General features: G+C 38.8%; 2 protein-coding genes across 3 annotated transcripts in view; one reads left to right on the top strand and one right to left on the bottom strand.

The window, feature by feature from the left end:
- Positions 1 to 7762, top strand: part of LOC139726537 (serine/threonine-protein kinase 33-like) — a 38268-nt gene extending 30506 nt beyond the window's left edge. For both annotated transcript variants that reach the window (XM_071637520.1, XM_071637519.1), the window contains exons 11-12: positions 646 to 705; positions 6701 to 7762. In XM_071637520.1, coding sequence (XP_071493621.1) covers positions 646 to 705; positions 6701 to 6937 — 297 coding nt within the window. In that variant the 3' untranslated portion in view covers positions 6938 to 7762. The remainder of the gene's footprint in view (positions 1 to 645; positions 706 to 6700) is intronic.
- A 14268-nt stretch (positions 7763 to 22030) lies between these two features.
- Positions 22031 to 60626, bottom strand: LOC139726538 (ras-related and estrogen-regulated growth inhibitor-like). The gene is made up of 4 exons (XM_071637522.1): positions 60377 to 60626; positions 24321 to 24377; positions 22918 to 22997; positions 22031 to 22540 (listed from the first exon to the last, which is right to left on the bottom strand). Exons 1-4 carry the CDS (start codon positions 60558 to 60560, stop codon positions 22031 to 22033), a joined length of 831 nt encoding a protein of 276 aa, XP_071493623.1. The 5' UTR covers positions 60561 to 60626.
- Positions 60627 to 60948: the final 322 nt, after the last annotated feature.

Genomic DNA, 60948 nt, shown 5'->3' on the forward strand with positions numbered 1-60948 from the left:
GAAAGGGAGAATTATTTATACTTATGTCCATGTACTTTTCAGGTTGATGTGAATGATGGTATTGATATATCATTGTGTCACCGCTTTAAAAAAAAGGAAAACAACAATGCCAATCAAATCACTGTTTGATGATGATGGGGAGCTTAAAGTGGAGTGTAAGAGAGAACCTATGAAAGAAAACAGTAAAGAAACCACAGAATTATAATCTTAATTCCTGATATTCAAATTAGACTGCAATATAAGTTGTTCTTGTAACTTTGCTTAACTGCAACATCAACCATATCCATCATGTTCCATCATGCACACCCTTATCACCTTGAAAAAGAGATATAAAAGTGCAGTCAACTTCGCACAAGTTGAAAAATTTGCCAAGTTAGAGAAAAATTCTACTCCAGATTGATATGAATATGTGTTAATTGTGTAAGTCGAAGTTAAGGTACCTGTAGTGTTTATGAGTGCCTATAGTGTTTATGTATCTCAATCCTTTTTACCATAACATGCATCCAGAAGTTCATTTAGTACATTTTTCTCTGACAGTAATAGCGTGTCAAGTTTAGTTCAAACTTATGCTGCATTTTCCGTCAATGACTGTATCTAACTGTCCATCATCATACTGCATTATATCCTCCTTTTCATTACTATTAGACCTTGAAACCTGCAGCACAAACGGCCAAGAAGTCGACAGTGTCAAGATCAAAACTTAGTGTGAGTAGCAGAAGTGTTGTATTTCTCTAACAAGATTGTAAATGTTTTTGTATGTATGGAATCTCTGGCAAGTTCAGGCTAACTTACTTACAGTGATAGAAGAGAGATATGAACAGAGGAGTTCAAACAATAGCAATGTCCATAGGTGACGGGTGATGTGTCCAAAGACAGTGTCACTTCACTTCCCTTCCGATGCTTAAAGTGTAGGCTATTTGGCAAACATCTTCCACTACTTTCAAGCATTCTTGCCATTTAAAGTCATCTGTTCACATTGGTTTCATCATGATACGGTCTAATTGAAGTCAACTGTTCATTTTTTCCCCATTTTTTGATATTTTTAATTTTTTAGTTATTGCAACCATTTGCTTTTTCTGGAATCAGATTCCTGAACATGAAAGCCCCTACATCATGGCAGGAGAGCTGTTCACACTGGTAGTTCTACAAGTAATGTGTGTTGTGTGATCTGTGCAAATTACCCTTTTAACACGGGCTAATCAAAAGGGATAAGTGTTGTGAGAGGGAGAATATGGGTGAGAATTTTGAACGATGTACAATTGCCAATTTTCGTACCTTATGACATTCTTTCCCTTAGAACACGCCAGGATGATCTAAGAAACCAGATTTTTTCATGTCATCTCAAAGATTGGTAAATTTCCTTTCAGGAAATATATGGTTTGGTTGACTTTTGCCTGATATTTTTCATTTCACGAGGACTTAACCCTAAAAAGACTGGGCTATTTTGGTAGCTCGAAAGACGGGGGGGGCCTAAAGGGCCCCCCCTTAAGATCTCGGCCGTGGATCGCGCGATCGCCGCGGAAATTTGCACAATGGTAGTGTGCGATGTAATCTACAAGTTCGTATATTTAAATTTTCCAAAATAGTCTTCTTTTATTTCATTTTGATTAATTATGCTAATTTATGCGAGAAATCAGACTCTTTGATCTAAATAAGTAAATAAAGCTCCAAAGGTGCTCATTTTTGGTCTAATTATTCTTTGTGGCATTCTTAGCAAATGTACTTGAAAAAAAATTCGGTATCAAAATCAATTTCTTATTTATTTCATTGTTTTATCAATTTCTTATGTATTTCTTTGTTTTTTCGACCTTTTGTTTTTGTTGTTTTTTTAAACAAAATTTGTGGCAGACACTTTTTGAAGCATAATACTCCTAAAACAAATTAATATTAGCCATTGAGAGCAAAAATAAGCATATTTATATGAACCATGTGAAAAAACTCAATTTGCATTGACTTTGTACACAAAATCACATTTTTGAGTCATTTTCGGCCTCGCGTGCATGTACAAAAAGTTATGTAACTTCAGAACCATACCCCCGGGCGTCACAAATTTGGCGTCAAAATGTGCGGGAAACTCGAAAGAAAAAAGTCATAGAGCATCGCGGCGAGAGCATTGCGTGTTGCAGAGTAATCGCGCGAAATGTCGAGGGGGGGCCTTTTAGGCCCTCCCCCCCCCCAGTCTTTTTAGGGTTAAAGCGTAAAAATACGGTAAAAACGCTATTTTCACAATAATTTTTGTTTTTCAAACTAATGATGTGCATTTTTAATGGTACGTAGCACCTGATATCTGACCATGTTCTGGATCTGACATATCATGAGTATGTACCACAAAATTATAAGAACTTTATGAGCACGTATAAAATTATAGAGAACAATTAGAATATCAAAGTCCTAAACAGACGAACGTCCGTGATGCTTTTATTTCTATCGCTGCTGCAAATTCTACTTTGTTGTCCCAACTGTAACGTATACGAAAATTTGGTGTTCCACCTAATGAACATATCCTGCAAAAATTGTACGTCTGCTGGCTGTACATGGGACGTAATATTCTTTTATGCAAAATTATACTCAGTTTTCGTCACGGACATGCCTCCGCTATTTTCTAATAAAGATCGTAGCCCATGAAACGTTATTGGCGATATTGTTCTGAGTCGTAATCAACTAAGATCTAGCAACACGATAATATGTTTGCTTTGAGTTTCTGTCCATTCTTTGTCAAATAGGAACTGAAATTATATTTTGAGACGAACCTCCAAGAAAAAAAGAACGTCCGTGATGATTAAAACGTTTTCGAGTGGGACACCATCTTGCTTTGATGGCGAAGGTGCATTTTACCTTTGGCTCTCTAGCCGAGGAGCTGCATGCCATTTTTGGAGCGGACTGAGGTTCTTCCGCAGTTTTTGGACCATGCAATTCACCAAAAACCAAGCAAATAATTAATATTTTCTCTGAAAATTCACCTCCTGATCCCCTTCTGAGCAATACATATGTTGTAAGGATGTCAAATTTCTTATAATTTGCATTGACAATACATTTTCAAATTTTTGAAAGAGTTAGGAAGGATAGGTACTCTCTGCCGATTAGTTATCCGTCCTGGAACATGACCCTAGTAGTAGAACGAACGTCCGTGATAATTCCAGAGAACGTCCGTGACGTATGCAATCCCTCCGATAGGGATAACTTGTCCCGAAAGTGTCCTGTATTCTTTAAAACTTTTGGCTCGAATAGCGACAAATAAAGTTTTACAAAGTAGAAAATGAGTTTAGAGCAGTAGTTTCAGAATTTTTAAGGCGTTATGTGATCATGATGAACAAACAATTGAAAATTTACTCACAATTTTACGCTTGTTTTCCCTCTAATTATACAAAAAAACAGCTAAACGCTTAAAACAAAGTTATAGGAAAATGGAATTTTGCGTAATCTCTAATTTCTGTGCGTTTAAATTTCTTTCTAATGAGGTTCAGGAGACAATTTGTACTGCTACAGGTTCTGAAAGTTTCGCTCACGGACGTTCTGTCCGAGAAAGGAAAGTTCTGACAATTACAAATATATCACTGCACATAAGATTAATGTTAGTTGAAAATATTACCAAATCACCGAGCCGCTCATACCCGAAAGTGAATAGCGTTCAGCACTCAATTTACCTGTAATAACAAACGGAAAACGTTTTTTTCACGGATGTTCGTTGGTTGAATAAGTCAGTGGATTACATAGTAGGAGAAAGAGGATCAGTGCCACTTTTTAGTGACAGGTGCTCTAAGTGTTTATCTTTTGAGTATGGTAGCTGCCGTCTCAAACAGAACACATCCAGTTTTGGTCTCCATAACGGACGTTCGCTGTAATTGTCATGATATTAAATGCCTTAATTCATGCTTATTTTCCTCTTCATGACGATTTTCTCTCATTCCCTCAGTAGCCTGAACATGCTGCGACCAAACAGAAAACAAACAGAAAACAAAACAAACCAAAACAAATCCGCAAAGTGCTATGCAATCACATTCAGGATAATGACGGAAGAAGTCTGTAATGAGCATGTGTTGAATAAGAAACGGAAAAGTTTCAAAAGGACGTGGAAGCAGTTGAATGAAAATGACTGAGAAACAGAGAAGGGATCGAGCTCCAACACACAGAGAAAAGAATTGCCAGTGCACTCCCGTTATACCAAATTCCTCTGGAGAAGTTTTTGTTTGTTTGTGTATGTTTTTTATTCATCGAAATGCCGTCACAAGCGAACAAAAATCATGCAGTATACAATTATTGTCTGATGAAAACACACAAATCCCCCGCTTATTGCCTGTTGACAGGATATTTTTTATCTCCTTTTTCTTTTCGTTTTTGTAAAAGCAATTTCAGAATTGATTGGGCTGGTACCCTCATAGATTGATCACTTCTTGTGATTTGCCACATGTGACCACTGCAATATTCGTTCTTTTCTATGTCATGTCGTTATATCATTGTTTGTACAGAGCACCAAAATAATCTGTCTGTTTTTATAACTATGATTGTAAAACATGTGCAATTCAGCCTTTGGCTGCCAGACATGATTTTTAATAAAACCTGTTCAATTCAATTCAATTCAATTATCATCACATGGTGTTGTTTTATACTCATCAATGAAAAGCAATATTCATTTGTAATTTTTTCCAAGATTTTTTTTTTCATTGTACATTTAAGAGACAGAGAGATCGTCAATTTTTTTGTGCTTTTGTGCTTACTTTGAAAACACATGTTAAAAAAGTAATGATTAAGAATAGGTTTAAGGTTGCACTTTGATACGTTCGCTCTTCCAAAGATTCGTTACTCCGATGTCCAAAGGTTTGTTATTTCAAAATGGTTTGTTTCCAAAATGGAAAAAAAAATTGTAGTTAATTTAGGAGGTTTGTTATTAGAAATGTTCTTCGAAAAATAGATATTAAGGATCATTATTTTTAGGTCCGTTCTTCTAAACGTGGAATGGGCCTGAAATTCGTTTAGGTGAAAACAGTTATTATGAGGTTTTGAAATTGGAGGATTTTAGTTGTTAACTTGTTTCTCCACATTTGGATAAGCGAACATAATTTTTCATGTTCCAATTAATAAGCCTTTCGGTTAACCTTCGGAGATTCCTATCATTTACCGAATGAAAAAAGCTTCATAATTATACGAACTCTATCAATTTTCGTATTGACAAACTGTATGAATAACGAGCCTCCGAAATGACGCACTACAAAAGGTTTGTTATAACAAACCGTATTGTATAATATCGAAGTCACAAACATCCATCCAAGTTATATGGACTTATTGTGTCTTGTTATGACGAAACTTCGCAGTATCGAACCTATTATCATTTCTGACTAATATAATAACACAAATTCTCCTCGGTAACAGTGTGTAACACAAGGAGCAAACACAGAGGGATTTCTTCCTAACGCATTCGTTTGCCCTCCCCAGCTAAACTTCGTATTTCTATAACGGAGCACATTTCTGTTGTTTTTCTATATTAATTCTTTGTCATGATTTTAGCTGTGATCATGTTCGTTATATAAAAAGCAAATTTTGCATTGTAGACTTTATATAAAAAGTTTAGGACCTGAATATTTACTTCATGATAACGAAATTTTGATAAATATATTCGTTCTCAAGGATGGACTACGTCACTGAGATTACACGTATGTTTGTACGTTCATTTACGAGAGATGGAAAAATTGTTTTCTTTGATTCCTCAGTATGAGAAGATAAACAAGCTTATATAATTGAGAATTGGTAATATCTATTCAGGATTTTACAGAGGAGTTTGTTCTCGACATGAAATTGCTGTTTGTTGTGAGTAGAATGCTTTTCCAACTCAAGAGAGCTGCATTGTTCAATATCTTGTTTGTTCCGAACGTCCGTGAGCTACATGCGAACCTCCGTGATGAAAACTATGCTATGTTTGTTGGGTTATAGAGACTGCCCAGATGAGATACATCTTAAAAAGGTATATTATTATTTGGGAGTGAGGATTAAAGTATGGGATAGTGAAATAAGAGGTGAAAATATTGAGTTTCTGTAAAATGCGCATAAAGTTAAGAAAGTGTGTAGCGGAAGAGCAATATTTCCACAGAAATGACGAATTTAGTTAAATCATCAGTTGTCTACCATTACGTACAGGTTAAGAGTACAAGCTTAATATTCTGCAATCACGTACACATGTCCCTTAAGATATTTCGTTAGGATTTTGAACGGCATCAGATCTTTGGAAACTATGTTAAATGGTATTCAAATGTATGTGCAGTACTATTCCTCACGGACGTTCGCTGCTCTGGACATGGTAAACTTCAGCGGTGAATAAAAACTTGTTCCTCTGGGAAAATCCCAGTATAATTGGGTTCATATTAAAGCTTGAGTTATACTCTTTCAGGTGAGATGAATGATTTGGAGAATTTCCTACTTTTTAAATTTTGCCTTGTTTTGACTCATTTGTACATCGTTCAAAATTCTGACCCATATAGATGATAGTGTGTGTATAGAATGTGATTAGGCTAGTAAAACACTGAGTGTTTTGGTGAATATTTCAGCACAGATATTCATATCTATCTGTATTATCATGTTTTTTTTATTATGGCACATCAATCAGCCAATTAAGACAGATATTCCAAGTATAGCAATATTTGTATTTCAAATGCCTGTTAGAATCCTACGATTAAAAGATAGTTGTCTCTCCTCCTTCTTGTCGATATAGCCAACAGACGGGGGACCCTCTCGCTCCTCACGAAGCAGTTCTTCTACGGCTGCCACAAATTCCAAACCATTTGTAGCTGGGCGAGGCCGGTCTAATGTAACGAGCAAGACATCCCCTCATAGGACAGGACCATCTACATCAAGAGCCACCCAGGATCGCCCCAAACCAACTTCCCCTAAAGGAGGCGGGGGAACTTCAAGCCGTGCCATCAAAAAGAAGCCATCGGGACCAAGTTGAGAGTTATTCAGTCGTTCAATTTCTACTTTGTATCAAATCTAAGACAAAATCAAATCATGTATTTTATAGAGCAGGAATTATAAATTTAATGAAAGAGTTCTTGTAATGTGGAATACTGCTTGGTTCTGATGAATTAGAGGCAGGCTAAATCATTGCTCATACTTTGCTGCAAGTTAATATTTTCAGTGTTATTCTGGCTGGCTGCTTCACAAAGGTTGCAGGAACAGTGACCCAGCATTCATTATTGACACAATTTGATGACAAGTAAAAATCATCATGAACAGATGTCAGTAGTTATAATGGTAATCAGTTAGGTTTTGAGCTGCTAGTAGAATAAAGACCAGTGGTGGTCAGTGAATCATAAGAAGAGTTTTCAGTTGTACCTTGCATGATCGTATTCATTTCAAATAGCATTGCCTTGAAACATATCCATTCTTAGGATCATGACAGATTTTTTTTTTTTTTTTTTCAAGTGATAGTTTTGAATTCTGGTTATGAACCAAAGCCAAGAGGCAATCCTTGATTTGTAGTTAGTGCCTGTGGATGTGTTCAGAACTGTACATCAATTAGTCGGGTAAGTCAGGGTCTCAGTCATTCCTCATATAGCCCTTAAACAGTGTCCAGTGATCAAAATGTCATGGAAATGTTTCCTATACTACTTGAAATGGTTTAGATATTCTATGTGTACGGATACCTGACTCCCATGTAATGAGGTTTATTTTCAATTTGTAAGGTGAGCAGGAATAAAGGATTATTTTGTTTATTATGAAAACTTGCCTCCACACTTAGCATTAACAGAAGAATTTTAATAGCAAATTAACCCAAATCAGGCCGGGCTTTTTTGGCCATGCTAAAACCGCAGGGGGGCGGAGGCCCCCCCCCCCCCCAAGATCTCGGCCATTGGTGGTGCTATCACAACGAAATTTGGCACGCGTAACAACCACACCATAATCTACAAGTTTGTGTCATAAGATTTTTTGAAACAATCAATTTCTAATTTTAATTGATTAATTATGCAAATTAAACTCAAGATTATATTTTAGCCTAATTAAAAGCATTGAGAGTCTACTTTTTGGTCTGTAAATCTGTTTTAGCATATTCAACCATTGTACGTCACAAAAACTTCCAAAACTCATTTCATTTCTTATGCATTTTATTGTTTTCAGAATTTCTTATGCATTTCTTTGTTTTTCAACTTTTGTTTTTTCTTTGTTGTCTTATTGGAAATTGTCACTGACCACTTTTCTACCATAATTAGCATAAAATTAATCAATGAAAGTGTTTAATTGTAAAAATGATCAGGTTTTTATGACTTTCATGACAGAGCACTGTTTTCCATAGGAAATGTACACAAAATCACAAAATTGTGTCCATTTTGGGGCGACATGCCATTACAAAAATGGGCATGGCTTCGAAAAAGTATGCGCGGACGTTGTAAATTTGGACTCAAAAGTTGCGCGAGACTTGAACGAAGAAAGTCAAGAAGCCTCTCGACGAGGCCTTCTCACGTTACAGAATTATAGCGCAAAATGTTGAGGGGGGGGCGGATTCTGCCCCCCGACCCTGTTAGGGTTAAACCTAACCTGTAAGTCTGTGATGCAGCCAGTCCAGAACCCACTGTAATATGACCTTTTTTTTTCTTTTTTTTTTCGTTCACCTGGTTGTGACAAACATGCATAGTTTACTATCGTAGCAAGTGATTGTTTCTTAAGTCATATAAATGTATAGTGTAATTATGGAGTGAAGTTTATGGCACAGTGTTTTGTTTGAGTGAATGAAACATTTACAGTACTGAGCAGATGACATCCATTAGTGAATTGTGAGTGTCCATAATACATCTTATGTGTCATCCCATTTTTATTTACTAGAAACTGCCACGAAGACTTTGCATGTCTAGTAGTTATTGAGTATCATTTGTGGCCAAACAATGTCACATATTGTAAGCATGACAGTAGATACTTGTGTTTTGGGAATATGACATTAATGCTTGTCTCTTATTAGGTGTTAGACATACTGACATGGAATTACTACTTGTCCTCTTTAAACAAAGAAACAAACAAATTAAAAAATCTATGACCAGGGAGGTGTTATAGATGGAGTGACAACTCTTTGTAATCCATGCAAACACGTGTTTGGGTTCTAAAGCATTACAGCGTGATGTCTAACATTCCTATATGACATCATCTTCAGTACCACTCTAGCTCCAAGATGAAATGTGAAGACAAGATAGTTTCACATTGCATCAAATTACAAGCTGTATTTCAATTAAAATTTGAATAGAATACTAAAATTCACTTCGAACAGTTTAGGAAAGAATTCAAAGTTTTTGAGATATATTTCTGTACTCCTCGTAATGTGCACATCGAAATGAAAGGGAAATTAGGTCTTCTTTAAAAAAGATTACATTTCTCCATGATGCGCACATATTGCGCATGTTAGTTTTTCTATCATTTAAAGGGACGCAGTCCTCACGAAATGTAAAAAAATATGTTGTTGTTGGTACCTCAAATGAACTACTTTCATCAAAAACAAACTTTCAAATCACCAAATAAGCTCGTACATTTCGGTTAAAAAAGTGTGACTCTGCAAATGAGCAAGTCTTGGCGGAGAGTCATACGTCATCGATGCACAACTCTTTCCAGCGGTGTTCTGCTCGTCATGCGTACGCTCCCTAGTTATTTATAAATACATGTTTACTGTTTATTTTTATATTAATTGTATATATAAATAAGCTTGAAATATTTTGTTTGAAATAATAAAACCACATATTGTCACATTTTATGAAAAAATCAGATATGATCATTTTGAACACTTAAATTGGTTTTCTGAGGCACGGCTGTCAACTTGAGAGTAGGGCATCAATGACGTTGCACCTTTTGGCAGGCTCTTACACGATCGCTTGCAGGAATTATTTTTTAAAAATCGCGTATGGAGACAATTTTTGATGTCCACGCGTATAAATTGGTGAAAGGTTATATTTTTTACTCTTCTTAATTATCAGTACAGTGAAAATCTCAGGACTGCTTCCCTTTAATGTGGCATATTTGAGCTTTCAAATGAAGTACTTCACCTAAGCATGTTCATGCATGTTTTTCTACTTTTTGCTGCTCCAAATCAAAGCGCACATGTTCATTGTTACCAGCACATTCAAATAGAGAGCAAACTGCAGCAGGGGGAAGTCTTTTCTGCTGTGAGAGCTCTAAGCCTGATTGCTGATGCTTCCTTTTGTCAAAGTGCCTGAGAACCACCTGTAGTTCAGTGCATAACTTCTTGGCAGTGTTGAGCCTGACTTCTAAGGAGAGCGGTAGTTCTTTCTCTGTCTGTAACACCTCCCTGCTATGACGCTAAATCCTCTGATAACCTTCCATTTTTAAGTGGTAATGTGAGGATGATAGTGTACTATACTCTTGTGCTGTTGCATTCCTCCAAGACTAGGTCTTATCATTTTCCAATAAAGTGATTATAATTTGACGCGTGCAGGTTAGTAGACTGCAACTTGAAAGCTGATATATTGTCCATATTTGACATCTTTCTATCAATGTTTGCTAACATCAGTGAGTGGAACTAGCAATGTAATCTCATTCATGGTTGAGACTATGAAGATGTTGTCTTTGTTTTGATGGTATTACAGTCAAACCTGTCTACAGTGGGCTGTGTGCGTTATTCAGACACTACAAACTACCTGGAGAGATATTATGTTGAGAGACCTTCCTTACAGCAGCCACCTTGGTTGCCTCTTGTGGGCAATGTTTCATTATGTTTCCTGGCCATTGACTCCATGGTGGGCTCTGTTCATCAACAGATCAACTATTTTTATGCCTCCGCCACCAAGTGTCACCAGAAGGATTATGTTTTCAGGTTGTCCGTCCGTCCGTCCATCCGTCCGTCCTTCCGTCCGTAATCAATTTTGTGGACGGCGTATCTAAAAAACTGTTAGAGGTATCCTAATGAAACTTGGCATGTATGTGTATGAGTGGGCGAAGTTGTGCCTATCAACTTTTGGGCGCACATGCTCAAGGTCAAGGTCAAATGCTCAAAATTTTACTATTTTCCCTATATCTATCAATTCCTGGAGGTATTTTCTTGAAACTTGGTGTATACATGAACTACCAAATAAAGATTCCCCAGAGAGAGCTTTGGGTCATGAGGTCAAAGGTCAAGTGAAAATGTTAAAAATTTTACTTTTTTCTCCATATCTCACAAATATTTCAAGGTATCTTCATGGAACTTAGTATATATGCATGTACTGACTGGCAGTGATCATGTAGGGAATTTGGGGGTCATGGGTCAAAGGTCAGGGGTCAAAGGTTAAGGTCAATTCATCAAAATGTCATTATTTCTCTCTTATCCATGCAATGCCTGCAGGATTTCTTCTTGAAACTTAGTGTATGCATGTATTATCCAATACAGATTCTCTTGGAAGTTTCTTGCTGAAAGGTCAAAGGTCAAGTGAAAGTGCTAAATTTCACTTCTTCTTTAGACTTATAAAAGGGTCAGAAGTTGGGTACAAATCCTCAAATCCCCAAATACTTGCACTTTTAGACAGTATAGCCATTCATCCAAATAAACCTAGTTCAAGGAAAGTGAACACTAAATGCATTTGTGACAAACCTGTCATTTTAATATTTTGCCAGTTATGTGAAACTGTCATCACACATCGTCATTGTCAAGACATTGTGCTATAGACCTATTTGGAGAACCATGCATTATGGCGGAGGCATACCAGTCGCCATAGCGACATTTCTAGTTGTTTCTTTTTGTCCAGCAGACTTATTTTTTGGTCTCACATAAAGACCTTTTTAAGCCAACTACTGTATACACCGAATATTTTGCAAGGTTTTTATTTTCGCGAATTTCGCGAGTCAGGTGCTGTTCGCGAAACTAAAGACATGCAAAAATATTGACTCTGATCCCGATTTGGATGTGACGTACGCTTGTACATTTCTCCGTTCAGTACAGGACTCCACGATCGCGAATTTAACCACTCGCGAAATCGTCTGGCATTCCCGATTTGCGAAAATTTAGACTTGCGAAATATATGGCGAATACAGTAAATTGTTAACTGAGAGTTAGATTAAACACAGTGTTATCTTTTGTTTCTACATTGATTTATCTATTTATCTACCTTTTTGTTCGGGGGAGGGGTGGCGGGAGGGGGTGGGTTTTTTTTTTTTTTGTCCAATTCTTTGTGAAATACATTTATAAGTACCAGCTACTGATGAACATGCATGTATGTATGTGTGGGAGACATGTATGTGATGTGCAGTACAGAGAATAAGTGATGAAATCAGATCGGTGAAATTGGTTTGTAGTGGCCACCTGTCTGTAAAGGTCAACCGTTGCATTTCCCTTGAGTGCTCGCTGTGCACAGGTTTGACTGTATCAAAGTTACTCTTGTATCAAATTTTTGGAAGTGCGATGTCTCTTGCTTCAAATGCATTTTATCTAAAAGTCATTACTTGATGCAGCAGTTACATTCATGTACATGTAGTATTTGCATTATTCTCTTTTGTTGTTTTTGAAAGTGCATGCTGCCAGCGCGGATGTGTCCACTTTGAATGTGTTGTCTTGTGTTGTGCTATTTATTTATTCATTTATTTTGGTGATTTCTGTTTGAAAAAGGTTCATGTTCAAATGCAATAACTTTGAAGGTAGAACAAAAACAAAAGCAGAAAATTAAATGGAGGAAAAGGGTGTTGGGCAATTTCAATGTCTCACCTAGTCATCCTTACTTTTTTTTGGCATGATATTTTGACCTTCTGTGAGGACTCTGTTCATAAAGCAACACACAGCACAAACTAGAAATGCTAGTGCATTTTTATTATTTTCTGGTGCAGAGTATTTATCAAGGGAAAGATTTCCAACAATGAGCAAATAGATCAGAGCGTATGTATACATATGCATATATATATATTTTTTTTTTTTTGTTGATTGGCCTTGATATGGTGTAACTACAACATCCTGTGTTTCAGAAGAGTGTAATGACATTGAGAATCATGCACCTGTCTTGAAGCTCAAATTCCACCCAATTGGTGTATAAGTGTATGTCAGCTTCCGTCTTGTCCTGTAGAATTGTCTGAAGTGTTATTTGTGTAAATGTTTTTCAGTCAAAGCAGTTGATTTGTCTTAATGCTTCTAAGTGTGATCTTAAATTGAGTTTCTTCCTTCCTATGTAGGACTAAACACAATATTGACAAACAATGTATATTATTTCTTCATGTTGAGGTTATTTTCTTAATGGAAAAAGCATATCAAAACAATTCTATGCAAGTATATCACAAGCAATTTCTGAATAGCTTAATGTCTTCATTCTATTACTAGTCATTCCATTGAAATATGATTTTTTTTTTCTTTTCTTTTTTGTCCGTCCATGCATTGCACATGCACGTTATCAAATTTCAAAGCAATACAACATTCCATCCATTAAGCCTTGATACTTTGCCAGGTATTGCAAGATAGTCAAAACTGAAAATAATTTTGGAGCAGATGGCCCTAATGTTTATGACAGCTTGACATTCTATGATCATATCGTCCGCTGAGAACTAGAAGGGTGCTTTCAGGTTCTTAGACTTGAGCATTGATGAAGTTGAAACAATCAATTTTCATGAAATATAAAGTTTATCTAATCAAATGTGGGTAGATTTATAAGCATTGTTTCAAATATTGGGTAAATAGCACCCTTGTGATTCTGGTTTTTAACATTTTACTTCAAATTAAAATAATTTGGAATTGACGCAGTAATGTAGAAGAGATCAAGCTCTACAAAGTGATACCAACAATTCAATACCTTCTGGTTCTCAGCCGACACAATATTCAGTATGTAATCATCGTGGACATTGAGGTAAAAGTGACTTCAGTTGTTTAAACAGATTTCTCCAAGTTTTGTGGTGTTAATTTATTTCCTTTAAAAAAAAATGAATTTCCTTTGAGGTAGACAGATAGAGAGTGAGTAAAGCTTTTGTATGTTGAATGTGCTATAAAAGCTTTTTCTTAATATAATCAACAACTTTATTTGGCAAAATAAGACTTTCCTGCACTTGATTGGCTATTAAAGGAATTATAATTGCTCTCACTCTATGAATGCAAGTTTGCCAAATATCTTGTTGAAACAAGAGAAAAAATATTATTGCTTGAATATAGTGAGTATGTATTCAGGAGAATAGCTGTTCTAGCTTTTGGGTCACATGTGGAGGTTCGTTACATAAAATTGACATCAGCTGTAGTAAATATTGATATGTGTAGAAATAGAAGTACTCCATGCAAGTGTAGGAGTGAAGTAATCAGCCCAATTCCTGCTTGTGTCAGCAGCCACTAAATTATATTGTGTGTTCATTGGCAAATTATATGCTGTACCAATATTTTGTCCTTTTGCCTGTATGTACTAGAGATGCGTCATCTTATGTAGCCTGACTGTCGAGTGAGACAGGGGAATTTAGTGACTAAAAATTTAGGTCAGTCCAGTCAGTTGGTCAGGAACAAGTGGATTTGTACTTCTCCATCAAGGCAGGTACAGTACTTATGCTAAGGTTTGTCGTAATTATCCGTCCATTTTACGTATGTACCACTCCATTGTGCCTAGATAAAAATTATTCTTTGCAAGTATCATTACACCCTACATATTTAGTATGCAAAGCCCAATATCAATTTAAGAGAAATGTTATGCATTTTTGCTTTATTTTTTCAATCTAGAAGACAAAGAAGACATTTATTTTACTTGTGTTGAGTAGTGTGTGCAAGTGTTCATATTATGTCAATACATATTCCTGTTGAAAAAAACTGTCCATGAGGATTGGAAGATGGCCTTGTAAGTAATTTTATAGCAATAATTACAGAAAGAAGAAAAATGATCCCTTACAATGTGTACTATGTTCTTGTCAGTTTTGTTGTGTGCCGATTTGACAGATAAATTTGCATCTATGCCACAATACTTCATTTTAGTCATATTTATATATTATTGTGACAGTAAAAACAATAGATGTTCACAATACCAGCTGATGGCAGACGATAAACTAAGGGAGAACTAAAGATCGAAAGCTCCTACCCATCAGCTGGCATCGTGCAACATCTATTGTTTTCATTCTCACTATATACAGAGACTCCAACCCCAAGCACCTTCTGATCTGGAGATTCTCCCGCCTGAAACCCCTAGCAAACGGGAGACTCCAAGTTTATGTGTGCGAAGCGCGAAGTTCCTAGGATTATAAATGCTCTCTGGTGCTATCTAAGGCTTATTTTTTCAACATACAATAGCAATAAGTAAGAAATCCTTTAAAACGGGAGACAGTGAGCCAGGGCGGGAGAAATTAAATCTTAAGTGGGAGAATGGGAGATTTTGCAAAAATGGGTTTTTGGAGGGAGATCTCCCGTCGAAAATGGGAGAGTTGGAGTCTCTGTATATATCATCCTTCCCAAAATGACAGGCATTTGGTAAAGATATCAGCATCACACCAATATATATATATATATATAATGTGTGTGCATGTGTGTTATACAGTATATATATGCAGTAAAATAATACATACACCTATACACACACACTCACGCACATATATATATATATATATATATATATATATATATATATATGTATATATAAATATATCATATGTAATGAAAAGACGTTAGTCATCCAACTGACATCCTGCCACATCCTTTGTCATCATAATTGTCACAAATATATAATCTAAATATAAGTATACACACTCCCACAAGTAGGTCACGTTTTATGGTATATAAGTAAAGAATAGTGACTAGAGTAGACCTTTAGCAGAATCTTGGTTAATGGGGGTGCCATTGTCACAGCAGGGACTTGCCTCCCAGGTCACATTATGTGCCTACCCATGTGGCTCTGTGCTGTACTCCAGCTACTAGTCATTGGAAATATTCAGCGTGAAAAAACAAACAAACAAACAAAGCCTAAGAATCTACAGCCTTAAGTTACTAATTATGGCTTTCTCTCCTTCTCTTCCTCCTCATACTCCTTCTCCTTCCTGGAATGACCTTCTACAGTCACTGTCTAACTCCAATTAGAAAGCCTGAATGAGGAACAAGCCACCTGTGGTAGAATAATCAGGCTCATTATGGTACATCGATGATAGCTCCCCCTGGCCTTCATCTCCCCCACACACCCATTACTGTTGCATGACGTCATGATCCACTTCAAGTCACTTTTATCCCCCCCCCCCACCACTGTACGTGGGGTCTACTATTTAACCCTAAAGGGTCCCGGGGGGGGGGGGGAGCAGAATCCGCCCCCCCCCCCCCTTCGACGTTTCGCACTATAATTCTGTAACGCGAGAAGGCCTGGTCGCAAGGCTTCTTGACTTTCTTTGTTCAAGTCTAGCGCAACTTTGGAGACCAAATTTACAACGTACGCGTGTACTTTTTCGAAGCTACGCCCATTTTTGTAACGGCATGTCACCCCAAAACGGGCACAATTTTGTGATTTTGTGTACATTTCCTATGGAAAACTGCTCTGTCATGACAATTTCCAATAAAAAACAAAGAAAATAACAAAAGTCGAAAAACCAAGAAATACATAAGACATTCTGAAAACAATAAAATATATTAGAATTGAAATGACTTTTGGAAGTTTTTATGTTGTACAATATTGTTGAATATGCTCAAACAGATATACAAACCAAAAAGTAGACTCTCAATGCTTTTAATTAGGCTAAAATATGATCTTTTGCTTAATTTGCATAATTGATTAATTAAAATCAATAATTGGTTGTTTCAAAAAATCTTTTTACACAATCTTGTAGATTTTGACGTGGGTGTCACGCATGACAAATTTCGTCGCGATCGCACCTCTGATGGCCGAGATCTGGGGGGGGGGGGGGGGGGGGCGGAATCCACCCCCTCCGGTTAAGGCATAGCCAAAAAAGCCCGGCCTGATTAGGGTTAAGGGTCAAATATACATTTATTCATTCAGGTCATATCAATCGCAAGGATACATTTATATGGAATACGATAGCTCTACAGAGATCTGATGAGAACATGTTACGAAAAGTTACACCAACAGGTGACTTGTGTTGGGATGCCCTCATACGATGAAACAGTCTGAATACAACTGATACAACATTATATTCAAAAGCATACGTAAGTAGGCAGCATGAATGCCATTGTATTTTGGAACATTGTACTCTGTGCTATCTAAAGCCCACGGCACACTATAGTGTATTGTGATTGGCTGAAAACCCACGACCGGTCGTGAAAATTCGACATGTCAAATCTCTACGACTGGCACCAAGACCCAGTCGCACGACTGGAAACTGGCAAGGCTGGTGACGTCACACTTCCGGTCGTACGACGGGTAAATCGTGGCAAAGTCGCATAGTATGCGATGGCCTTACCTCCTTCCCCACCGGTGTATAAAACAGAATCTAATCCCAGATAAAAACTGATTTGACTAAAATTGGTAAAATCAAAGCAGGAGATAAGACAGTGGATTAGAATTTAAGTTTAAATGGTTTGGGAGTGTGACATCTAGCGTGTTGTCATCAAAATGGTTGCCTAGGTGGCATATGGCCACGACATAAGTTTTTTAGTGATCATACTGATCATAGGGAGCAATCTTGGGGCGATATAAAAACAAAAAGTAGCTGCGGTGGGAGATTTCAGGTGAGCTGGATCAAAGGTTTGTGAAATTCAGTTATCCTTACACGATCATAATTGATTGTGACTTGCTCTTGTAGACATTGTTTTAGTATTACGCTCCCATGGCGTTTTTGTTTGTTTGTTTGTTTGTTTGTGTCAATTCTCTGGAAGTCTTTACCCGCTAGGCAGTGGAAGGGCAGTATTGCTATATGCGAAAGAGCAAACGACCTTCTTTTTATCATTTTAAAAAAGTCTCACGGAGTAGTAACTTTTGTCTTTGATGAATGTTGGGTAGGACACTGTATCAAAACAGTCCGGAAGTGATGTGGAAACTGGTTATTTTGTCCCTTGATATCAATATAGTGTTGTCACATGTGTAGGAGAGGACAATGCTGATACATGTCATGGCCCAGAGTAAGTCAGTATAGTTTCCTATACAATTGTATGTGTGACAAGATGCTGAGAGATGTTCACACAATATTGATGCAGGAATTTTGTTGTGTGTGTGTGTGTGTAATATATAGGACGTATGGGATACTTGAGAACGAGTTGACATTCTTAGGATTGAAATTATGTGTAGATTTGTACTTTTGCATGATTTGAATATTTTGCAATTAATAAAAAAATAATAATAACCAGTGGACCAGATGGATGTTACATTCTCATTAGTGTCAATGAGTTATGTTTTAGCATCACTCATCTACCACGACCATAATATCACACAAACACATTTCAGTTATTGGCGTACAAAATTGTGATGTATTCTCTATTTCATCTTATACGTCGTCATAAAAACAGATCCACTGTCATTACGTCGTCGGCATTAGCTTGCGTATAAATCGTGCTCAGCAATACAACTCACCAAACAATGTGTTCGGGTATACAATCATTTCTCGAATGTAAAACATAGGAGCGGAAGATACATACATGTACTACAGTTTTACACAGGGTCGTCTACCCAGCGGTATTCATCACGTGAACATTATCAAGAAGGCCTTATTCCGCCAATTTGAAAAGGTTCATGTCAAAATGAAAATAACAGGATAAAGAAATATGGAGTGAGAAAATAGATGAATGGATAGATAGATAGATAAATAGATAGATGGATGGATAGATAGATAGATAGATAGATAGATAGATAGATAGATAGATGGATGGATAGATAGACAGAGAAATAGGAAGAGAAGGACAGAGAGAGAGAAACAGAAAGAAAAAAATGGTCTATGCAAAGATTCAACAGACCTGTCACAACGTTGTCACGACACAATAAAACAATCAATCAATCAAACTGGCAGTGAGACGGCCTCATTTGCTATAAACTCCTTCTGCTGTAGCCATGATATCTGCCAAATTCATGTCCATGGGGACAACTATCAGACTTTACAGTGAAACTAACTCCCTTGCATCTCGAAGAGTGAAACATGGTACAGTGTATTAAACAATGATTATGTCCAGGCGGTCTGCCTACTTCAGCATACTAGCAATCAGAAGGCTGGGGTACACGCATTAGGTGTTAGAGCGCCCTCATCCAGTACTATGTTGAGTTTCGCCTGTCCAAGCCATACAACATCCTTGGTCCGAGGCCAACGATGAATGACTACCAAAAAAAAAATGAATAAACAAATAAGAACAGGTCTCTAAGTGAATACCAGTAAAACAGTCTTTATAGATTAATGTAGACAGTACTTCCGAATTGCTTGCTAAGTATGACAAACATATTTGAAGAGTAGGTGTGATAAGTAAAGAGTAAAAATTAACGTTCACTTGTACATCTTCACCTTCTTCGAACATCGCTGCAGGTATAGCTGCTACAGTCGAGGATTTCTTCTGGTCGTAATGCTACTTTGAAAGTTTACTTCTGAAGCTATTGATTTGCTTGTATACATACATCAATGAACACTACACGTTCGCTGCCTACTTTACAAGCGCAGAATTTGTTAATCAAGAATTCCAATACGAAGGCACTGTGCGGAAAAAAGATGGAATGTGAGAAGTGTCATGTAAGTTTCTGGATTTTAATTTGTTCTATAACAGGCATGCATTGAGATATCCTTTGAGGAGTTACAATGGACACATCACCATACCTACACAATCGGTGTAGTGGCACGATCACTTTTATACTTTCATTTATGAGTATAATAATTCGAATTTTTATGCAGAATGTTTCCTATTCGAAAAAGTAGTAGGTCTCAATGAAGTTCAAAACTGTTGCTGTTAAGGCTTGAAGTCCTAGAACGAAGTTATCTATTCCTTTATCGGTTGTCATTCAGGTCTTGCCCTTTCTTCGGTGGTTATACAAGAAGACTTTAGGCCATCGCCAATTTGGCTAGATGAGCGATTCAACGACAAGTACTTTCCTGTGGTTGGACTGATAACACTGTCACACTGGTAACCTAACCATACAGACCATAATAAATCACGACTCAAAACAAATCCATCGTAAGCTGTCACCGGCGTCTTTAGAGAAACAGAAATCTGGCCACAACGCAAGACTGTGCGTAAAGCATCTGTCCTCTCTCCATTAGCTACCTTGATAAACCTCACATTCTGTGGGCAATGGCAAATATCAGGTAAGAATCAATATGCCAAATTATCCTTTTGGACAAGTTATGCAAAGACACTGCGATAAAGCAACGCCCATTCAGTAAGTAGGTCTTCAGTAATCACTGGTCAAAAAGCGCTATAGCGTCCGTTTGTCGTCGTGTAACTCTGCAGGTAGGCGTCACTCGCCCGATTTTCAGCAACATATTGTCTTGAGAGACCACCTGAACCTTTAGGTCGAGTCGTTGTTCACTCGTGAGATTCAAGACAGTTAAATGCCGCGAAAAGATTACGAAATTGATTTTCATCAATTCTGGTATTTTTTTATCTTTACCAGCACTGCCACTTTTTAATTCCTATTAGTTGAAGGGTTTTCTTCCTTCCTCCTGTTGTTTGTCATTAGTGCTCAAAGATTTATTTCATAGCAGCAACAATACCCGGTGGTATCTGGTCAACACAATACCACAGAAATATCAAGATCATAATCATATGATCGTTATATTTCACAATCTTTTGTAGTTAAGCGCACAAGGAAAGAAACGATGCCACGATAACATTACCATCCACTGCTTTCATTCTTAGTATTCAAATCAATCCGTAGGAGAGAACAAAGAGAATCAAAAGGACTGCTTACAGTTAATTTTGCTTACATCTTTGTTTTGTTTTGATTATGTAATCATTACGTAAATCTATTGTAAACTGTAATGTCGACATACATCAAACTGTAAGTCATACTGTAAATTATTTCGGAATAGATTGTACACATCAGATAGACGTATGTCGAATGTTATAATAACGAGATGGTTATAGTTGACGATTGCGTAATTATATGTTTGAAAGTCATGTCTGTCAAATGTTTTGTCGTAGCTGTGGGAGAAAACTATGAGAAGGGGTTATATTTGATAAGCTTGATGCAAAATTGTACAAGCAGTTGGAAATGCAATAATCGCGAGTGCAATTGTTATTCTTTAGAACGATCAACCTCTAATCATTTTTGTGACGGTGGTCTGATAAATTGCTGTCCTGGATTGGAAAAAAAAAATAGATTTTAAAAAACAAGGTTTTAGCCGCTTACGTTCGTCTTCAGTGAGACCAATTAAGCAGCTATGAATGCATGCAGAAAGGTCCATGGCATGACATGAATTATTAAGGCCAACTTTGCACATTCCACAAGTTTGGTCCTTGTATGGAGTCTACTAGATACAATATAAAATTCTTTCTCTTATAATACAACATACACATTGTGCATTGTTAATAGGAATGAATGCTTTTAAACAACAAATTGAGCCAGCAGAGGGCATACAGGTCATACACCGTTAGTGTCTCATTCGCCCCTTTTCTGTCAATGTTCAACAGTGCCTCCATAAGCTGATGATGATATACAAAAAAATAAGGCAAGTAAATTCGACATTCACCTCATTTCAATCGAAGCATTTGCGGTATGGGTTTAGCTCATAAGAATACAGAGTACCAACAGGTATGAATCAGAGTACGAGCACGATGATGACATCCCTGCGGAGACGATGGTTAGCCATCTTGTCTATGTACTTGCAAAATATCACACATGCATTGTTCATAATGCCTGCTGAAACTGTTGTTCATGTCGTTGATTTCCTACCAAATGTCAGTCGAACATCTTGCAGTCACAGGATGACTTGATTCAATCCGCCAGTGATAATTATTATGTATGGCATCGTTGTTTTTACGCTCAGGAAGGCATTTCTGGCAGTGGCATTCCGTGTATTTAATACATAGCTTACGTCGCTTGACAACATTAAATGGTCACTATCGAAGGTTTTAAACGTTGAAGTTCGTATGTCAGTTTAGCTATCGGTCAGTCGATAATGCCACACGAGTCATCGTCATACGATGACACCAAGTACAGCTTGTAACCGCTAACATGGAGGCTCCAACCGCATCAACCACATCATCGCATGCAAGGCGGTAAAACAGTCATTCTGCGATCTCATTATCTGACAAGTCGCTCATAACCGCATGGTCAAACTTTCTGTTCATCAACCCCATGGGTGTGACGAAGCTGGTAGAGCGTTCACGCGGCCGCGGTGGGCAATTGTCCAGGTCCATTTTGGGGACACTATTCTTTTTCCTTAGCGAGAATTTCTGCGTAGTCGATGATGTCCGCTTCCGAACTCGGTACTCGCTCATGAGTTTCTCGAACGCGTTGTAGACCTCCTCAAACGACTCCCGTACAGACACTTCGAGGAAAGCACAGCCGAGGCTTCTGGCAAGCTCCTCACCCTCGTCGGCCTCGACGATGCGGTCGTACTCCAGATCGCGCTTGTTGCCGACGATGAGGATAGCGGGATCGTGTGATCGCTTCGACGTCGCTCTGGCGCAGAGAAATTTAAGACGCATCACCTCGTCAAAGCTGCAGCGATCGGCTATGGAATAGACAATGATGAAGGCATCAGCCCATCTCATCTTCTCCTCCGTCTTGTCTTCCTGGAAAAGAAAACGGGGAGAGAAAAGAGAAATGAAACATACGGCATCAAGATGAAAGCACTGTTTCAGATCATGCTGTAGATTTGTGTTTTTCATCATTACTGTTGGGAACACCAGAACCCGATCACAAGCCACTGCTGCAAGCCACCAGAAGATGTTGTATACATACTGACAGCTAAACTACATATTACAATATTCTAATTTGAAGAGACGACGACGTTGCGTTCATACACCTTCGTCTTCATTTCTGAGTTATATGCACTGCCACTGAGGTTAAATTGAAAATAATGTTTATTCCTGTGGTGATAATTATACAACACTTTTCCAGTCTATGCGTCACATGTTATGGCTAGTTTTCTCTCTGCAGTCATAGTTACCTGGCCAGCTGTATCTAGGATTTCAAAGTCAACTGGAGCTGTCTCTTCGGGAAAGAAGGCCCGATGCCGGTAGATCATTTCTGCAAACCAAACAGGAGAACAAAATCACATGAATATGCTTTTTTTGTTTTCAAAAACGGAAGTAATGTAGGCATATGGAGACAGAGGACCGGAAGACAATAAAAAGAATTTACATAGGGATCGTAATTACCTTTGTAAAAGGTTCTTCCGTACAACGAGGGGAAAAAGATGTCAAACTGAATTTGATGGCCTCCTTATTCTAACAAGACTTAAGTTATTCTCTCTTCAAACAAGTTACGGCAGTAAATACCTTGAAAGTACCACCGTTCTGCCTTTTAAGATACTACTACGAGAACCACAGTTAACCATTATAACGAATTCAGTTCCCGCAGGTATCAACGAATGGGAATGTCATTATTTTCGTCAAACAAAGTGTCTGTTCAAAAGTGAAAGAAAATAACTTCAAATGTTCATTTTTCTTCTTATCTCAAAGACCGGGAGAAAGGCAAGGAGGATCTATCACTATTATACCCCCACCCCACCCCACCCCACTCAAAAAAAAAAATAAAGAAGAAAGAAAAGCTTTCTGTCCAGGTTTGTACGATGATAAGTGATGGAAGGACAGGCCATGATGATCCTAATCAGATTTAAGACTTACGATCATCGACAAACCCACTTACGGCCTCACGCATGGGCCTCCGATATCAACTAGTATAACGGTTGCATAGTCAAGGGTCCTCCAAAAGTCATTACGCGTGCCCAGGGGAATACAAAGGGGCATTTTCTGAACTTGGGAATCATGAAGGAGGACCGACACATTGCAACCTGCTTAAGGCCCCGTGTGATTGCTCTCTGGAAACCCTTGAAATAAGGTAGTCATGTTCTATACACGTGATACATTATGAAACGCAATGAGGACCTTATCTTTACAACATGGAATTAGCGAAGGTTTTGGCCATGGAAAAGGATAGATATATAAAACCTTATACGAAGCTGAATAAGAAACTGTTTGAACTGTAAACATAGTACGGATGGTTATCTTCGAGAAGAAAGACTGGAGGTGTCTATGTTTTTATCTCACAGCAGCTTGTTCGAGGACACTGCCTTGTATAAGGAAGTGAGTTCAATTAATGCGCGCTCATGTTCACGTTATAGTATTATGGATAGCCCCGAGAGTTTTGCACAGGTAAAAATACTAACACGGGACAATGGTGATGATGACAATCAACGTAACATCCAGAGACAATGCAGTCTATGATTAATAATCAGCTATGTGAAATAAACTATGTCTTTCGGTCCAGTGGGTCAAATGTTTCTATACATTGCCGAGAGGATCTTAGGTCCCGTGGAGGGATAAGTGTTACCAAAGATGAAGGACTCACCTAGGGTGGGGTCGTACTCCCAAATAAACCTCCTCGTGACGAACCTCACGGTAAATGCTGGAAAGAGAAAACGGAAAACAGTATAAGATGCATGAGACTGCACAAAGTAATCATCATAATTATCATAATGAATGCTAGGCGATTTTATCGCACCTTACCGTTGTCGACTGCCGCAGAATGATTGATAGAATAAAACACTGATCAATGAAGTAATTACATAACATGACCGCCGAGGGATAACAAATGAAATTTGCAAAGGCACATTATCAGAGAGAGAAGAGGAGGGGGGAGGGGAGGAGGTGGGGAGGGAAAGGGTGGGAAAAGACAGACAGGCAGACGGATAGACGGAGGTTAGAATCATGTTTGAATTATACAACGAGACGGTAACTTTATCATATGATTTGTTGTTGTTGTTTTTTTAAGAGAAACATGTGCATATAGTCGTTACACAACTGCAGTCTTTAGTTCTTCTCACATAATGAATAAGAACATATCGCTCGAATGATGATCGGTCGCGAGACTGCGAACACCTTTTTCAAATTCATAATATGTAGCTGAATTCTAAGATGTAATATACATCAAAACGAAACAAAGATATAAGAACGACAGTCTTCACCAATGGAAAAAATGTTAGAATATGTAGTATGAAGAAGCGGAAAGATGAAAATGTGAAAAGACAATGCGAACAGAAAGGTTACTTTTTGTCTAAATGTAAAGCAAATATCATGATATCAAGGCAAAGAACAGAGACATTAGACCGGTTTCGGATAGCTTTTTTTTTAACCCGATTAGAAAATAGGTAGTATTACAATGTATATGTATTTATTTTTGCAAATGAAATGAAACGAAAATAAGCAGGAAACAATATAGATTGTGATAAAGGGAGGAAGACAAAAAAAAAGTAGGGAGAAAGAATAGATAAAAGATAAAAGGTAGGAGGAGGTAGGAAGAGGAGGAGCAGGAGGAGGAGCAGGAGAGAAAAAGCAACAAGAGGAAGGGAGAAACTTTAGAGACAGGCTCTCTATGATATATCACCCTCTGACAGTCCCCTGGTGATTTTATCTGATATCATACCACCAGCTGGCATGCAATTGTCTACATCATTTCATATGCCAACGAAATTGGCTCTTGGATTATCCAGGGGATACTGTTGAACCAATACGGAATTTCATCAATAGTATCACGTCTATGAACGTTGATATATGTCAACCGAAATGCAAGTCTCGTTGCTAGGCAGCAAAACATCATCCAAGAACAAAAAAAAAAGTTGGAAAATTGACCATGCCACGATGAAACGAAATAGGGTATCAAACTAGCAGGATACAAGTTTAGCACTCTTCGTCAACTTCCCCAAAACATAATCATTTTCATAATTTCTTCCCATTATAAGTACGCTGGATAGGTACATTTGATTCTGATAAACAGATTCAGCAATACGTTGTTCAGTTGCAGTCTGAACGTGTAGAACTGTGCACCGTCAAATAACAAGAAGGGGTGAGACGAAATATCACCTCTCTGCAATAAGAGAGGCTACACCCATTGACAAGGTGCACTGTCAATAGACTTCGAGAGGTACCTGAATTTTTGTAAATCTATTTATTATCATTTTTCAATCATTATTATCATTTTTTGTAGGGCACGATGTCATTACGCCGGGCCGGCAAGGGTCTATCCAATCGTATGAGGTACAATAGTTGTGTTCATTGCAGGTAATGAAATCTTCATCTTCTGTTCAAGGGGATCATGCAAACCATGGAGCTATACAACAGGACATGGACAAACTTTGATGGGTGACCTATGTACACAGTATCCGAGGACATCCAGCAATTGCACGAGGATACGATTAGATAATACGCCTTATATTGATAAGGGGTGTTGATTCCAATTATAAGTGTAATGAGAAAATACTCATGCCACCGAGAAAATCACTACTGATTGTCGCTCTTAGTTACAGTTTGAAGTTGTCTGAAATCGCTCAACTAAATCTCATTTCAAGAGTGTGCTCTCATATATCACCTAACATGGATATGTCCGTCCAAGTCGGCACATTTGATTATAGGTTATGGTTGATCTCCAAAACTATATAGCGGGTCTTCGAGAAGCATCTTTTGTGCCCAATTTGGCACAAACCATTTCCATCGAAACACCACAGTTTTCAAACAGAAATCAAACTGGATTCCTCGATTCATGCGCTTGCTGGAGAAACTTGAATATTGGTAGATTCCTATTCTGCCCAAACTAATATTCATTCCCCCAAACTTGTACTTGGGCCCTGCACATGAGACATAAACGTATCCTGAACATCATGTGGGCTGGTGGTAGGCTGAATGCATGGTACTCTTCTGAGGCACCCTGTACGGCTCGCGACTAGCAACCAGGGTAACGATCCAAAAATCTGAAATCATAGACACTTGTTGACATTTCAAACATTCTGATCCAATTTTTATTGTTCTCATCGCCCCGGCGGAGAGCATGAGCGGGGTTGTAAGACAATACGTCAGGTAGGTAATGGGTCATATCTTGTCGGGTTGCCATAAAACAGGCGGACATAGGGATTACGAGTTCAAGAAAGACAGACTCACTCAACAACGAATTTGCCTATTTAGTCTCCGTCTATACACCAGTTATTCTCTCTCGTCCACAATATGACATTACAGTCGTTGCACTTACCAACTCTCTAAATTCTTTAGATTGAGATGAGGGGCAAATCCAAAATTAGATTGAAAATCTCGATCTACAAGATTTAGAACTAAATCTGTTTTCTCACTCTGATTTTGGATTTGTCCCTAAACACAATCTTATAGATTGATTTCCAATGTAAGGAATTTAGAGAGAACACATATTTAGGGCAATCATGAACAAGGTAAACATAAAACCAAACAAACACCCAGCCCTCACACAGAACTTGAACTGCTGCACAGAAGTGTAATGTCCATGACTTTTCATGTTAATTACGAGGTCGTGTAACGAAAGTAGATTATGTCCGGTTTACTCCTATAATACGGAACTGTCAACAGGTCATTATTGATGGTTGTCAACAAGTTTCTTTGAGACAGCAATGTATGATTTTAAGATATACATTGTAGGAGTCGACAACAAGCGATATTTACCAAATCTCTGCGGGTGTGTGGGGGCGGATGAGGGGTCTGCTTATACCATTTTCACTTATACCCGGTATAGTTTTGTTGTGTAAGATGGGTTTCGTGACATATTTCCCTTTCTTCTTCGTTTCTATTTATAACAGATAAGTCTTTGAGAATAAAGAGGCAATTAAAAGGTATTATCGTCCTTTTTGAGCGTTTGTGGTTTCTTTGTTGATGTTTTTTTTTTAATTGACTGAACAGATTTGTCAGAATAGATGGTGTTAAGCAGGGAGTGCAGTTACTGTGCCAAATCATCGGATGACTGGTTAGACAGGTCTTCAACCTGCGAATCCCCATATTATCAAATATCAAAACAAACGTCTTCTCAACGCGTAGACCTTCGAAGATGGGATGGTGCGGTGCGCAAATTGGCAACCTGCCGAACATCACAAGGCCACGAGGTGTCAGGCGACTGGTGGTATGTTATATCGAGTTGCGTAACATTCCACGTGGAGTGCTTATTTGGACAATGATTTCACTGATCACACAGATACTGCATTCCGCCATGAGTTCGGTACAGTATATGACTTTAGTATATAACTTACACTATCGCTGTAAAAAGTAACCGTTACATTTTATGGGGGAAATTGTGATACGTCTGATATTATATCATGAGCGAAATGTGTCATTCTGATAAGTTTATATTACATCTATCGGTTTCTGCGGCACTGATTTGAATACATTATTGTATTCTTACATACAGGAAGCAACTTTGTGTTAGCATCCAATAATGTGCATTGACTTGTGTGTGTGATACACATCGCGCTCGTACAGCAATGCCGGGACAGGAAAGAAATATGGCTTGCACATAGTGACGGGGGGGGGGGGGGGGGGAGCGAATGGACATTCAACAGCTTTTACAAGTAATATCATTACCAGAAACTTTGTTGAAACAGATTTACGATATGAATAACTGTGATATTTCAGAGAGAGTAAGGCGTTTCTCAACTGTACTTGCACTGTAATCTGCCATAAATGAGTCCGTAATATATTTTGATGGTCAAATAACTCTCGAGAAAGAAGGTCCATGTGATAACACGTACCAGAGACGGTACCACCTAAAATACGTAGTATTTATAGGTGGGTAATATGTGGGCAAAAGCTGCGTTCAGCTCTCCGACAATGCATGCGTCTCACTTATATGCTTTGATGGCTCAGGAAAGTGCATTCATTGAGAAATTTGACCTAATTCAGTAGTAAATATTATCGAATGCATCGTACAATGAAGGCGTTTTCAGCCGCTTGTCCAGACAAGAAACCTCAAAACTCGCCATTAATTACCCGTTTAAATCTACCGTTAAAACCCACGATTTCCACATGATCGACCAAACAAAGATGAGTAAATTCCACTCATTCTCTGTATTTCTACGACCAGACACGCTGTCTAACTTTCGAATTCGGTAAGATAAACGAGGGCCCACACACTCCCCTTATTTAGATACTGACAGCAATATTGTTTATTTTGATGCAGCTGTGACTTGAAGTAAAAAAAAATATATACTTGTGTCTGCCTTTCAACTTTGTTGTGATCTGAACTTACTAGACCTTCGACGAGGTATACCAGTTCAATGAAGGAGGCACAATCCCGTAATCACATGACATGGAATAAAGGAAATGAGAAAGGTGATGTGGATCCTAGTTTTAGACTGATGTACTTCTGCATACAACGCCAGCAAGTGGAATGTCTTGACAAGACGCCGACAGATCATGATGGTAGTGGTTGTGATGGCGGTGACAACAACGGTGATGATGATAATGATAATGATAATGTAATGATGAATAGCAATTATGATATCAATAATGATGAATGTGATTACAATAATATTATTAACACAGTGACTAATAACAATGATAACAACAACCATCGTCGTATTAACCATGTTAACCATCTATTATTGTCTTCTTCATGCATTAGAGGGTTCCTAGCATGTTTATTTCGAACTTACGGGTTTTTTTACAGCTAGTTGTAATTTTGCTTTCACTGAACATATAAAAACCCAGTTTTTGATTCTTTTCGCTGTTATGATAACTTACAACAATCAGGACAAAAGAAACGTCTTCTCTTGATGCAAGTAACATGAAACTTTTGTTGAATTCTGTCATTTTTACCCCCGCAGAAAGAAACTATGGAAACACAGGGGCATCCAACCGAAATGCATACTTCTTGACTAATTTACTAAAACGTTCCCGTCTTCAGTACGTAATTATCGAGAATGGCGGGTTTATAAGACGCCATAATTAAAAAATCAGGGTTTTAGATTCCAGAGGCACGTGCAAGCTGCTATTCCTTTGTTTACTTACTTAATTTTCGTTTGTGTCTTTCTTGTTTTCTTTACGCTCATCACTGATCAACCTCTGACTTTTCATTTCGTGTCACTAGACTTGCGTTCTGTCTCGTTTTGACCATGGAGGTGTGAGACTGACACCTCCCTGTTTTAATTTTTAATAAAATTATCGAGATCGCATCGCATGTGCATGTCGAAGTGCCAATGACAGACGGCTTGGACCGAAAGGGCGTCGGTAGCGTCGCGTTCAGCACTTTTTCTGCAAACCCGGGGAGGGGGGACGACTTTTGACGAATGGCGGGGTTCCAGTCAACGCGACCCGGCTGTACAAGCTATGACTGACAATGAGACTCGAAGATGTAAACGGACTTTGAGGGTAATGAAGCGTGAGTTGGTCAGTGTTATGGGAATACGTATGTAATGTGTGAATGATTGTCAAAAAGTGCATTGACACCAGGTATATCACCTGATCTCCTTTTACAGGAAGTGAAATCAATCTGTAACGTCAAAAGAGGAGTAAAAGTTAATCCACATCCCTGCTGCTGATCATGATCCACATATTAGATTATGATTGTTTATCATCTTTATGTATTGAATTTGGATTTTTTCATGCCAACATTCTTGTTCGAAAGCAATGTAGACAATATTATTAATTATGATGTGACAAAAATAGACATGATAGCACTGTTCAGTTTGACCAAGGGCACTGATTCAAAAGTGAAGTATTAATTGCACCTTATATCGGAAGGGGTATTTTGGAGTATCAAAAACTGTGTGAATTTATTACCATTAGTCAAACTCGTCTTTCCATCCACGCATAGGCCTACATAATAATTCAAAATGTCAAATAAAACACTTGTCATGTAAAGTCCCTGACCGTAACTCCGGTTTCAGACTAACCCACTAAAAAACAAACAAACAAACAAACAAACAAACAAACAAACAAACAAACAAACAAACAAACAAACAAACAATACACCAAAACATTTATCATATTATTACACTCTTTGCTGTTAGGATTTCGATCACAGCAGATATTCTGATTCCATCAATAAAATCTTGGCATTGTTGCAGAAGGCCTACATATTATCTTAACGGAATTCAATCAACATTGGAGGGATCGCAAAGGCTCGCAGCATCTTTGTACAATGTCTGGATTAACAATGCAGTTAACATCGAATACTTGAGTAAATCAGGAAACTAAACGCATTATCCCTTATGCCGTCGGCTGCTTTTGAACACTATACTGTATCTTAATCTTTTTCATCCAACCAAATTTGCTCCTGTTCAAATATTGTGAGATTCTACCATCCCCCAAAAGTTGTTGTCATATATACAAAAATGCTAACTGGTATTTCTTTTTTTTTTCACTGCACACGATAACACGTTCAACATCAGTAAGCCAAATCGGTTTGTCTTACTGATTAGAGAACCATATCACCATGTAACTATTTTAATTGGCATTTCAAAGAAGCCGACATTGCAGCCCCGGAGTTTTTGACAGCATGGTTTGACCATAAGACCAATATGGAGATGATGATCGTTATAATATCTAGCATGGACAAGCCCGAAAGAAAGGAAATATGGATATTTTCCCCGATTGTAGATGATATCATGCAGTTTCTTGTTGCAATCTGGTTGTTTTGTAAAATCTTGTAGAATACTTTACACATATAGGCATACAGAAACTACAACAATGCAGTTGCGTTGTTTTTTGTCACCAGCTGTGAAAAGGCAGGGAAAGCTTATAGATAATCCAGTAGTCATGTTAGTCATTTCCCTCCCCTTCAGTCTAACTTCAGAGATGACAAGGTAGTCATCTTGGTTTGCAGGGCAAAATACTTTCTTTTGACAAAAAAAAAAATATATTAATTTAGTCATTTACTGCAAAACAATTCTTAAATGGATGCTACTAAAACACTGATCAATTCAGTGCTTATTTACGTCGATGTAGGGCAATTTGTCAATCAGTTGCAATGAAAAACATCTCGACGGAAGAATCTCATGAATTTGAATTCTTAAATGTTATCTTCAAATCGGAGCAAAGTTTCGGGAAAATATCAATAGAATATAGCTTTCACTTTCACATGTCTTTACTTGTCATGCTCATCATGTGAATACTCATCAAATATTATATCGCGTCTCTTGTGCAGGTAGAAAAATACAGGAGAAATTGATATTGGATCGAAAGTACAAGGTAACCAATTGATTGATTCATCAATTAATTGTTTACAAGTAGACGGTATTTATCGATATCCATGAAAAAAAGAATGTTTATCTTGAGCAATATATACCCTTCAAAACGTTGTTATAAATTTCTTTATTGTTTACTATATTACTCGGCGCTGCGTGAGCTTTCAGACGTTAACTTTCGCTATAAGACTGAAGGTGTGTTAATTCCAACATGTTTCACCTTGAAATTTCCTCTGGAAAGAATGACTAAAAGCCTGGTTTCTCCATAGAATCTATGTTGAGATGCTGAGAAAAGACAACTATCAGTTTCTTCTCCTAAATTTAGAATCGCCGGGTTTCCTCATCAAATTCCGGAAGCTACAAAATAAACGCACGTGCTTTCCCGAATTCACACTACATGAAAATGATATCTACCTGGCAACGGATTAGCGGTCTGTTGCTAGTGACGTAATGCATGCCCTGGGAGGAGATTTCAAGGGGTGTGTTTTGAAAGTCCATCGCCATAGCTTCGATCTTTTATACCATGTGCATACTCCTTCCAATTGTATTATACTGGTGCACCTGAGATATATGAAATCAATGTGGTATGATGGATATGAGAATCCATATTCATAGACATAGGAGTTCATTAACAACTTTTTACAATCAGCTCTGTATTGTGTTGTAAACTGACGATCTATTTGATTTAAATTGCTCCTCCGTCTAGTCAACCGATAAACTATCAACCACTCTCTAATTTATCATAACTATTATCCCGCACGTGAATGTTACGTCGTATGACTGATAGAATTACCCTTGTTTGTAAAATCGCATCAATTGCAGTTGAATTAAGATGTGAAACATTATGATGTTTATTAAAGGAATGATTTTAATCACATTCCTTATTCAGCAAAATATTTTGAAGAAAAGCTACACTAAAAACAAAGTTTGCTCGTCATATCTGGCTACGGACATAGTTATTGTTGAGAATTCACGCTGACCGGGAAAGAGCAATATCGCGTGTCTGACTATGAAAACCTTAACCTTATCGTCGACTTCATACTTTCCAAGCAAGTCACGTAGACCGTCGCGAGCCGTGTATGCAGTCCGCAATTGTCAATGACCACGGTATCTTTATTTTAGACCGCGACATATCGAAGGAAATATAGCACACGTTAGGGGTGCTACGTGGGTGGAATTACGTCGCTTTGTCGATGATTGATAGCAAGGTCACCCAAGTACCACCAACCTGTTCACTTTTTAAAAAAAAATATATAATCAAAGTCAAACATATACAATTACATTTTGTTCTCCTGATTTATATACACACGTTTAATAGTATGCATGTATGTCTGTCTGCATGCGAGTATGTGCTAATGTGAATTACAATAATACATAATATAATGCATATGTATATATATGCATATATATATATATATATACATATATATATATATATATATATATATATATATATATATATATAATGTGTGTGTGTGTGTGCATGTGTATACTTCAACGAAAAACACACAAACACACACTTTTACATACACACTTGTTATGCAAAGTATGTTATAGAGGTTAGCTCATCCACTGTAGCTCATCATGATCACTGTATGTACAGTACTGTATTCGCGACGAAAATGTAACGCTAATGTTGACATGGGATTCCAAGAAAAACTATGTGAAACAGAGACGTGTCGAAATGTGCGATGCGTAAACCAATGCAGCGCAGTTGCTCTCTCTAGATTTAAAAAAAAGAAAATCCCTTCTGGTTTTTTCCTGTGTATAAGGCGAGCCCAAACTGGAAAGTGGAAGTACACATCACAAAATATATGCAAACTTATCTACCATAACTTCAGAGGTATATCAAAAATACCTTTATGAGGGCATGCAGTATGAAAATAATCGTTCACGCATGCATTTGTAGACTTCTGTAACGCGTTGTTATATAATCATAGACTTCCTGCTTCTCAAATTGGTGCGACTGAAGCAATCGAGTCTAAAACATCTGTGCTATAGGCTGATCTGTAGTAGATCCAGATTCTCGAGGATCACTCCTCTTCTGAGGGAGCTACACTCGCTTCGAATTCGCCAACAAATATCGTTTCAAGATCTCGCTGATGGTACACAGAGAACCATGGTCAAGCCCCACTATGACTATTATACTGCACAAGTCTCACTTAAACACTAAACCTGTGCAATTCCAAAATATACCATCCTTTTGCAAATCCCAACTTGTAAAAACAAACAATCAATCAAACAAACAAACAAACAATAACAACAACAAGAAGAAATTAGAAGACCAAGGATTTGTTTATTTAGTCCAAAACTGTAGAATGAAATAGCATTAGAAATCAGGAAATCCCCAACTGTCACTACGGTAGCAACATTCAAATCAAGACTTAAAATGCACCTCTTCAGTTAACTGTTTGGCGTATAAATCAGAAGTTCTTGCAGAAGAGAATATATACCTAGGTTCTGCCCTTTATCCATCGATATATTGTTATCAATAGAAAGAAAAATGCAATCTCGTCTATGATAAGGATATAATTATTCAAGCACACGGAGATGGAAAAGCGTGGTGCATCACTTCACATATACGGTTAATCTTCATCTACAAAGGCATGAGTTGTTGTGTAACTCCGATCACGTGCCGCTGTGCCGTATATGAGAAATATGAAAAATGATTATGATCCAGCTCCGAGCTTTTATATTACTGCACCTTAACTGATGGTTCAGGTGTACTAGGTACATGGTATGATATTATTTTCCTCTCATTTTATCAGTTGTTGGCATCATTATAAAAAGCAGAAGTTTAGCTTGGGATATTCTCGTTGATAATCAAATACCTCCCCCCCCCCCCCTTATACCCACACATCACATCGACCGAAGCACTTACTTCTTGCTGTCTCGAACACTTTGTTTTGTACCCATAATACACCTGCACTATGCACACACACTCAAAATGTGAAAAGCTTCAATGTTAACACATTAAATAACTCTTCCTAAGTACCTGCTTCCTGCTGCAGTGTGAATGCAGTGCGTCCCCCACCCCCCCCCCCCCCCACCCCTCCATTATGAGCATGTCGACTTCCTGGGAATACGCGCAGTCTTTAGTGTATCCCCTTCTTCATGACAGTACTACGAACTGATGGACATTTGCATTAAATGACCAGAAATCTGTCTTGGAACGCTGAATCTATCGAACGTGATAATCTGAAAGGAGACCAGAAAGAAACAGCGCATCAGCCTGAAAATGAGGCCACGCATATGGTATTTGTAACTATGGCAACCACTCACTCTTTCGTATCCTACCAGCGTGAAATCTGCAGAAGGTATTGAAGTCTCAATGAGGACATTACGCTTCGTATTCGCCCCTCGATATGCAAATTACCACTGCAGTGCATACATAGAAAGGAAGTAACCACGATCGATTGAATCTGGGCGATAACAAGCCACGAGTGGTTTTAAACCAGGATTTGATGGATGCTGACATTCATGTAACTGCTCCACTGCAAGTCAGATTTTGGCGAGAGAAAAACATCAATCTGTATTGTAATAAACAAGAAAGAAACGCACACACACACACAGAGACACACACACTGAGCATTCCCATCGTCTTCCACTCATTATTCTACACTCCATCATTGTTCTATCACGCACGGCGAGAGCTAGATTGAGGTTCCCTGCCGTGAAAAGCAAAATGATTGTTCGTAAAATGTTACATTGCTGTTCGCCAAGTTCTATTCTCTACTCGCATTTGAAACTGTCATTAAACCCGTGAGGTGCAGCATAAAGTGATGGTACGTGTGGACTGGAGAGTTTGGTGATTGGTGCTCCCATTAAAGGGATGGTATAGTTTTGGTTAAGATGGGAATTCAGGTTTTATTTTTTGCGTGCTAATTAGAAACCACTTAAATGAAATATCAAAGAGCATTCAATAACTGAGAGGAATTCAAAGTTTATTTCATGAAAATCGGTTTTGAAACGGCCGAGATATTCAAAAGCAAATTGAAGCTATAAAAGGTGGGACCTACCTTTTATCAAGACCAGTTTGTTTCGCTTTGTTTTTGGAAATCTCAGCCATTTAAAAAACGATTTACATCAAATAAACTTGAATTCCTGTTAGATTTGTATACTCTTTGATATTTCATTTAAGTGGTTTCTAATTATCTTGCAAAAAGAACCTGAATCCCCATCTCAACCAAAACTGTACCATCCTTTAAAAATGGACCAGGATTAGTTGGGGAAAAAAGGCAGTAGCCTTCCCAGATAAAAAACGAACGTATGGGCCTTCACGCAATCAGTGACATGTAATAAGTTATTATCCATCTGTCTTTACTTTGGATGCAACCATTCGAAACACTGTCAGATATTGATTCTTTTATGCTCTCGCTTTGACAATGATAAAAAAAAATGTCTCCCTGGAGCAAAAATTGTCTGCATTTTTCTTATTCTCCCCCCTTGGAAATTACCTTGTATAGTCATTCAGAGCAAGTGCATTGTTCAGCTGCCTCAGTTTAATGAGGCGTTAATAATGCATTTATTCTACAAATCACAATGCACTTTTACGACTCGTAATAAAATGGTACATGGCGTGTACAACCGTGTCAAAATCGATCTTGCCAAAACCTTGAAAGGTATGGTGGTGTTAGAGTGTCCGATGACAAAGCAAACTATTGCTCAGCGCATTAGTATCGCGTCATTCAATTCGGTAGTTTCCACACCAGCCGCCAATACGCAGACTGTGCATTTTGAGCAACGGTCAGGCTGTTTTCCATCCGTACTGTACACAGGGCTGTACACGTGACGGCAAAATGCTCATGAATGAAATGGTCAATGATTATTATTCACAATGAAGAGGGGATTAAGGGTTTGGTCATTAAAAGGGAGTTCAGGGGAACACACACTAATATAGTGAGTTTAGTTCACAATCTGCTACGGAGGTGGACACTAAAAAAGGCCTACTCCATCATCACCTATGGCAATCATATTATTTCGCATTGGAATGATACACAACATAATATGTGAATGAACACGCATGGAAGCGTAGGATAAGAACTCAGTCCTTGGTCTATATAAATATATGAACACAAGAAAGCAAACAAAGAGAAAAAAGAATAGTGAGGGAACCGTGTTTCAACTAAAGTCTACGATGGGATCAATTATTGGAATGTGATGTACTTTGGGAATGCTGTCGCTGATCTTCTCATGGTCCGTTTACATGTTTTGTGCCAAATCTCTCTCCCAATCCCTTTCCTTTGTTGATCATCACGTTGCTGCTGCTGTTGGTATCTTTCGTATTCATGAAGTTTGTTTGTAGACAGCATCATCGATTCTTCTGTCAGTGTCACGTATTTCCGGCCTGTAAACTAGTTCACTGCACTTCTCGAAAAGACCAGGTCCAGATGTAAGATACATTACAAGTGAACGCCTTCTCCGAGGTACAGTCTAAACTAAATCAGGACGATTCAAGTTTGATAGAAGCAGTGGATACCAGTTCCGCATTGTTAAACATGTGCACGTGATGGTGAGCGTATAGGCGCGCTATGTAACCGATGATTTCGCGTCGCCAAGGAAACCGAGAGCATGGTGCCGACTGTATGGCAGCTTCTTTCTCTCTTTTTAAAATTTCTTTGTAAGTACTCAGGTATAATTCAGTCAGCATTGATATCAGTATTCGTCGGTGACATAAAGAAAGCGTTGTATATTAACGGATGTATTCTATACTGTATTCATCGCAGCCTCGATGAAGAGTAACGGCTCAGTATTCATCGGTTCTAATCTCTGCCGCCGGTCATTTTATCTCCAAAAATATATTTCCCTATAACGATTCACGGCACCTCATCGTGTTCTACATACATCTGAATCGTGAAGGGATGAAATGAAGACAAGCATGACATACATTGTCAGCTGTGCCAACCGCGAGGATAACAAGAGAGAGAGAGAGAGAGAGAGAGAGAGAGAGAGAGAGAGAGAGAGAGAGAGAGACGGACCACAATAATATCTTCTGGAATCGAAACAGGTTTATGTAGAGAATCATAAGCTTTAGTAAAGTTCGTATGTCCCATTTGCAACCCTAAAAATTAAGATTCCTTTTCTAAGCTGGTCCCTCGTATATAGGTATAGGTAATTCAGACCTTCCCTCGGAATAATAAAGCAGGAACCTTATTTATGATGGAGGGGAACTAATATACTATAGATTTCCAGTGAATTCATTGGGACCCCGAAAATATTCCAAGCGTTTTTCTTCGTACAAGAGAGGAGCGCATTCTCGAGTGGCATGGGGTATAGCTTATTATTTCTTAAAATCTCTGAGGTGTGTTACCATAAGATTTCATACACGATGTTGACAGACATTATTCTTCAAGCTTGCAAAATTTTGTGACGTTTGTAAAAGAGATATAAGACTTTAAAACGATTACCTTTAGGCTTTTTTCATTCCTTGCATCTACAGAAAATGAGCAGCAAAAAAAAAAAATGCATTGGCTAAGCATAAACTGAAATGAAGTGACATTACTTTTTTTTTTTGCTTATTGTAGCTGAAATATATGGCCAATGAGTTTTGTGTGTTAGATTAACGTATATGTGGTTCATATACTCCTCTGATACTTCTGATAGTTCGCTTTCGTTTCGTTATAAGTAAAACATGCATTTACATGCACACCAAGTTATCATACATACGGTAGGCATGTCGAGTAAATACAAATACCCGCGGTGACTGAAGAACCTACACACGACATCTTTGAAGACATCCTTTTGGTTACTACGGGAATGGCATATACCTGAGACATTTATGTGACTATGTTTTCCCTGCATTGCCCTTTATGGGTTTTTTGTGGCTGATGCCTTTTGTCGAAAGATCGGTTGAGGAAATAATAGAATTACATCTTAGTCTATGCGCGCAAATTTGTTATTACCTGAGCGAAAATGGTGAGGTCATTACTAGACGAAAGAGACCACTAAGATGGAAGCAAGAAAATCGCATTTCGCGCTCTTCAGACAATAGTCGCTAGGTCATCCTACACCGCAAGAAAAAGGATTACAGCAGTAGTTGTGCAAGACTTTGATTGTCTTTAACTTGCACTCAAGGTCGGTAAGGAGAGGGACTTTATTTTCCTCTCATCAGCATGGTCCATCTTTGCTCCGATTGCACATTCTGTGATATCAAATACCGACATGCACGGCAGTTTCTGTCATATTTTGCCAATGCTCTAGCGAACTGTCCCCTTTAAAGATAGATCGCTCTCCCGTGTCGTCAGGTAGGCATACAATACGACTCTAATGATCATTAATTGAATGTTGTGATTATGACATGCGCCACATGTATCATCGTTATGAGAGTTCGAAGGGCGCATTTCTGGTCCCCCATGGTGAGCCCCGAGCTATTTGGTCAATAAGAGTGTTTGCTTGTAGGGATCTACCCACCAGATTCCAGCGGTAATATCCGGATACTTTCCACCCTCTCCCCTAATCTATGTTTAGTTGTTGGTTTTATTTTACCCTGTTTCATTGCTGACGTCACAATTGGAATGATATATGCACGTACACCGTGCTGGTACCACTCCTGTTTGAATAAAATGTTCCGAAGAAATCTCCTAGGGATCACTGACTGCGATATATGGACAGAGAAAATTTCACGGCGCCATATTGTATGGGCTTTATTTCGGGATCCTGAAGATCAGGGGTTTAGAAACCAAGGCATGAAATCCATTTGTTTACATTTTCCTTTCCAATGTCATGCTCTATTTGATTCGTTTTGCCGCGATGACATGCAATCGACAAATCACAAGAGAACGGCGTCAGAGATCAAGATAAAATCAGGAAGCTCCTTGATGAAATCAAGTTTCAAAAGATCCTCGGATCAAGATTTTGAGTCCCGACAAGCGCTCATGGATAAACAGTGAGCACTGCGCAGCTCCGATATTTCTTTGAAAATAACTATTATTGAGGAGTTTGATGTTCTTTCTCTGGGATTTAGACCCCCGAGTCGAGCACATTTCCTCCGGACCATGGGAATCTGGAGAATCAGCCTATGACTCGGTTTGGTTTTGGGCACGTGTTATACCGTCAGAATGAATGAATAGATTATGGAGCATGTTACGGGGCTAGTTAGTATATAGTCAACTTACACTCCCAAGTCAGGCAAGACAAACAGCCCTCAAACTCAGTATTCTTGGAAGTAACATGAATTCAGAATAGTGTTGGTGTTGTTTTGTTGTTATTTTGTTCCTGTTGGTGGTTGTTGTTGTTTTGGTTTTGGTGGGTTTTGTTTTGTTTTGTTTTGTTTTTTTGTTTTTGTTTTGTTTGTTTGTTTTTTTTTTTGGGGGGGGGGGGTGTAATCCAACCAGGGATCACCTCCCTGATAAAGTTTTCATGAAATATTCAACATGTGCCACGATGGCACAATGATATGTGACAGTGCAAAGTAAGGTACCGTACTTTGTCGGAGCAAAAAGTGACTTGTGACTTGCTTTGGTCTCAATCTCATACAAATGTGTAATATCACGCTGGTCATTGTAATTTCTTACGAATACATAATACATTAGTATAGTGACACTAGCTGAAATCTGCACGGTCCATTAACAAATTGCTTATCAAATACAAGATTGGGAATTTCCTTTGAAGTGCGTCACCGTTGTTAGGTACATGATCTCATCTTCAATGGATACTGAGAGAGAGGACGAGAATCTCGTCATCTTTGAGAATGTGACCTTGAACTACACACATCACACACGTCACGTCTCATTACTCCGGCATATTGGGTCAGACACAGTGGTGTTAGGAAATGAAAATCGGGCTGTCAAAGCTAAACCATTTGAGCGTTGATTGCATTTGAAAAGTTATGCAGCTGAGAGGGTGACGGGCCAGATTGGCCACTCGTCAACGTGGGCGGCGCGCTTATTTTTCTCTCATCCCATTATCATTTTCATTCTATTTTTTTTTTACTTCAGTCTCTTAGAGGTGATGGAGATCGGAATGCTATCCGAGTCAGTTTGGGCGCTCACCTAGATACATGCAAAAGGTCTGGCGCAAAACACATCCTCCGGTCAAAACGTAGGATCAATGGAATTATATCTGACACGGGACTTACGGATTGTCTCATAGCTATCGTATTTATATGAATGGAAATGGAAAGCCTTTATGGCAGTAACAACGATGCTGACAGGTTTGAATACCCGTGTGTTGTGTTATCTCCTTATTATTTATTACAATTGGTTGTATCCAAAACTTATGACTTAATATAGAATCGTATTGATAATTTTGCGCATATCATTGTGAGTGTGAGTATACAAATAGCGCCCTTCTATTTTCATTGCAAATACAGTTCTGCAAGAGAGACAATGTCATGGTTCATCCACCAAATGAAAGCGACAACCAAAGAGCTAATTCTTCCCTCTGTAGACAAACCAACCCTAACGAACATACATAAACCATCATGAACACATGTTTGTCATCGCTGAGCGATCAAAACCTCTTTCCCTGCAATAACATTGGTTTTACCCCTCCGCCTCCAACACACGAAGAATCCTATACCTCAGAAATACAACGTCAGGGGTACACACAGACAGACAGACGGACAGACAGAAATAAAAACACACATACACACACATATCCGCACACAACACACATACTAATACACACACGTGTTGAAACTAGAAGAGAACGTGGATAGCAAGAATTGCATTCACGAAGAATCGTTCGGAATGTCGGTAATGCGTAATTATTTTGCCCTCAAGACGGGAGCTGAAAGGACGTTGGTGGACGAGTGGCGGAGGGGGGGGGGGATGCTGTATGTTCATGATCATCAGAAGATTCATTGCGCGTTACAAAACACATGATATAGCGATTAAGACATCGTCGTCGATTACTGTGACTGTGATATGGCATGAAGTCTGGCGCGACTCCACTCCTGGTCGTGCTTGGTTAGTCAATCGTCTTGTCTCCTCCCAAACTCACCAAGGATTCGGATGCGGTGTGTGCCGCCATCGCCTCATGGCATACCAGAGTAAACCACAACCTATCATTGCGTACGGAGCAGAACATCTCACAACACATTCCTGCCTGAAATATTGTTAGTTTAATTGTGACTTTTCTGATGCTCTGGGATTGTGTACACTTTAAGAAATCCACTAACTGATAACAACGAAAAAATAGACCAATTCCAGCTACCCTCATTTTATTTCTGATATCATAAGAAAGAAGACAACACGTTTCGTAGAGCTGGGGGGGGGGGGGAGGGGGATTCCTTGCGACCAAAATTATAATACTCAATTATCTAATCTGATATTGAGGCATAATAATATTATCTCGTCTCAAGAATTATTTTTTTCTCTACGGTAAGCTGTTGCCTGTTCACACGATGCAGCTAGTTCGCTCCTACACTTGTATTCTTTACCCTCCATTTCCAGTTGCAGACGAATGCAGCTAAAATTCAGGTTAATTTGTGCATTCTTTCAGTGTGTATCGGTTAATTAGCCTGTTTAAGTAATTTTCTGTCTCAAACAACATGGATTGATTCATTGGTAACTGACAAACAATTTAATGATTCCTTTGAATATCAAACCAACATCTCATCAGAACATCCTGTCAATATGGCAAGTTATTTGATATCTGAATTCAGATAGATTTCCACTTTGACTTTATTTTTAGCATTATTGCAGCTACTGCGAATATCGGCGTAAATCTGCCCCCCCCCCCCCCAACAATTTAGGTTCTATTCAGACGGAGGCACATGTCATCTGGTAGGTATACACTCGGTGCTCATGTGAAAATTGCTATAACATTGTGGCGGTCGGCATTTGGTATGTTAGGTCACGTAAAACCACATTCTTTCAAAACCAGGTTAAGCCGAGGACAAAAACAGAGCAAGCGGCAACAATTCTGTAATATGACATTTTAGCACCGCATAATATGTAATGGGAAACCTCCGTTCCAAGGAAGGATCGTGTTCTACGCTTTTGCCATGTCTACAGACCCGAAGATTATGAAGTCCACGCGATAACACGTCCTCGGCTATTCTGGGTCACGAAATCAATTTTTGAGAGCAAAAGCGCAGACGAACTTGATATCACAGAAAAACACGATTTTTATCAAGTTTTGTGGCTCCTCAATATATGACACTGTTCAGGATTGTCTGATTTCCATAATACTAGGGAAAGTAATGATGTTGATTGATGTTGTGTTCCTCAGACACGCTCCCTCATGGCTCCGCCACAGGATCTACTCTTACGTACACAGCGCCACTTTGGTCGCTACTGGTCGGTAGCACACAATCTTTAACGTGTGCTATATTGATGACAGCTTGAAATGTCATGCACTATAATGATTTCTCTAGTATGATCTTATCACAAGTTTCAATCACTTACTTTTGTGTATAGAGCTTGCTTTCTCTTCATCATGAGCTATTATGGGGGGGGGGGGCGGAATGTGGCATAGTGGATAAACTCCCGACTCCCAATCGGAGGACCCGAGTTCGATTCCCGCCCGGTGCATATACGTCCTTGGACAAGATGTTTTAAAAACCCACCACGTCCCTTTCCATCCAGGTATATAAATGGGTACCTGGCAACGCTAGGGTAATGATAATGGCAGGGCCCTCTGGTAGAGCAGTGACAACACTAAGAGGCTACCCTGGATAAAGAAGACCTTATTGTTATTATTATCATATATTGAAATCAGTCAATATGGCTCTTTGCCTGCATACAAAATGAAGACAAGATGTGTTCAAAAAAGACAAACCCGTTAAAGTTCGATAGGAAAACGCACTTTTATGTTGTTTCGTGAAATTTGTGCTTTTCTCATAGCATCGCTTCATCCAGCCTTTGACATTTCGAAGCATCTTTACATGCTGACAACATTAAGCTACCCGCTTGTTTAGTTTAGCGATGTTGGATATTAACATTGTTATCTGTTGAACTTTCTCATCATGCAATGGTATAGTCTAACCTCAGTCAAATTTGGCTCATTCTCTGTTGCTATAATATTCAATTTTCCAATTTCATCGTGCCCACTATTAAAGACATTTTTTACCTTTTGCAGATGAAACAAAAACCAAGCTTTAGTGCTTCAAAATAGTTCTAAAATATGGGCTATAGGGATAGAAACAACCAATGTAAAAATTTGAATCAGTATAATCACTCTTAATGTTGAATATACAAATATAAGCAATAGTGATTATAAGAATGTTTCTTGACTAAACCGTCTACAGTTATGGTTTAATGAGAAAAACAATGACATCTCCTTACATTCTAGGCTTTATTGCAATTTTTTCATATGGTAGGATGTTTTGTGATACATTAACTGACATACAAATATGCATCAATAATGCGATATCTCGAACATTTTTTTTTTTCAAATCACTGCTCCCAATGGTAAACAGTACCTTTAAAGTTTCATGCTCCATTCGCCTCGACAAAATCCCACTTTACCTTTACCAACGCTCTGCATCAGACTGGTTAGCATTATATCATCGGTAATGATGATAATGATTAGGGGGAAAATGCTTGCCTCATTTAACCAAACATCATCTTGACAGGCCAATTTTCTTTTATTGCATTAAATGAATGTTTATTCTGACGCCAACTTGTTCGACATGACAAAGTGTAGTGTTCAAAATCTCTCTTGAGCAGGCTGTCGTCAATCAACCCATATTACTGGCGCGGACAATATTAAAGTACATCAATCACAAAGTGACATGAATTTATGAATATTTGTTGTAGAAAGGGATGGCGCGGAGATGGGTATGAGGATAAGAGTGAGAGGTGACAGCAGTAATACCATCTACTGGTAGCTTTCAGCCACACAACGTGCTTGGCGCTATAAGCACACTTCAATCATGAGTGCGATTGGTAGATGATTGCTATCGTTATGAATGTAATGTTTCATTAGCACTCTAGTACTGACAATCTTTCTGCAATTTTCCAATCTCGAGACCGAAGTACAAACCCAACCACGACACGGGTTTGATTTTTGTAGGATCTTCGATAAATCTGGAATGATAGATTATCAAGTTTCGCGTGTGTAATTATGAATACTGACCTGCTTTTTCCCTCCCATTCTGCCACCATCCAACATCCCCCTCAATCAATCACTCTTCCGACGTAGCTATGGATGAGTGACTGTATAGATGCTGGCTTGGCTTCCGGGCGCATCACCAGGCCTGGAGCAAGATTTATCATATATATATATTATTTTTTTCTTTATGGAAGACTCTCCTCGTGTCTTGCATAGCAGTCAAAGTAGTTTGCACGCTTTGCGCATAATATTCATCTCACGGTTGAGCCGCGAGCATGCAGGCACTCCGACAAATCAGAGCTTGTGGTTCACGCCGGAGATATGGACGAGCTATTTGACTGATTACTGAAAATGTGTGCAGGGTTGACTTAAGACAACAACAACTTCTGCAGAAAATCTGCCTCTGCGCATGAGAAGACTTCGTACGCACGATCTTCTATCAATAATTTTTGTTCTTAAAGTTTCATTTCGGAGAAATGCAAATCGCATTCATTACGCTCGACAGCAACAATTTTGCCGCTGCTGAAAACTGAATCACGACTGTTGCTTGTTCTTCTCAAAGTTGTCCGTATGTTGTAGGAGTATGTTTGCACATGACGATAGAACAGTTCCTGAAAAAAAAAAATCCCGTGTGGTTTCGTCAGTACCATATTTTTCTCATACATCGATTGCTCTACTTTCATTTGACCTTTCTTTCTCCATAATACACATCCATGCAAACAAACACTCCTTCTTACAGAAAAAAAAAAAAGCTGTATAGCGTTTGCCCATAATACACATGTCGATCACAGCGCTTTGAACACTCGCACGGGTAATCAAGATGATGTCGAAAGCTGATTACATCTTCAATATGATAACACTCAGACAAGCCAACGAAGCAGAATTAACACATAATGCTTCATGAAACCCTGACCTATGTCAATATGTATTATCACAGGCTTTATGAAAGGAGAGTGACGTCATTATTGCACAATTCGCCCACCGTTTCATACAGGCGCTTTGTAATGTACCACATCTGAAATATTATCTGTGGTGAGGCAATGGTCAGATCTTTTTCCACTTCCCTGGTAAGATGTGTGTAACTAGACAAAGCACTCTGCCCGTTGCTACCTGTCGAAGTTCTTTAATCACCCTGATCGCCAAGCAACCTTTTGAAACTCATTCTCGTAAGCCAGGCAGCAGCGTATTAGGTCAGTTATGCTTTTATCCCGAATCTCAAGAACAATTTGATCTCATTACCGCGACTTGAATTTCAGACTCCCTAATTAGAAGTCCCGCTGGGCATTTCGAACCCTGGAAGAACGGTGAGACGTAAACGAGATACACCCATGTGAGTTCAGGAAATACTTTGTGTGATTAACCCTCTAAGCACATTTGACCCAGCCAAAGCACAGCAAGACGTGAGCAACTGGGGAACTTAGAATTGATAGCAGGGTGATTTTAAGCACAATCAAACCTCAAGGATAACAAACGACATAAACATCATTTGAAACGTAAATATAACGTAAATCAAACTGAAATCGATTATATTCTCTGTATATATGATTATCATATATATATAAGATATTGCATACATAATATAGATTGTTAATATCAAACAACATAACATGGCATTATATATAGATATTGCCTTTTTAAAGGTGCAATATAACACATGACATTCCCGCGGCGGTTATATTCCCCCCAAGAGATTATCTTTTTCCCGAAGCGCGCAGCGCCAAGTGAAAATATCGATTCGCACACGCATATAAACAAAACTAGCGTCCATATAGGAAATACATACAATATAGCTTATGATTTTGGATTGTATCGATGTATACACACGCTGTACTGTATTATTATGAAAAAAAAAACTGGATCAAACGCCCCCATTTCTACTGAAAGGAAGGATTATTGGTTTTGTAATGCGAATGCATTTGTTATTCTGATCAACATAATCCAGAAGTAAAAAAAAAAGAGAAAGAAATATATAAATTCTCACGAAATATGAAAATCAGTTTATGAGTAACTTTCTTCATGAGTAACACACCAAAACAAAGAATTTGACAAACAGCAGCGGCAAAGGAATGTTCATGTTTTTTTGCCAGTATGTTTACAGGTATACGTATGTGCGTTGTTCGCTTGAGGCAAATCCACGTATTCTGTTACTACTAGGCGGGGTTGCCATGTGAACGGAAGGTGTTGGGTAATTACATCCCAAATCCCGGGTTTGCGTAGAGAGGAAAGTAAAACAAATCTCACATCATCCCTGAATAACCGAGGAAGTGCATTAGGAGTGTTACAGTGACAAACAGGCGCTATAAACTGAAGCTGAAACGCCTACAAGCCTTCTGCGAGTCGGGATTGGGCCAGAGGTGTTAGCAGCTCGCCACGCTGTCAGAAACCATTACTCCCGCTGCTCCCCAAAAACTTTGACTCGACTTTCAACCCCGGTGGATTCGACGGGGGCGACATTTAAGCCTCGTTCGCCACCGGCGGGCAAAAATGTCATTCTTATAAAGCTTATACAGCGTATTTGTTTTTTATAATGTGGCAAATCAAGAGGGACACACTGCGTGAGAACGGGGGATCCAAATAATGGTTGAGGGGTGGACAAAGTTCGGAGGGGAAATAAAAATAACACTGCGAAAATTCACAAAATAGCCTACACAATATGGCTACAACTTAAGCCTGTAAAGTTCCGGAGAATTTTGCTGCAAAAACTACAGTCTTTTTATCATTTCATCACCATTTTTTAATTCTACAGCAGATTTTAAATAAAACGGAAGATTACACTAAATTCATATAATCTGAATGAAATCACAAAGAAAACGACAAAATTTGCCGATTTCAGAGAGGGGTATGAATTTAAAAGGATCAGTTGTAAATTTCGAAGTCAGAAGGCTTTTGCAAATTTTGCAACCTAAACGAACAATTCAATAAGATAATTCCTTACCGGGCTTACTCTACTCTACCTTAAGAAATAACAACGAATAGATAAGATTTGATAAAGAGATATAGTGCCGAACCACAGAAAATAATGTGGTTTCCGAACTCGATGGGTTAAATCCATCTATCGATAGCGTGAGATGTTCTCAAGCATGCGCACAAACGTAGCCCCAAGATGTATTTACCTCTTCCCTTGCTGATTGTTTAATATGTCACGCTCTGAAGTTCTTGATCCTAGTTGTATATCATACATTTATCGTGAACAAACAACCAAACATATGGCTTTCGCCAAGCTTTACATGTATGTTATCTATGCCTCTGGATGTAGGATATTGCGTCAAAGCAGTTTTTCTTTCACTTTGTCAACATGTTTTCCTGCTGAGAATTTGTCGACGTAATACATGGTCTAAATAGGCTTAAATGGATTATCATCAATAGAATAAAGATTCCTGATTTATTGTATGTTTTTAATGGTATTCAAATCAGAAGTAACAAATAAACAAACCACTTAAAAATCAAACCATTTTATTTGATTCATAGTAACATTTATAGTGCAGAATTTACCCAAGAAATCAGCAGTTTGACCTCGAGTACATACAAACAACATAACAGAACTTTCCCGTTTCTCAGTACGAGACCAGGAGACATAGCTAGAACAATAACTATAGGGAGGTACTTCTCTGCTAGAACCCGTAAATTCAACACATGCTACCCAGATGCTCATTTTCAGTCATAAATGATTTTTATTTTAACGTGGAATAGCTATGTACATATGCGCTTAACGGAAACAGCCATTGACATCGAATTAAGACAATGTTTAGGCAATATGCATGGGGGTCATAACGATAATATTATCAGCAATGAGTGAATTACTTGTCAAAAGATGAACATTGTGAGAACAGAAAGTAGGATTGCTATCGATCGAATTTTAAGGTTTGTAGCAAACATAAAATAGATCTGTGAAATGCTACATGAACACAACACACAAACAAACAAACTATTAAACATGTACATTTGTATATTGACTTCTGGGATCACGAGAGATTTAAGAAGGGACACTATGTATATTATTTCTACAATGCAATATTTATCATTTTGAGACAACACTAAAACCAAAGAAAACGTTCTTCGATTGATTTGATATGTATCTGGTGAAATATCTAGAAGTTCCAGCTGCCGATAAAAATAGGATTTTCTCAAACCCTGAAATAAATCCTACATATTTTCTTTCCTGTCAATGAATGACAAAGTCAAACGAACTCTTTATTTTTTTTTTCTGACTGGCACACGTCGGGTAGAACGCGCGGTATTTTCCAAAGAAACTGGGTTATTTTTCTATTCTCCTCAAAACACCACAGGACGTTTCATCAGAAAACATAGCTTGAATAAAGCAAAAACAGTCCAAAGAGAAAGAAATGAAAACAGACCCAGATTGACGGAACCACCAACCTAACGTAGCCGAAGGGCCCTACATTAACAAGATTTCCCATAAAGAAATATTCTCTTGAACATGACTGTGAAAGGAAGGTTATAAGCACGCTTTAAGGAGATGTATTAACAGCTTTACCATTCAATGTTATCACGTGACATGAAAATGGTGAATTTGTGTATAAGTATAATAGACCTCGACAAAAATTTGACCAAAAAGCAACAACACACAAACGAACGAACCCTAAAACGGAGAACAGGTTTTATTTTGATTTCTTTCTCTCCCCTTGAGTCCCCCTCCCAGTTTATATTCCGTTCTTTATCCAAGATGAAAAAATGGGCTAAAGAGACCTTAAATCTTTAGAACGATTCTCATTATTATATAACTCTGAATGTCTTCTAATGAACCCAGAACATGCACGTAAGTCTGTATAATAATCCATGGAATTAATGTTTGTTTTGTTAATTGAATGAAAGAGACCTTGCCATTTCTAAAAAGAAAAAAAATAACGTGTATGAACTTTTGTTGAAAAGAAATAAGTAATCTGAGTGTTTACGCAGTAATGGGGAAAGGTAGGAGACTTTCATTTCTGTCAGTAATTTGCTCAGAGCATACTGGTTGTAATCATCCATAATGACAGTCTACGCCTCGGGAAATTATTATCTTTCTTCATTGTTGGTGATCATATCCTACGGAAGCTCATTTATAAGTGCCGCCGAGAAAACGAGATAGTTCCTCGTTTTCTCGACCTTTTCGGGCCCGAGAAGACGAGAAAGCAAGTTGTGAGGTCTCGTCTTCTCGACTTCTCAGATCTATTTATTTATTTATTCATTCATTCATGCAATATCTCCTTAAGCACTTTTTCAGACATTCTCTTACATATTCATTCATTCATCATTGTTCATTCGTTCATTCATTCATTCTTTTTTTTTAGTCGGTAAGGAGTGACATGAGATCTAATATCTCGTCTTCTCGCCTTATCGGACCAGAAAATGTTGGAGGAACTACTCTCCTATCTTCTCGTTGGAGATCTTACATACATGTTTGACCTTTCGGTATAGACTCTGACGTTCATGCGAATCGGGTTGTCCCGTCAACATTGCGAATGGGAGCCTCTGCATAGGCTCTGAAAGTGAGCTTCAAGTGGAGACGGTGAGTTCAGTGTCATTGGCCATATATTTGCTAGGTCATAACCGGATACGATTTGAGAACAGGTAATATAAAGGTCGACTGGTAAGATGGAGGCATGCACGTTGAAGTCGACGATGAGCAGAGTGCCACAATTTCACGCCTAAGATGTCGTGTATGGAGAAGTGTTGGGAAACAAGGTCCATTGGGATAGAAGGAGGAGAGAGTTGGGTGAGGGGGGAAGTGGAACGGAGATGGGGGCAGCTTCACATGAGAATGAATACATCATATCAATAAAACTCGACGTGCTGGCTCATAAGGATTCACGATGTATTGACAGGTTTCCTCACTTTTCATCAAAGTCGTTCTCTTACAAACTCAATACCTCTTTTTTTATGAGCAAACTGCGTGGCAGGAACTGATCGCATTAGAAAGATTTTTCAGAGGAAGACACGGTGTAAGTTCTTTGACCGTAAAATAAAAAGAGAGATGGAAGAAGAAGAGAGGGAGAGGAGATACCGGTTAGACTCACTAGTTTGAGAGGGAGAGAGGGAGAAGGGACACAAAGAAAGAAGAAAGAATTGATAAAAGAGGGACATAGATGGAAAGAAAAAAGGAGAGAGAAAGGTTTTGATTTCTTCTCAGTCGTGCTACTTATCACGCACTTGGAGGCCAGACATGCGCTACTCAAGGCTCGTACTGTGCGCGGGCATTTCCTGCTAAATATGAATCAGAAACGTGTGTGTGTTATTTCAAGTTCCACTTTGGGCTATATTTAGACCATCGTCTCGCCACTGCGCCAGGAAAAAACAATATTACCATTGCGAAGATATAAAGAGGGAAAGTGTGTCACTCTACGCAGTGATGAAACGGGAAGGTGGAATTGTTTCCCCGATGATGCTAACCCACACATCTGTTGAGGAAGTTGGAGTAGTTCCCAGTAAGATGGTAATGAGCATAGGTCATTCAATCTGTCTCGACAAGACATTACATCTCAAGGCACCAAGTATAGCTTCTGTCGCGCGCGATTGTCGTTGGCGGAAGAACTGATGATACAAATAAACTAACGAGGAGTCGAAACAGAGCCATGCCTCGTGTAGGCAATCTCGTTAAATTAACGGGACGCAATTTGTCTCTCGTCGGTGAAGGAGAAAACTCTGCATACAGAATATGGGAACGTTACATCATTAACGTGTCATTGTATGAGATCATTGGTCGGCAGCATAAACCGTCGGTTGAGAATGATAAGGGCGTTAAGTGACCACAAAACCCATAGTGTTCGAGACAACTTAACGCCCTTCTCATTCTCAACAGACGATAACGATATATGATAAAACCAAAAAATGTTATGAATTTTACGGCGATTAAAAGTTTGTCTCTTGCATCTCTCAAAAGTAAATTCATAGATTTACCCTTTGCTTCATCAATATAAATAGTATGTATTCACTATGCATTCTTGTTCTTGGTTAATTCATTCGTGTCCAAATGATATGTTAATTCACTTCTTTATTCCTTCAATAATCACGAAATTATTCATTGAATCTCTTCATTCAAGCAATCACTCATTAATCATTTCTGTCAATAAAAATAATTCTCTCATTTATTCATCATTCATTCATTCATTCAATTAGTCAATAATAGTTCTTTCATTCTGTCATTCTTTAAGCCATCCATTCATTCATTCATTTTCGGTTAATGCGGGATTCAAGCCCCTCGGTGGATCCCATCAGAAAGTCACAGGAAACACTACACGACTTCGCATAATCATCATCGAACACATTCCCAACATTACACTCAGGGGAGGCAACATTCCCTTAGCAGTATCTGGTAGAGCAGACACAAGGTGTGCAGCGGTAGTACCGGATTTCTCCCCTTTAAAGCATTACCTCTCCACGGGCTTGTGGTACATATTGGAGGCTACTAATACTGTGAGTTTCCGATCTGCGAAACAGCACAGAATTTCGAAACCGAGGGATATATAGCGAATATTGAATAATTTTAATCAACGCGTCCCCATCACACCCACCCACAATCGACCTATCTGTATGCTCGTACAAGTAGGCGATTTATCAGGTACTTCATATGAGTATATCGCATGATTAAGTAATCATATATTGAATTTAATAACGTGTTTTATATGTAAATTACAGAATGATTTTATTATGATCAATGCACATTAATCTTTGCATAGAGCTTTGATTTTAAATGCACATAAATTGCAGGGTTAATCACACTCTTTCTCATAAACAAATTAAACATGAGGTTTCATATGTTACTGTTGTCTTTTGTTCGCTTGGATGCACGATGGTATGGGGGCCGTCCGCTCTACGCGGTCAGAGTTGAAAATGAATTTTCTCTGAAATCAACCTCGGATCCAGAGGTGGCCCTGGAAGAATGCTCTATAGACGACATTATTGCGGTATGAGACAGTAGGGAGATTTACAATTATAACTATGTTTGCGCCGCTATGTGTGAGAGGAATGCAGTTTTAGTGACATTCCTTCTATATTTCCATCACTCTCTATCGTCAACATATACACACTGGCATCATCATACACTAGAAATGACCACGTAAATACCTCGAAATACACTGGCTAGGGTCTAAAAATTCAAAGGGAGTATTCCAAGAAGACAGAGTGAAGGTAAGTAGTGCACATAACTTTCTTTTTTGCTTTCTTTTGTATCGAAGGAAAGTTCCAAGTCCTTTTCGAGACATGCATCTACGGACTTCAGAGGAGAATCGTCATGGAATATGGAAACTGATGATTAAAAAAAAGAATGTATATACAATTGATCCTGTTATATAGGACGCGGTACTGAATGATTGACCCACATCAAAAGAGAATACACATTCATTTCAATACCAACAGAGATATATTTCTTTAATATTCACTGGGTCACCTTCCTCGGCACATTCACTTTTCCTATTTTCATCTCGCAGCATGGCAATACTTTCCTTGTGGAACTGGAAGGCAATGACCGCTGCTTATCCAAGTAATAATATTGCCCTCTCAACCTTTTGAGTTATCCACCCACTCACTTCCCCTCTTCCCGCTGGCAAGTACCTTAAATAAAAAATCCTTGCGGCGGTGTTAAGGGGTGATTTTTCGTGTTATGACGAGGTCCCGGGTATATCCATGCCTTTAACTAAGCCACAAAATTTAGTGTCAACAATGAACATGGGTTGATTGGTGCGAAAACCTGTCAAATAGTGCTGCCTTCATCGTCTTGCTTAGCCCCAAAGACAGAAATTCCACTGCACTATTATCCTAGAGCAGACAAGACTCTTAAATATCCGCCCTGGTACGACAGTTAACCCTTAGTTAATGACCCATGACCAATAGCGTGTGTACTGTAGGCCTCCCTTACTCGCTTGAGGCACTTCTTCACCTTCAGAGGTTAAACAGAGGGCGGGGAGCACTGGCGGCCTGAATCTGTGGGCCTGCATATGGGCCTGTAAAATACACTTGCAAAAATACAAAATATGACCCAGCCCACCCCCACCCTATCATAGAAAAGAGCGATGACAATATCTTCAGACAGAGAAGTTCTACACCACATATCATAAATCGGTGATTTATACTGAGCAAAGAGTTCGGCCATAATTATCTCCTCACGAGGAAGGCGAACTATTAGTGATCTAGCAACATCGTGTAGACAGATGATGACTGTAGAAAATGATGAAACCAGTTGAAAGAGGCAATAAATCACAGTCTTTCAGTAAAAGCCAATAGACATTAACTCCTTACCAATCGAATGCCCACAAATGCTACTGCGGAGGGAGAAGTCCGTCATGCTCCTTCGACTTTGGTTTTGAGGCATTATTGTCCCACGATGCACTTTTGTTCTTGCCGTAACAGAGGGATCAACTGATGAATAGGCCTTCAAGGATTTATTCCCCGAAAATGTCATGAAGTAATATCTTCTTTGAGACAGTGGTTACCATTCCGAAACGGTGGCCTATATGGTTTATCCGCTACATTATACACTATCGCAAGATCTCGAGCCAAGAAAAATCACGCCAGTGCGGCTGTCATAACATCGAAGGGTGAAAGGGTTCAATCTTCAACTTTGATGAAATGCCTGTCGTTCGGGTGTGACTTGTTTAAGATTGCCGCCTCCTCGAAGTGTTTGTTTCATTATACCCTCTCGATAATTGAGAATCCCCTCATTCTACGATGAATCCCAGGCGGTATAATGATACATTTGTTTGCCCCTGTATTTCCTCGAAATACTGGCTACACTGCCGCTTCAGAAAGTACAACTTCTGTCCATTCACCATCTCCCGTGGCAGAAAAACAAAAGAGAGTATAATATCGGGTAAAAACGAAACCCAGTGTCCAGCTGCGGTTGAGCTTGGGGGTAAGCCAATGCGACATAAATAGCCTCTCCATTTAACCAAATTGTATTTCTACGAATAGAGATGACAACAAATGCGTTATTGAACAGAAAAGAAAATAATTTATAATGAACAAAGAGTTAAAAAAAGAGAAAAAAATCAAACTTTGCAGACAGCATGTCTGTTTCCTGGAAAGTGAAATTATTTTTAAACTTGAGTCTACTTGTGTGATCACGCAGCCACGTAGATGATTATAACAGAAAATAATTTCCTCTTTTTCATGTCATAAAAAAAATAAGACGAGATAATGGGTTTCAAGATTGATGGACGGACTATGAATGGATCGCTGGTAAGAATAGATATACAAAAACCCGGGCGAGGATAGAAATAAAGAGATCAGAATAGGGGGAAGGAAGGGGGAAACGAGGGCATTGTTTCGCTGTCTTTTAAGGGTTTGAGCCAAACTTGAGGTTCCATTTTGAAGTATTTCGACAATGGAGTAAAGGACTCAAGTCTCTATGTATTACTACAGACATTAAGCGACACCGAAAAGTCGAAAATATCAAGTTGGTAGTCAAACCTAAAATAAAACATTGTGTCATCCACATGACAGTGCATCAGCATGACTTCAAATAAAACCATCCAAGGAGAACTGCGTAAACATTACGAGCTGAAGACGCAGAGATGCATTTTGGCTCGTACAGTAACAATCGCGTGATCTGCGCATTCCTTGGTAGATGTTTCGGATGGTCTACGTCCTCACGACACACACTGCGCACTAATGACCCTTTAATACCTATAAAGTAACTTATAAGCCATCGCCAGGCCAAGCGGTTACATGTTATCCCTTCAGCATTCACAAACTTCTTTGAAATGTAATCTCATCGTTAACACCGTTTCATGTCGATTATTTCGGAAATGAAGCTATGGTAGCCTCGAAACTTCCAAGGGTCGTCAAGCTCCACTCGAGTTGACTTTGGGTTGACCTGCCCCAGCCTGGGTTGTATACATATGCTTAAAAGAATAGCTTCCTATGCTATGTGAATGACGTCATGATGAATTTTGAAGATAATACTGTAATCTCTCGAGTAAATCGCATATAGGGCATGACATGCCTCACCTGCAAATTTTCATCAATTGATTTGTGGTTGTTGTGATGTAGTAAACGCGAAAAAGCATCAACAGCGCGCGATGCGAACACACCATACGAAAATGACTTGCATGTTTAATTTGTTGGTTAACATGAACAGATCCCGCATGTGAAGTCAGGGCATACTTTCAGAACCAAATCCTGCCTAAAGAAATTCAAAGGTAGATCCGCCTCGACTTCATAATGTCGTATTTTCGTTATGATCCATTGTAACTTTTAGTGAAGTTTGTATGCATACAAAATATTTCATCCAATGTCACTGCTGATTTGTGGATATTTCCTTTAATCTCTGACATGGCACATGTTAAAATCCATCATTGACAAACAGTCACGTCATTTTTCTTTACATCAGCTATTTTTAGTGTGAATGAGGTCTCATTTTTTCCCCTTCTCTTTTACTTCTCTGAGTGGGTGACTCATTCGCATAATGCTCTGAGCACATAACATGTCGGTCTAAGACTTCGCTTGGATTAGCGATCCTACTGGATGAAGTCAAACCTACAAGAAAGGTTGTTGCTTTTAGAATATCTTCTGCCAGTCTAATTTCGCTTACGCTTCACGAGGGAACATTCTTATATCACGCAACCACTGTCAGCTCAATATACGTATGATTTAAATTTGTCTTGGCTAGTACTGGCTATAACGTCTTATCCGATGTATATATTGTTGTCCAAATTTCTCTGTGATTTTTATTTGATAATCTGTCCATCAATGTACGTTTCCATACACAGTTAAGGAAATATTTGTCTTCACCACTTATCCTGGGTGTCGGTAACTGAAACTAAAGGTGTGTTACAGTTTCACTCATATTATGAGAGACATGGGCCTCTGTTACACGTATTTTTATGTTTCTAGCCTAGATCTACTTCTACATCTTGTCTGCGCAGCAACGATTGCATTTCCCTATATCTCATTACAAGGTAATACCGGATCAGAGGGGCACCACTACCTCTTTCCTCGTATCGTGTTTCTCTACTCCCCGTAAGTAGAGTTCAAGTCCCGAGTGTGACGGTCAGACGATATCAAGGTCCAATAGACACCAAAGATCTGCTGCACTCTCTTTCACTACTGAATTTTGCTGCAACTTTTATAGCAAAATTATCCTTTGAAATTCCCACGTTTTCTTTTTATTTTGGCAAATAGGCCTATAGACAAAGCAATTGTGTGATGTTTATATGTTTGACGCAGATTTACGTGTCTAGGTATTGGACGCAAGGCGAATTTGACCTATAGACAAGAATGAAATGATCCCATTAAGACTTTAAGCCTGCGGCATTAACAATACTAAGGGGCGGCTTTAACAATACTGAGGGACGGTAAAAAAGTAATATGCCCCTTTTCAGGCCTGGTCCTTAATTACCACCGTAGCACAAGAACCAGCGACTTATTGAAAAAGGAAGCTACACGACTTTGAATTCCTGCTTTAAAAGAGAGGAAACACTGGTAAGACTGTATTCTCTCAAACTCGTATTGATACCTGGTAGCTGCGGGGGGGGGGGGGGGGATACATGAGACATGTTACTGGAAAACAAGATGATTAATTTGTGTCTCTGATACAAAAGTCGTAATCGTTGTAAAAATGAGTGCTAATAGAAATTCATGATTTTAGGTGACGTCTCGTAGTTTATGCAATTCTTCACTCCACGTTAGATAACTTTCACAAACAGATCGGCATAACGCTCCTTAAAAGTGTATACTAGTATCAAAATATTGGCATTGAGCAATAATTTACATCCCCGTCATGATGCTCCCTGCAAATAAATGATAATAGGCTTTAGCCAAAAACATAGTGACAGATGCACTACAAATCCGTTTCCAGGAATACTGTGAGCGTTCGAGAGAAGGGAAATACCCTGATGACAGATTTGTGCTTCCTGATATAGCTTACGCAATTTGACTTTATCCTGAATTCTTGTGAAATGTTACATGTTATCTCCATGCCAGTTGTCTCAGGAGCAAGGTCTATTGATCTCAGAGGCGAAATAGAGTGCAAGCTCATTTAATTTGAGAAAACTTGACTACCCGTACATTGCAGAGATCGATCGATGTACTGTTTCACGCCAATCTAAATCGTACACCAAGCACAAAGCATAGAGGTTGATATGCGACATCACAGACTTACCGCAATGGTACACTATAGGTGTCTATGGCGTTTAAAAGCGTTTAATTGCTACTCTATTTTACTTTATTGTTTGTCACTGGACGCCGTAAATTCAAAGCTTTGATTTCCCGTTCATGACAATGAAAGCATCTGCACACGTACACGTATATAGCGTGCGCTGAAGACATAGTCGTTTTGGCATTGTGAGTAAAGACAGAAGAGGAAAAACGTATATGGTAGAGGGGGAAACTGACATAAACACAACCTGGACCTATGTCCTAAAACAGATTTGTGTGCTTGTTTGCTGTTGTTTTGTTAGTCAATGTGTGAACAAAACGTAACAAGCCGGTGAAATTCTCTCTTAACACGCAGACAACTAATAGACATGGACTTGACCATCTAACTATGAGTATGTCAATTCGAATCAACACGGGGCCAGAAAGAGGCAAGTATATTCAAGCAATCTCACATGCCATTCAACATTTGCTTCAAGCCTCAAATATCACGAGTCATGTCTTCAATTACGTGTTTCTTCTGAGCACAATGTGCAAGTTTGTAATACCTCCTTTCATTTTACGCAGATAATGCCGATTTGTTGCTTTGGTAACGACGACTGCTCAAAAGCTTTCTCTTCAAGAACTTCTTCCCTGCAAACTTGAGTGCAGAGTGCATTAGTGACTGTGTGACACTGGATTTGACTTTTTAGAGAAGGATAAATTTTTGTTGCTGCAGCTGTATTACCAAAATAGTTCATGTTTGTGAACGACAGAAGCAACCCTAGCTGGTATTGTGACGAAGGATTAATGGTCGACCACATAAAGTTGATTTCAGAGGAGGCGTTGGAGAAGATAGACAGTGGTTCTTTGTACTCACAGTGACGAATGACGGCATGACAACTACCACGTGACTACCCTGGACCAATTTGATATGATCTTCGGGGACATGTACGACCTGGAATGACGAATTTCAGAGTTTATCAACGTCATCCATCACGACTGGCAAATTGGCGGCAACGTCTTCCATCGCAGCCCGGGGCAGGCGAGACGATTCACGCGATTCTGCGCATGCGCGTTGCCTCAACGTGAACCACAACAATAGGATACATCAGAGAGAATGGAGAAGAGTTTCGTTGTGTTTTGATGCCTTTGGAAAGAAAACACGCACTTCAGCGCACAATGGCTCTTACCGTGCTCATGGGGATGCATCCTTTGTTGTAAATTTGCAAAGCCAAACAGGTCCCCTCTAAAACCTCATAAAGAAAAGTAGCTGCCCGGACTTTATATACACACAGCACGAGTTTGGAGCAAAGTGTATCAACACCTCTTAACTAAATCTCTAATCCACAACTGGAATCAATACTCATGTAGGTATATCAAATCACCTTGATGTTACAAGCAAGAGCTGACCAACACACATCACAACGTAAACTAAAAGTTATAACGCAGTACTGGCAGACGGTCAAAACAGTATGCAGTCGATTGATTATTGAGTTATGATACCTTTGTCGACTACGTTATTTAGTAGGTCATTGCTTTCTGCGTTCTACACAAATGATAAAGAGGAAATGTGTGATTTACGCCATGGATACCCATAACTTGCAACATATCATACTCTTTTTATGGTTTTCATATAGAGCTGACTTTATTGTTTTAGGTTGGAGAAACTTTAACAAATATCGTACAACATTCCAGCGCTGAAGATTGTATATCTATCATACTCTAAATTTCTTGCAGCTGTTTGACACAAGAATTCATTGAAATTAAGATTTTTCATTTAAATTCAAAATCTAATTAAATTTAGACAAATTTAGAGTATTAGAAAATAGTATATTTTTACAGTCCAATGAATAATAAAGCAATGATCACTTGTGAGCAAGCAACCCAGGACGGGACCGATGGAATCGGGTCCTAATAGAAGAACTATAATTTATAGGCAATACTTTGCTTCGGATGAAGCCACAGCTGACACTGGGACTCGAACCAGCAACTTCGTGATAGATAGTATGCGGTCTTATCCACTGAGCGACAAAAACTCCAACAATAGTTAGGAGTTCCGAGTGGATGTAAGGATCTGGGGATAGCTAAATATTCTACGAAACTGTTGATAGAGCAGGACCTGAGACGCGGCGCCGTATTTTGGTTGGTGTCTGTTTAAATCGTGTCTCATGAAAGCAGCGTAAGTAACGGACTAACTGACGTATCAACGGGAAGGAAATGAAATAATGACTACCTGTCGGGGGAACTTAGTAAAACGCTCCAACCATTATGAATGGAGCAATGCCATCGCTTTTGTTTTTAACTGAGGCGGAGCGTAGAGCGGCGGAAGAGAAAGATAAACATGTTTACAGTTTGCTCTATTTACCTGTCTTGCCGACGGAGGCTTGCCCGAGGACGATGACTCGGAGCGGCTTGCTGCTCTGCACCACGCCGTTCCGCCTGGCGGTGATAGAACTCAGCGACGTCTTCCGTTTCAGCGAGCCGATATCTACCGACTTCGTGTTGCTGGTTGGTGGGGGTGAGGACATTTTCGCAGTGTTCTCGGGCATTGCCGCTTCGGTGGCGTCGTCGCGTCCCTAATCGAAAGAAACGGTGATGTCAACGTGCGACTGTGGTTTGTGGCAATCACAGGATGCGATGTCGCCACACTGTGGAATGAAGGTGTAGTTAAAGTTAGTCGACACGAATCGACGGATCAATTTTTTACGTTTAATTTGATGAGATTCAGAGACACATTCCAAAGGATCGTTTACCACCCCAGAATTTCTCTTCTAGTAGTAGCGGCAGGAACCCTCATGTGTCCCAAATTTTCCGTCTAAATCGACGCATATAGCATTCTCGCGTTGTACCTGTGCCCCAGCTGATTGAATTTTATATAGCTACAGTAGCTTTCTGCTTTTGTTCAGCAACGTTGGAGATAAAAAGGAACGAAAATCA

The sequence above is a fragment of the Diadema antillarum genome, unplaced genomic scaffold (genome assembly GCF_040938485.1).
Source record: "Diadema antillarum isolate AM-2024a unplaced genomic scaffold, OU_Dant_1.0 seq00000089_RagTag, whole genome shotgun sequence".
NCBI classification, from domain to species: Eukaryota; Metazoa; Echinodermata; class Echinoidea; order Diadematoida; family Diadematidae; genus Diadema; species Diadema antillarum.

Coding starts and splice junctions, on each gene's coding strand:
- LOC139726538 (XM_071637522.1), bottom strand. CDS start 60,560: ATGCCCGAGAACACTGCGAAAATGTCCTCACCCCCACCAACCAGCAAC. Junction 24,378..60,376: donor AGCCTCCGTCGGCAAGACAG/GTAAATAGAGCA, acceptor TTCTCTTTCCAG/CATTTACCGTGAGGTTCGTC. Junction 22,998..24,320: donor GGAGTACGACCCCACCCTAG/GTGAGTCCTTCA, acceptor TTTGGTTTGCAG/AAATGATCTACCGGCATCGG.